The sequence below is a fragment of the Pundamilia nyererei genome, unplaced genomic scaffold, assembly GCF_000239375.1.
Source record: "Pundamilia nyererei isolate P.nyererei 1_Seehausen unplaced genomic scaffold, PunNye1.0 scaffold00018, whole genome shotgun sequence".
In the NCBI taxonomy this organism is placed as follows: domain Eukaryota; kingdom Metazoa; phylum Chordata; class Actinopteri; order Cichliformes; family Cichlidae; genus Pundamilia; species Pundamilia nyererei.
In genome coordinates, this window is record NW_005187419.1 from 2,765,223 (window position 1) to 2,818,813 (window position 53,591).

Here is a 53,591-nt window from a genome sequence, read left to right on the forward strand (position 1 = left end):
GTCAGTGGAAGAATCCGCGAGTTCCTCTGTGAATTTAACATTACGTGGTAGCGCACTCGGTGCTTGGTCGGAAGTTAAGGGTTTTTTTCGCTGTTAAATTAGTTTTCTTCCCACGTAGTGACGCTAATGTCTTTGTCACTTTTGACGGAATAAAACTCAAAGTAAGGTCAGTACTTCCACGCTTTAAACACTGCACACTCATACTCTCTCCTGCACTCGATATATTATCCATTGTTGATCTGCACACAGCTGTTGCCACGAACGTTGCACTCGCTTGTCATGAGACACTCTCGCAAAACGCAACGTCCTTACGGGAAAGTAACAGTAATCTAATTACCTTTTTTGCAATAGTAATCCCTTACTTTACTCGTTACTTGAAAAAGGTAATCGGATTACAGCGTTACTGCCCATCTCTGTACAGGAAAAAGGTGCTGTGTAAAAAAAAAAAAAAAAAAAAGAATTTATGTTTATTTCAACCCTAGTTGCTAGCCCATACAGACCTTTGCACATCTATAAAGCCTTCCCACATTGAGAATACAAAGCAGACGTTGCTACGAGATGTTTTTCAACTCAAACCTGGTAGCTGGTTCGGATCGGGGTCTGCTCCGCAGTTTGTTTGCACCGTACTGAAACCACCTCCTCCAAAGGGTCTTGGTGCAGTTTTCTTGGCTCGCACCCGAGTGCTATTTCTGTGTTTACACCTGTACAAACGAACTGCACAGGTGCAAAACAAACCCAAGGTTGATTTAAATGACCTAAAAAACAGCCTTAAACAAGGAAACACAAACTCATAAATGAATTCCCATAAATACCTGCCACGGTCCAAAACTTTTGGTTTTAGGTTTTGGGAATGTTTGGAGGGGGTGGGGCTTGTTTTTATTATCTTTGTATTATAGTTCTATATTCTGTATGACTGACATTCTGGCTTTTTGTTATGGTTATGTTCCAGTTATATGTGTATTAAGTTAACAGGAAGTTGTTTATCCCTATTCTGTTTATTCAGTCTTGTCTCCATGTTTTCTTATCTTCTGTCTTTGTGTCGAGCTTGTGTCATGTCTTAGTCCAGGTCTCAGTGTAAGTCACTTCATTGTTTTACTTTGATAGCCTCTCATCCCTTGTGCACTGTGTTCTGTTTTGCCATTAGTTCATTAGTTCCTTATTTCTGTGCCATCAGGATTATTTTATATTTTTTGCTTTCTTTCATTTAGCAATAAATCTGTTTTGAGTTTTACTTTGTACTTTGGTGTCCTGGTTTGGAACCTGACCTGCCTACTACATGGCCATCGTGATATAACTAACAACCTTTTGTAAAGTATGTTGTCACAGATGTTGATACATTGTCAGGAATTGCATGAATAACCTATCAAGTATAATTACATGGCAACTGGAACACAACAAAGTAAATCATATGTCCATGACTGTTTTTCTTCTTCAGTGGTACTTGAATTGCACAATATATACTAATATATAACGCAGAGCAAGTCGGTAGTAAATTCATTGAATTACATGAAATTACATTAATTACTGCATTTGCATCACCTCTTATTTCAATAACACAACATATGTCAATAAGCCCAATTAGTTTACTGTCACAAAGACCATTTGTGCTTCATCAGCTTGGATATTTTACTTTAAGCTCACTTTACCCGCTAGTGACAAGTCTGTTAGCATGACCTTGCACTTAATACTAGCAGTTACAATCTCATAACATTTTATTTTATATTTAAACTTAAGTTTAACTGCTTCACAACAGTCTTATAATTTCTAATATTTTACGTACACGTCATTTTGAGGACTATTAACCTATTAACAGAAAGAGGCACATTTCATGACCTTGGATTTAACTGATTTTATTTTGTTAACGCTTGCCTCAATAAAGGTTTACGTTCCTCCTGAGCGCTATGCGCCACCTAGTGGCATCTTGAAGTAATGCCCTACGATATTACACATACAGTGCAGTGACATAACCATTGAATCAGTAATTAAAGGCACTATAAAATCAAGCAAAAATGTATATCGTAACTTTTTAACTACTATTTTAATCCATATTTATCTCCTAAACACAAATTTTCAGTCTAAAAACTAAATAAATAGGTAAATATATTGGACAATTGCAGAACTTGATTTACTTTGAGTGCCTTGTTCGGTGAGAATACCAGAGAATACAAATGTCAGTACTCTGACATTTGTACAGGATATTGGAATATGCATCATGTCTCAGACCTGTAATTAACACTTGGCTTTTTATTAACCTCAGCCACTATCTGCTCTTAACCAAGTGTTTCAGTCATCTTACCCCCACTGTACCTGATGAACATTTTATATGACATAGCTATCATTTCTAATCCTAAAAAGTAACTTGATACTAAAATCAAAATCATTGTTTTTTTTCTCCTCTCTCAATGAATTTGCAGGCACTCGGCTACAGAACAAAACAACCACATTAAGGCTCCTTGGAAGAGGAAGCCTATGGTTTCCAACAAACTCTAGAGCAATTCAGTTAGTTTGTTTAGTAAGAATGTGATCTTGATCTAACCCCACCTATTAGGTTTATGCTGCTAAACAGAGTTAAGTCTGAGCTCAACACTTTCCCATAGCCAGGCGTGCTTTGCATTCTGGTATACAGTAGAGTACAAGATAAATGCAGATTACATAAACTATAAATATGAATCTTATGAGTAAATTCTCCATGTTATCTGCTTGTGCCAAACACCGCACCTTCTTCTTGTACTTATGTGGTTTGTAGTGATGCATTTTGGCTCCCTTGTTTTGTTGAGTTCATTTGGAGTTTTGTCTGTGTGAAAAGAAAACAAACCACGAGAAAAAGCTGCAAGTTTACCAAGTCATTAACTGTTTCAGACCACAGGAAATAACCTACAGGTGTAATAACACCATTAAACAACTGTGCAGTAAGAATACTGAATAGTTCAAGGTTGGCAAAAACAGGATTTTAAAGATGTATTAAGTGATTCATTATACATACAGTTGTTTTCATATACAGCCATTGTCAAAGGGTAAATTTAAAACATGACTTCAAGGTTGTCTCCTTGCCCTCTATTTCCCAACTCTCCAACCCTGGAAGCCCAACTCTGACCACTTGCAGGTGCACATTTGCAATTTCACCTTGGAATGTAAGTTGTGTAGGGAGCACATATGAACGTGTTGAACAGAACACAACGTTCATGTCGATGATCGTAGGTGGTGGAGAGATTTGGCCTCTAGCTACGACTCAGAAACAAAGGAGGTGTAAAATCCAGAGTAAGGGAGGACATTTGACACAATGCCTCACCCTAACAAGCTTTCCCCATCTGCCCTACTCACCAGAAGCCCACCCGCATCTTTTTTTAGTTTCCAAAAGTTGTGAGTTCATTGTTTTGACATAATAGATGGGGTTTAATTCAGTTTATTTTTATTTTTATTGCACCACTTCACAACAACAGACACCACACAATTCTTCATATTGCAAGGTAAACGCACTACAATAATACAAAGTGAAGCCAAAAGCCACTGGTATTGGTGAGATAAAAAAGAACTCCATTTTAACTGGAAATAACTTCTGGCAGGACCAGACTTAGGGAGGGGCAGCTATCTGTCGCCACTGGCTGGGGATGATGGGGGGAAGACCGGGTAAAAGAATCACTGTGAATGAGAGCCAGAGATGAAAAATAATGATTAAAAATGTAATGTAATTACTTTTCTTGATGTGGCGTTATGGCTCAAGTCAAGACTTTTTAAAGCGCTTTTAGAGTAGCCTCATAACAACAAATTACAATAGTACAGCCTAGAACTATAAACTAGTTTTTCACACAGCCACATTACCCACAAAGTGGATAAGAATTTTTATGTGTCTGGACTGACGTATGCAACTTTTTGGTCTCATCTCCTTAAATCTTCATCAATTGTGAAATGTAACATTCCCATCTGGTGACATGGGTTAAGTCAAAGCAGTAACACACGAGAGATGACCAAACAACTATTTACTTATTTATTATGAATTTATCTCAAGGGTTCTACAATGAATATGTCCATTCCTGCAATGAGTCTCATTCTCCCAATTTGATTGCCAGGCTGGGCTTTCTTTTTTCCACTTCTACCCAGCTTTAGAAAATATATAGTTCTGCAAATAACAGACATTTATTTTTGAATCACAAAAGCCCTCGTTGCTCGTTTCTAGGAGACAGACCTGAGTCAAGCTATCATTACTACTCCCATCATTACTGGTGCCCACATATGTGCTACTTTATAGTCAAACTACTTAATTTTCATTACCCACACAAACGATTTGTGCACATGTGCTGGAGAACACATCACGGCACTTATAAACATTTACACCCTGCAAGACACGCACACAAACACTTACACAAGTAATTACGTCTGAAAATCTGAAATTAAATCACAAACAGGCTAATTTCCTGGGAATGGCATGGGGAAAACATCTCTCCTCATAACTGGCAATTGAGAATGGGCCTATGTCATTGTCTTAGCAAAAAAGTAATTAGTGTTAGCGAGATAGAGACTGAATTATAGCCGAATAGGTGACAGGAAAAAAGAGAGGTTGAGAGGATGGGAGTTTGACAGAGAAAAATAGAGAGAACCTTTGTGAAGGCAAGTGCTGGATGTATATATCTATAATCTGCTTAATTTTACATGGTGTTTAAACAGGCAATCCATTTTTAAATACTTCCATTTTCCTTGGCAAGCACTTTCTGTTCTGAGGTAAGGGAGCTCTTTTTTTACTGCCATTTGTTGTCTGGCGTACATACTGTGACACTAAGGAGCGCTACAACCACAATAGCCAATGTAGTGCTATTTTAATCACAGCCACAACTGTACTTGGAAACAGTACCCTGAAAAGCATCTGAAAGACTAGCTGTTTTTTGTTATTCTGCTTGTTTAACCACATTCACGATCATTACCTGTCTAAAATTAATCTTCCCCATACCCTGTCGGACTACAGGTCTTAGCATATGCTGTGCGTCAGAAAGCGAAAGATAAGCACCATTTATCAACATGAAGTGTATTAACTAAAATGCATTTTCTTGTTGTTCTTTTCAGCCTGGTGGCAAATATTGGATTTCTAAAACATTATGTTACAGGTGCTCGTTAAAATCAAAAATGTACATATCAATTTCTTCCCTAGTGGGTATAATGTAATAATAATTAAGATGCCTGCAGTACATTTTTGTGGATTTAAGTGGTATTTAAATGAAAGTAGCAGTCTGTACAAGAAAGCCATGCACGATGAAATGTCTCCATGTGGAAAATGGGAAATGGCAGTGCAGCCAGGGAAATAAAAGACAAACTTGGTGGGGAGGGGGGGATCATAAGTATTTCTTTCAGGCAAGCAGCTGAAAACAGCACCTCTGACGAAATCACACATCGTCATAGTCAAGTCAACAAACCTAATACTTGTGCACTTGTTTTTGCCGTGGGAAATTTCCCCAGTGTGAGATGCATTTACGCTTGCATGGCTACAGTGGCCAGCTCTGGGCATTCAATGTGCTCTTCTGACTCTGTTGAGATAACTTTCCACCAGTGTGCCAGAGTCTGACCCTGGCTCCAGGCCTGCCTGAGGGGCGTGCGACTCATTTCTAAGCCAGAATGACTTTCTGGTCCTGGATGCTTCCTCATAACTGTCTTGGCTGGTTTCTGACTGGTCTGAAATTTTTATTGGACAAGCCACACGCAGCAGCTTGTGTCTTATAGGAATGTGAATGGACAAAGATCCTATCGCTTTGATTTTTTTCTCCTCTGTCGTTGTCAGAAGTTTTCAGATGAAATATGAACTAAGAACAGAAATACATCTCTGTATATAAATATATATATTTTAAAGGGTAGTAAAGAGGACGGTGGTTTTCTTCTTAGTTTTGCTTATTGAAAAACAACACTATATATAGATTTTGTGAATATTCGGGGGGTAGCAAAGTGTAATAGTTCGGGTGAAGAAATACTTTGTTGGGTATTTCTTTACTGTGGCCAGAGTTGTTTTCGGTGATGGGTTTGTGTGGTGTAAAGTCAGTCAGCAGGGGAGACAGTGATTTATGTGTCATGCAGGAGGGAGGCTACACATCTTGCTGACACAATCCAGCCATCCAAAGGAGTTATGTCCACCCAAGTACACAAAGCAAACTGAAGGTGGACCAAAACAGGACATAAAATAAACTTTAGTTATTACCTTACACTTTCTCACTCTCTCACACACACACACACACAAACAAACAGAAATATGCACACACAGGCGTACAAAGCCTCCAGGCCAACCCTCCTTCATTGGCTGTTTGCTCATCTGCTCCTCTTTGCCCAGCAAGAAATGTATGCATTGCCACGAAGCATAAATAAACATAGATCAACACATGCACACAGGCATAGATGCACACATGCGATGCAAAGCAAAGAGACCAAATCACACAGTAAATAAGCATGTTTAAACACATTCACACATGCAAACAGAAATACCCTCCCAGTTTATGAAAATCAGCTGCAAACGTATGGGCATTCAGATGGACGGGAAACATGCTAATTAGAATTGGTTTATTAGTAGATTGTTTCTCAGCAGTATCTTTTTTTTTTAATTAACAAGGTCTATAGTCATTATCTTATCAGAAGGACACAGGCTGATGGATGCAATTGTTGTCCGTGACAATATGGAGCAGAACTCAGAGAATATACTATTGTTCTCTTTATGCATGTAAGTGCATGATAACACACATAAATAACATGCATAGATTTGTGGTCATGGTCTTGAGGTGGCAGCCTCTTCTTCGCTTCACTCTTCTGAATTACCAATTGCAAGTCAGAGCCAGATAGCTTTTATACAGCTGCCATTTAGTAACTGCAGAGGCAACATACAACAAGCTCTGCAGAAGCGCTTCACATAACAAAGTTGCCAGTCTGTTACTCAGTCTGGCCTCCGAGTCTGACAGCAATTGCTGCCAAATTGGTCATATGCCATCCAAAACTGGCCACAACTGCTCATCTGGGTCTGGACTACAGCCAGCATAGCCCCCCCACCCACAACCTTCTTATGAACTACACGTGCTCGCAGAATAATAGACAGCTGTGTTCGCAAAGCCAGTGCAAATTTACAGCCCCTTTACCCCAAAAAGCTAGGGCTTTGTGTTAATTATTTAAAACTCATTTTAAATTAATATTTGTAATAGACAATGTTACAAAACAGTCATATGTTGATTTTATTTCATAACATTTCAGAAGCTCAACAGCTGAGTGCCTGCTTTGTCTTTTTTTGGTTATACCTTAAAATGTTTATCTCACAGACTCTTTTATTACAGAGCAATGCTGGTAGAACATGCATAGAAAATTGTTTGGCATTGTCTTTTCCCTGAAATGGATGGATGGATGGATGGATGGATGGATGGACGGATCGACGGATCGATGGATCGATGGATGGATGACCATGCATATACACTAATTTGACCAATTTTTCAGGTTCACCCATTCAATCCTCTCATTAACACAAATATCTAATCAGCCAATTACATGGCAGCAACCCAAAGCTTTTAGGCATGTAGACATGGTCCAGATGGCCTGCTGAAGTTCAAACTAAACATGGGGGGGTTTACAGGTTTTTAGGTTTTACAGAGAATGAATTCATGCCATTATCCTAATCTTTGTAGGAAACTTGTGTTCTAACCCTAACTCGGGATAAAAAACAAAGACATATATGGTACTCCTGCATATCAGAAGGACCAATGGAGGTGGTATCTTGTTAGTAGAAAAAAGTTTTAAGGTACTCCCCACTGGGAAGAGATGATAGGGTAGAGCAAGAACCTGGTCAAGAAATTTTATATCTTGTCCAGCCTTGGAATTCCTCCAGGATGAACTGGAAGGTATGGCTAGAGAAGAAAGACATCTGGAATACCCTGCTTAACCTGCTGCCATGATGACCCAATTACGGATAAGCAGTAGGTAATGAATCAATGGATAATGGATCTAGTGAGCGACAGTTCTTTGGACAAAAATGAGTTATTGACTTCAGAGCTTAGATCAGAATGGCCCGACAGCTTCGAGCCAAAGAGTAACTCAAATATCAAAGTGTCCAGTGTTAAGCCCAAGCATTGTACTCATGCCACGTGCATTAATGATTACACTTTCCCTCTGCTCTTCAGCTGGATGATACTATATTTATGTTTTTTCAAAAGGAATTTCAAATTTTGATTACCCAGAGGACAGTGTTCTTCTGTGCCTCCATGAGTACAGCAACATTTATGTATTCTGCGTATGTTTTTTTTTTCTTTTGGAGTGCTGAGTTTTAAATTGGATTTATGATTGCGGCAACAAACTGTTGTCACTGACAATGGTTTTCACAAGTGTTCCGGAGCCCATTCAGAGATTTCCACTACAGTGCCATCCCCATTTCAATACAGTATTGGTGTTAAAGCCTTGTCCTTTACATAGAATAAAGATTTCTCTGGGTTCTTTTACTGATATTATGTAACATAGATGATGAAATCCCTACATTCTGCAGTTTGACAATGAAAAGGGCATTCTTTAACAATTTCCCAATGCGGTTTCTTACAGAATGTTGAACCATTCCTCATCTTTAATTCTGAAAAATTAAGCCTCTCTCATGGTTATTGACCTGTTTTCAATAAACTTTAATAGCTGTAGGGATTTTTTTTCTAGCTTTATAGAAATTCTTTCTGCCTTTTGTTCTCTTGTCTGAACTCTTCTGAAACATATTGCTGTCACCACAGATGAGCATATTTTGAAAAAGTAATAATTTTACAGTTTCAAATTTTTAATATGTAATATTTTGTCAAATGAAGAATACGGCTTAAATGATTTGAAACTGCGACATTTTAGATTTCATTACATTTTACAGTCCCTCTTCTTCTTCTGTTTCCTCTCAACAAGTTGAGTCTTCAGTGGAAATTGAGTTGTAGACATGTTCTACATAAGCATGTTTGTGTTTACTGCATACAGATCTATAGAGAGAAAGACACACACACGTATAAATCCACAAATACACAGAGAACACCAAATTACCAAAACTCATCTGAGAAAACTCATCTAAGACGGATGCATCGCAGCTTAAAGTAAGGGTTTTTTCTAAGCGTGAGGAGTTTTGGTCCTGACAATTATGGCAAAAAATGTCCTGAGTAGTGGGCCAGACAGAAGTGACCTTTTATAATGCAGAGGCAGACAAAGCAGGATGAAGAGAGAGGAGGTGGGCAGCCGTCTAAACACACTCTAGCCTTTGCGTCATATTGGAGTGTGTGCTTAGGGCTACATAGGTCTGATTAGGAATGGATCGGTGACTTTTTCCGTACCAATAAACCAAGCATGTCCACATTTTCTCTCTCGCTCACTTGGTTTTTTTCTCCTTCCTCTTCTTCTTCTGTTTCCTCTCAACAAGCTGCACTTTTTGTTTGTGCTCTGAGTGACTCACCTCTGCCAGGTAACTGACAACATATATTGGACACCAGTGAGCCCATTAGCATTCTGAAGCATCACCACCGGAACAGTTACATGACGTCAGCGTCTCTGTGGAAACTCATTCAGGGATAAGGGTCAGATTCACATTGTGCCGCAACCATATTAAAATTCCTTCTGTCAGGTTGTCAGAGAACACACTTTGAATAATCGTTGTGTGTCTCTCAATCTGTTTGCTGTTCCCATAATAGCTATCATTTACAATCAACATTGTTGTTCTGTGCTGCTGCTGCTGATAAATAGTCTGAAACACCTGCAGGGCACATGTATAGGAAGAGAAATCCAACCGCGGTGAGAGGTGACAAAACACCTCACTGACTCGCTAATGTGTGTTTAATTGTCCAAACCAGCCTGAAAGCTTGCAAGCTCATATGAGCAGGAGGACGGATTTCGGCCTGAGATTAGTTCTGTTCTGTGATACATGAGTGGACAAGGGTTTTATTACGCCGTACTCACCCCCTACTGAGTGATTGAGACACTTTTTTCCAGAGACAATAAATAATCACAGCCTCGTTTTCCTAGCACTGGGATAGCTTATTTTCATATGCAGAGACATTGTAGCGTGAAGCCCTATGGACACAAAACTCAACTTTATTTCTTACAGATGAATTCATTATCTCTATGGACTAATGTATTTTTCTTTTGCTTTCTGTTTGTCTATATTAGCATCTGGACAGATGGCATCAACTGGGACATTCATGAGGGATTATAATCCATCCAGTATCCATGGCCAAGAGAGTGGACATTAGCAAAGGTAGGCTAGTGCAGACTGGCCAGCACACCGCTGTCTTGCCGCTAAGTTGGCTAACAATGCTAACAAAGGAGTTATCCCCAGTGACAGACTCTACACTAACACTCAGGACCAAACAGGATGGAAGGCCTCACACCAACCAGGCCGAGGACATTGCATTTCCATTGAAGTAAGCTCCCTCCTCTTCTTCCTGTGAGATGCACAGCGTGGTGGGGCAGATAAGGGCGCCTCCTCTTCATGGATGCTCAGCGACCAATGAGTGGCAGCATTCGCACCAATCCAGGCCTGCAAGGATTGGATTAGTTGATTCAGGGTTGATGTGTGAGGTTTGCATGAGTGTGTGTATGGGGCCCACAAAGGTATAGTATTGAAAAAATAATAACTTCAGAAGTGTTTAAATCCAAATTTTGCAAGTGACTGTTTTTTTTCTGTACCTCAGTAAAAAATTCCCTCAAACGCCATCAGTATTTTTTTTTAAATGCTGTGTGTTATGTTTTCTCCATTGTTAAATTGCAGAAATGTGCTCTGAATGGTTACATCTGCTATGCGTGGCTCATGTTTCTGTTACATATCAATGTTGGTGGAATAACAGCAATAATAATTGTGTGTTCAAATCACAAGATATGCAGTTAAATTGGTTTTAAATCACATCATCTGCACTTTTGTTAACGTCAGCATAATTTCACCACACACATCTTCCACAACAAAAGCCACAACCACTTCATCCCTAGTTTAAACATCATTGAAGATTATATTTGATTGGTTGACAATACTTGTATTTAGCTATGTGACTATGTGCTGCAGGGTTCAGCAGCTGCCTTATCTATCTTAATTATATCTGTTTCTCTCTGGGGGCGGGGGGTGTGTGTGTTGTGGGGGGGGGGGGGGGTGTCTCTTTTTTTGTGGCTGTATAGGAAAGATTGTTTTAACCTTGAAGATAATAAAATTAAAATTTAAACTTAGACAATATCATCATAAGGACTGCTGAATGCAATGCCATTTTTCTTGCATATTAAATATCAAAATTAATTAGCACTTACTACTGAAGAGGGCAACAACAAGGACAAAAGTTTTATTTCCAACTTTCTGCTATGCCTTAATATTGCTGTTCTTTTTCCAACATAATTTATTGACAAGCTTCATGGCAGAAATATAGTGAGCTGATTACACTATTGATCAGACATTTTCATTTTATCTACCTGTGGAAGTGGAAAAACAAAATAGCCCTACCAGTGTCTCTAAACTACTAAGCAGCTTTGTAGTGCATTAGATTGAAGGCCAATAAGACTAAAGGTGGATTATGTAAAATTGTTTGTTAAGCAACAGCTTAAAGTTTAACAGTTTAAAACATTTGAGAAAATAATGACTGGTCTTTTATTTCAATCTGGTTTCATTATTTTCTGGCTATATTCCTTCACTGTGTGTGGATAACAAGTTGAGAGGAAACTGGAGCAAGAGTGTTCTTCTTGACAAGTCAAAGTATTTGTGTTTAGTATTTGTATTTTCGTCACATATGGGCTCAATTAAATCTGGACTTCACTGTCGCTTGATTTTTTTCACATTTTGTCCCAATTTCTTTTAGCACTGATTGTTGTTTACACAGCTGTTGTTTACTTGGATTTTTAAATATATTGGTTGATGATGATAATGCAACAGCATATGCTCGTATCTAATTCAGTCATCACACACTTACATTTGAAAATTTTTTGTGCTGAAGAATACCTCAAACAGTTACAGGCACCATTGGCGAGCAGGAGTAAAAGTAGACCCAGCCAATTAGATCTTATGCTCTTATTCTGCTTTTTACATCGCTTACAACGGACCCTACCCCAGTAGATGACACTGAAGACTAGAGGCTGAAATCCTGTAACTCCTACAACAGAAAATCATGCTGGTTGGTTGTTGGATAATTTCTATGCTGCTGCACAACATCTGAAGAAGGAAGACATCACCATGTCCATGTGCCGCAGAAATTAAAGAAAAACAAGAAACCCCACCCATTTTTTTTCTTTTTACATCTGGCACCTTTAACATTTTCCCTTTCATAACTACTAGACATAAAAATGCTGCAAACTTTAAAATCCACTTATAAGTAAATTCCATTCATTGTGCGACTCGCATGTGGGACATAGTCCACTTTCTATAGTAAACATTCTGCGTACCCTTGTGCAATATGTGAGTCAGAGGGTGTGACAGCTTAAGGCCCTAAAGAAAAACATGTGCAAGCTTTTGTAATGTGTTTTCTTGTTATGTATTCTCTGCTTTTGCTCACCATAAGCATCTCTGCTGATCCTCACTATAGATTTTAATCAGCCTCAAAATTACTTTTATGCTCTGATTATATTTTCTACATGAGCTGGCTGACTAAACTATGAAAATAAAGCAATTATAAGAAGATATTGATCTCTGTCAGGTGAAACTGAAGCAGTGTAGCAGTGATAGGTGAATGATCTTACTCCATTTGACAGAATTAAATAGATATTGCTCTCCCCATCCTTAGAGATTGACAGTGACATGGCCTTTATTAATGCACTAAACCCCTAGCTGCTCCACTCAAGCTGCTCGGTGGCCAAACAGTGAGCAGCTTAAAGGGCATCTCCCTAATGTGTCACTATGTAAATGGGAAACACCCTGCAGCAAATATGACAATTCCAACCTGGAGTGGCTGGTGGGGGGGTGGGGGGGTTGTGTTGGGATTTATTGACCCACTCAAGCTGACACAAACAGATGAGAGACTATTTAAATAAACTGTTCACCTGCATTGTTGCACTACACGCAGGCATAAACTGATAAACTGCAGTAGTATCTGTGCTAGCCAGCTGTCTGTCATCCTGAGTAACATTTACATCCTGAGTCTGGAACATTTGAAGGTGTGTGTGCTAAAAGAGTAATTAGTGCCTGCCAGCATATAATGTGATGAAGGTAATCTTGGCCCACCTAGATGTTTTTATGTTTTGTCTTGGCCTCTCTGCAGTTTCCATATAGACCAAATTTGAGAGTCGATGCTCCAGAGAGCTCAGTCACATTTAGATAGTTACAGCGGGAGAAGTGAGGTGATCACCTTCTTTGAGTTCCCAAGTGCATTTAACATGATTCACCTGCTGCTACTGAGAGAGAAACTACAGGAAATGTCAGTAAAAACATCCAACATCATGCACTACTGACTACCTGACAGAAAGGCCACAGTATGTGAGATGGGCCAATGCTCTGTCTGATTTGGAGATGTGCAGTACAGGAGCTCCACAAGGGACTCTGCTGTCTCCATTCATGTTCACCTTGTACATCTCAGACTCTCAGTACAATTCTCAGTCACGCCACCTACTCTGATTATTCTGCAATGGTTGGATAGATAAGGAGTACAGAGAACAAGGGGATGATATTATGGAGTAGCCTTGGAGGAATCATCTGCTTCTGAAAATAAAACCAGAGAGATAATGATTGAAATGGAAACCAGCATGACCTGTGTTTTTACTGGGAGGGGATGCTGACATAGTGAAGTAAGTAACCATAACTGCATGCCAACTGCATGCCAACATCAACCACAGGTTGAACAGGAAGATTAATACAAATGAGCAGGTGCATGAGGTTATGTGTTTGGCAAAGTGTGTGGTGAAAAATGATGGAGATCAATCAGTTGTGGCGAGTGCAGTGGTCTGTTGAGGGAGCACCATTGGAGTTGGTGATACCAACAAACTAAATAAAGCTGATTAGGAAGGCTGGCTCTGTGACTGGCTGCAGATTGGTCAGGTTTGAAGCTGGTGGTCACTAAACAAACTGTTATTCATCGCGACTGATCCTGACCACCTTCTCTAACAATTACTGGACAGCAAAGTGGAAAAGGTTCTCTGACAGACTAATTCATCACAGCTGCCGTGAGAGATATAGCCTATAGTATTTCTCATTTTCATTCATTCATTTTCATATTTTTTTTACTATACTGACCATGTTGATATGGCAGCTTTGGCTAATGAGAAGAGGTTAGACCATTCTTTAGTATATAGAGCTTTTTTTTATTTTATTTGTGCAAGCAGTTCTGAGCCTGGTTTTCTGTCTTGAACTCTTGGTTAGTATCTATAAATTTGATACCCCACCCTCCACCCTGTGAACCTGGATTGGATAAGCAGAAAAGAATGGATGCTTCCTAATGTGACTTTTTTGCAGTTATCTTTGTATTATTTCCTGTTTTACTTTAATAGTTGTTTCTTGTCCATTGCTTTTAGTTGTATTTCCCTCCTGGTCTCATTGTATAGATTTAATTTAGCTGTGTCTCGATACCCTTCTGTTTCCACCCTCCCTTTGTGTATCAATAGCCCTGCCTTCTATTTCATATTTGTCGCTCAGCTGTTGTACTTTCCAGTGTGTTTACCTTGTGTACTCCTGTGATTGCTTTGGGTTTCACTTGGCTTGTTTTTGGACTTTGTGTTTTCTTCAATAGCCTAATAAAATGTCTTGCTTTTTATTAATTAAGTTTCTCTTCTGTGTCTTCCATCTGTGTCATGATATTGCAATCTCTGAGAGAAATGTTTTGGTCAAAAAAATAAAGCTGCTGGAGCTCTGACCCCATTAGACTTTATGCTCTTTGCTCTGGAATTAGGTGAATTTGTGCCAGAAACCTCTAGTCTGTTTCTGCGGCCTTTGCCAATGAAAAATTTAAAAAAAGAGTAAAGCTAATAATGATGGTACTAGCTTTCAAAAAAGAAATTAACTGAATCATGTAGCAAAGGTCTACAATTTTCCCTAAGGGGCACTAATTGAAGACATTTGGATGCAATTGGAGTAAAACTAAGTAGCTGTTGGGTTATTTCACAGGATAATCGAAAGTTTTGACCTCCTGGCATTCCTCTTCTAGGATTCTGTTGAGACTTTCATGGCAATTTATCAAATAGTTACAGAGATATATGTCTAACTTTTAGTCCACCTATTGAGAAGAACACAGCCCACATCAGCTGGCCATGAATTTCTTGATAAACTCTCCAAATTTGTTTTTCATAGTCATGGATAAAAGCTGGTTTATTCTCCATTGATGCCCTCCTTGATGTCTCTCAGTCTGTGGACTCCAATTTAAAAACTCAAGCAGTGGATACTGAATATCATTGCCAAACCTTCCCATCTTTTTCATCTTATCAGACCTCCTCTTGCACAGCTCAGTCACACAAACAACACACACACAATCTCTAATCCCTCTGGGAAATTTGTGCTCACCCACCTGAGAACCGGTGATGGAAAAACATTACCCACAAAATATCAATAACTCCTATCAGGCAATCTGTCCCTGTTTTACTTTTGATGTTAAAAGGCATTAAAAAAATTTCTCTGTAATATCAGTCTTGTCCCAGATGTAAATTCAGACAAATACAGATAAAGACATATACACACACACAAACACACAGGCAAACTATTTGAAAGCGCACACTCACACATTTTAATTAGCAGCACTTTAGTGCAGAAAGCACTAAACCGTAGGCTAATTAATCTCCACAGTCTGTGTTTTCGCTGCGAAAACCACCTTAGGGAGGGGTCCAGGTTTGCCTCTACGTTAAGGAGTTTATCTGCTGGGAAACAGGAAACAATAAAGCTGAAAATATTATAAGGCAACAAGGGAAAGGCCATCAGATTAATATGCTGTTAAAAGTATTTGCTTATGCAGTACACTGATGGTCAAGTCCCGTGCCATGAATGTGGAATGTCAACTATCTCTGCTGGCTTTCTGTGTGTGTCTGTTTTGTGTGAATATGTGTATGAGCGTGTGTGTGTGTGTGTGTGCAGGTTATGTGTGAGTTCAGCTTGGTCACATACTGCTTCTCATTACAAATCCTCTCATGACTGTATGCAATTTGTGCCTCTGCTCTGTAGCCTTTTATCAGCAGGCAGGCCAAGTACCATCTCTCTCTGTCTCCTTTGGTCTCCATCATCCCTCCTCAGTGCATATTTGTCAATCACTCTGTTTCTTTATCTCTCGCTCGCTCTCTCTCTTTCTCATGCTGACATTTCTGTGGACCTAAAGTGCAAATTGTAGTAATTAGCCAAGAACATCTACAATTGTTTGTTTCCTGGGCGAATGACGTCAGTTCTGGCCATTTGAGGATAAGATGACTGGATTCTCTGTGCTCGTCGGAGCTGCTTGGAATATCGCAAAAGAGAAGAGAAACTCAAGAATGCAAAATCAGAGCATGAACCCACAAAGGTACTTCTAATCCTCCTGGCGTCTCAGCGGTAAAGGGCAAATGGCTGATCAGATTGCTGAAATTGAGGCTAGACATCCTGCAGTAATAAACCTGAGTGTGAGTGGGAGTAGATTGTCAAGATAAACTGCAATGGCAGTCTAATTTCACAAACAAAGCAGCAGTTGATTTGCCTTCATCCAGATGACATGTACAGGCTGTATTAATGTATGGATGGCTGCCTTTTTTTTGATGGATATGCAGGTTGATGGGGAAATGTGGGGCAGTGCAACTGAGATGATTCTGCCCAGTGCCTCCACCATACCCACAACCCCTCCCCCATTAAACACACACACCCACACACAGATAGACACACATCGGCACCATAATACTAATCCTCTTAAGTGTCAGTCTGAACTGTAGGGGCACAACAGGTCTTGTGCCCCCACTGTGTGTGCTGGCCTTATTTCCATTGCTCATTTCCTGCCCTGGGCAACACCTTTCTGCAGCTATTCTGTGACTCTTGTGTCCATCCAACAATGCCCCACTTCTATTTTTTCTGCTCTATTTCTCTAATATTTAAAAATGAGATATTTACTTCATTGGGGGCTTGAAATATGGGCGGTTCTAAGCAAGCACCTTTGTGGGGCATCAAAGTGGCTTTACTAAAATCTTCGCCTTAAACACAAATTTGCCTCAACAGAGATACTAATAACTCAAAAGTATACAAAATAGCAGTAATTCAGTAAGGACCACTTCAGTCAAAAGAAGTGTCATTTTCATCTACAGGTATTGGTAATATTTGGTAGTATTGCTGTTTTCTGGGACCCCCACAGAGTTGAGCAGACATCAACAACAACAAACATGCCATATCAGACACAGATATTGGGTTAAGATAGGTTGAAAAGTGTTTTGCAGATGGAGCAGCAGCTCTGGGTCATCTAAAGCAACTAACAGTGATGAGATCTGCCAATAGGATCTGTAGAGAGGTATGAATTTAGCCAGCAGCAAAGTCTGGGGCAGAGCCCAGCTGTCACTGACTGACGTACGGGAATTACAGAATTTGGTGCGTCTAAACTCAGGTAATGGTACATTCAATTTTACTGTTTTTGAAAAAAAAATCATGATCTGAGGGCAATTTAACCAAAGAGGAATGTTTCACTTCAAAATAGGTATTGTGTGTGTAGCTGAAATGTATTTTTTTTAATAGCCTGACCCCTGGCAAGACGTTACCACTTGGTTAGCCCTGAGCTTACTAACCATATGTATTGAAGCTGCTGGAGTAGCACACAAGCAAATCAAAATGTTTTTATGGAAATTCTATAAATAGTGTAACTTGGCTCCATTTTGAATACTCAAAATATTTTTGCGACCCAATCCTTTAGCACTTCCCCCACACACCTTACACTTTTTTTGTTTTTACGTCTTGGCTTGTTTCTCTTATTATCTAATCCAGCTTCTCTGACATTCACTCCGTCTGTTGGAGCTCATCTTGTCTATTGTTTAATGTCTAACAGGGAAACAGCAGCTGTTATAAAGGCAAAGCTTTTACTTGCTGCTTGAATGATGTGACTTACAGGCTTATCGACTCTCACCTCCACCTAAGAATTGTTATAATACAATGGCTTCTCAAGACTGCAGGTCTTGCTGCCAGAAATGAACTGACCAGCTGACTTTTATAGGAACAAACTATAGAAAAAAACCCCAAAAACTTTAAAGTATCTGGAGTCCCAGCATCAGCTGGATGCTCTCTGTTGATTGAAGAACTCACGCATCATCTCACCTAAAGCTTCTGAAACAGTATTGAGTCAGTCATTTAAACAACAGCACATCAGTGCTCTGGTGCTGCTGCAGTGCAGTTCAATTTTATTTGTGCCAGCTGAGAGGTCTTCATAGTGTGAACAACACCTTGAAGGACTGACTCACTCCCCTGGCTGCAATGTTGTTTATCTTGCAGGGCAACATGAGAGCACAGAGACGGCATTAACACAAGAAATGGGCAGTTAGCTTACAAATGTCATTTCTGAAGGCTGGAAGAGGAAAGCACGTGGAAGTGTTTAACTACGCAAAAATTCAGCACTCTGAATGATTTATTTGTTCCATTGTGATGAGCATACAGTCTAAGATTTGTGATGGCATTTAAATAACAAAGATCAGGAAAGAAACATCAGCCAAAAATGATATTTTCCCCAATACAGGCAGGCTCTTGCTTTATTTTAGAGTTTAGTCAAAGTACAACAAAATAGCCCTAACATTTTACCACTTATCTTCCACAAAGAAACATATTTAAAGTAGCAACAATAGCATTCATTACAGTGAATCCAATTGGCATGAATGTAGCTGACGAGGAAAATGCTGTTAAATGAGCAAAATAAAATCAGATACTTTGCTTCTAAAATGCACTTGTGGTAGTTATGCTCGCACACACCTTCATGGTTCTTCACTCAGTCTTAAAAAAATCTAATTTTAAGCTCTTAATTTGCCATCATTCACTAGAATTCCTTTTCAGCATTACCGTGCATACAGGTTTTTCTCATCCATGGCAACAGGAAGCAGCGTCAGGCAGAAACGTTAAACAACGACTCCGCATGTCTGCTGGACAACACTGCCTTTGTTTCATCTCCAGACATTCTGCTTCAACATGGTTCCGCGCACTCGCGCACTCTCCGTCAATACGCCGCCGTGCCATCCCTGTTATTAGAGCCGTTTCAGGAAATTAATTCCACTTTAATTCCAGGGACTAGACAGCACTTCCACTATCACAGCTTCCTCATGTCCAGAGGCTTAGTCCAATTTGCCATCATTTCAAAACAAAACAAATATGTAAACAGCTTATAAAGTATGCACACACGCAACAAAAAGGAAAGAAATCCAAAGCATTTGTTTCCACAGTGCAGTGTTTCTTTTTTCTCACTCCTCTGCAGTGCAAAAAAGGAAAATACGAGAAAAAAAAGCATCAAATAATAAATAGACTTTCTCTTTCATATATATATTTCTGTGTTTATACATATATATATATTTGTAATGATAGGTCTCTACATGAGCACACAGCTCTTGGCCCGGTCCTTCCTCATGGCCGGGGCCTGGTCTATTTGCTCAGTCCGACCCGGCAGAGGTGGAAGGGGCAGTTGCGAGACTCGTTTCAGGCCTCTGCGGGAGCTGCTGCGTTTAAGCTGCGGCTTGTGCGGCCGTCGCACTGACGCCAAGGTGGTGATGTGGAACACATCCCGAACACTGTTTTCAGAAACCTTGGAGGTGCACTCCACATACGCCACCGCTCCCATCTGACGAGCTATCGTGCTTCCCTGGAACATGGAGACGGGCAAAGAAGAAATGAAAAAGGAAGCAAAGCTAAATTTGAAAGTACAAGAAGAAGAAGACAGGGAAAACACGCATCATTTTAACAATCAGAAATCATATGGTGTAAATCCTCTTAACATTCGTTGTCCTCTCTTCAGTGATTTTGAGTACTTGTGCATTCTTCTTTTTTTTGTATGTGAAATCCTGAATATCTCTCAACAGTGGCTTTTCATTAGTTTCCTCAGGCTTTAAGAGGTCGTGTAAGACATAAGTTTCCTTCATGTCATTTTTCAGTGTTTCAAAAAGAAAATTAAATATCCCCATATGCACTCCATCCTTCATTGTTTCTTGGCATAAGCAGACACTATAGCTCAACAGCAGAAAACTAAATGTTCCCCAAAAAAGAGGCAGCAATTCTGAGATATAGATGTTGATCTAAACTGATGACTGAAAGCCAGCGATCTGAACATGTCTGTAGATAAATGAATTTCCTCCAACTGAAGCATGAATAATGTAGATGCTGACTCCTCAGTCTGCAGTAAAACAAAAGGATGGGAATCCGCTGGGCCAGTTTTGATATGGTCTATGAGGCTATTTACAGGGAAGACATTCACACTAGGTACCAGAGCTTACCCCTGAGTAAACTTACAATAACTGAGTTATTTTAAATTGTAAATTGTTTGCTCGTGATCAAATCAGACACAAATTTAATTTGAAAACCCCTGAGCCCCTGCCTTCACTACAGTACTACATAGCCTCATCTGTTGTTTAATGATCAGAGTTTAAAGCTGTTTTCACACAGGATCAGCACATGCCAAGGATCTAACAGATGAGACAGAACTGCATTTCCCATGACCCCTACAACTGCATGTTCTCCAGCACAGAGAAAGCTTTTCATCTCAAGTGGAAGTGGTTTGATTTTCATCACAGCTGCACTGAGGCGTGTATAAGAAGCGATGAAGGCCTCATTAGGTGAAACAGCAGATTTAGATTCCAGGGTGGCGGTGGGAGGGGAAAGAGGTAGATTGTAGTGACAAGTGGAAATGCTCGATCGAATCTCGGGCAGATTAGTGTGGAAATGTCTGGAGTTCACCCAGTGGTCATTCGCAAGGCGACTTCTCAGCTCTGTTGGAATTCAATTTAAAGATCAGCAACAGGATAGCAACACAGGCTATTAGATTAGAGCACCGAAATGTTTATTGTGCACAGCTTTGGCATCTGCCATGTGACACACATTTTCTGGGCATATTAGAGAGGCAAACAGTAGGTGTCTCAAACCAAAAGAGAGACTGAGAAGGACCATGACAAATGTTTTCTATGGTTCTAGCCAGTAAATGGTCCCAGCTATTTTACAATACCTCCGTGGTTTGTCACTCTTCTTTTGTTTATGTGTCTTATTTATATGACCTGTCTGTTTTTTTCAGTTGCTGAGTTTTTTTAGAAACAGCATGCTTTTAGCCTCCAGTAAGCTCTTAGACAGTAGCGGGAAAAAGGCTCCTTTGTTTTGAGGGCTTTTGTATGGTGGTGAAAAAAGCCCCTCCACTTTTTGTATGTCGAACACAGGAGAGCACACAAATTGAACACACTGAAAGCTGATTAAAATTCACAGATTTACAGAGCAGTTTATCATCCCCTCCCTCTTTTCCCCCATCCCCTTGGCTTAGAGGTCATGGCAGCATGTGATAAAAGGACTCACTCATTTATCAATGTCCATTTTCTATTCATCCTGCATTTTGAAAATCTGTAAATCTGCATGAATATTTCATTTCAGGGGGAAAAAATTTTTTCCCTAGACATAAACTAGACTAACCACTTGTGCTTCTTCCGCAGCCCTTGCCATAAGCAACATTACATTCCCTGTCAGCAAATTTTGGCCAAAACGCCAACCCCAGCAACATGTCCCCGAGGGGTTTAATGCTGTTCTAATAGCAGTCATGTGGTATTTTATTGTGTTGCATGAGCCTTTTCTCACACTCCTTTCCTGTGGGACCGCAAAAGAGAGGTAATGCCTCTGCTGATACAACACAGAAAAATCTCATTTTATCGCTTTATTGCTTTCTAATTTCTTTTCCACATCTGTTTTCAAATCTGTCTGTCTTCCCAGGGCACCTTGCAAGTCTCAATCTTATTATTTATCTCACTCCATTCTCCTCTAATATCCATCATCTGCTAGCTCTCACCTGCTCGTGGGTGACAGGGATGAGGCGCTGTTTGGAGAGTTCCCTCAGGGTGTTGACATCTGTCCTCATGTCCAGCTTACAGCCCACCAGCACCACCTTGGCATTTGGACAAAACTCTTGCGTCTCTCCTTGCCACTGCAGGAACGTGAGCCGACAGAGAAAAACTGAAAGACACTCTTGATTATGCCAAACATGAGCACTGAGCGCTGAGCTGCCTTTGCTGAAGTACAGAGATGACCTTTTGGCTACTCAGACACTGGATACCTGAGTTTGAGGGAGATTAATGCTCTCTTGCTAAAAGACATTTGTTCAGCTTAGCAAACACAGCAAAAACAAATGCATAACTTTGGTGTGTTTTTTTGTGGGAATTTAAGTCCAGCCTTCAAAAGGTTGGGGATTTTGGTTCCCAGTGACCTTTCTTGTGTCATTTTGTTCTCAGCAAATTACTCAATATAATTCAGTAAAGACTTTTTAACTTGACTAATCCATTCATCAATTGATGTCAACAAAGCCATTCATCAGTCAGCAAAACTAAATATTTTGTTCCAGTCATTTGTCAACCACAAATGCCAGAGGTTGTGTTAAGCTTCTGCTGGATACTGCTGTATGATGAATATGATTTTTTGTTTTACTTTTGTTTGAGATAAACAAACATTTTTGAAGACAATCCCCTTGGTAATTGTACCAGGTGGAATGAAAAAGTTCAACTATTCTGCCAGTAAACATCAAGCATCCTACTTTCTTTGAATTTGTCGTCACCACTTCCAGCATGGCTGCTATTTTCAGATATTGCTCCTTTTAAGTCCCTTTTTGTGCGCTGAATCCCCTCACTGTGTCAAAATGTCAACTCTTCAGCTTTCATTTCTTTTTGCAGTAGAGGACAAAGTTGCGGGAAGCCAAATCTGGCAAGCAGTGTGGATGAGCGATTATTGTGTTGGTGTCGCCAAAAAAACTTATCACTGTTCTGTGTGCTGGTGCACAATGACACAGTGACGAACCCCACAGTTCATATGCTCTTCTTCAGACACCTGAGAACATTGAGAGTCTGACCCAGGGAAATTAATTTACAGCGCACAATTCCGAAAATCTCAAAATTAAAAAAGGAAAAATAAAACAATGTACATTCTTTTAGTTTGTACATCTGGCCTTTATGAACTGCCTTTTGGCTTGGACACTGCAGATATGCAGATCTCATCAACAGGGAATATCCTCCACATGAAAGTCAGTTGAGTTTGATGTTTGATTTCCTCTCAAGTTTGGGCTCCATGGTAAAATCTCATATGAATAAAAGGGCAAAACAGCAGCAGTGCTGGAAGTGTTTCAGAGGTCTACAAACAGAAGACCTTAACGGTGCAATGTGCCAAATTTAAATTGGGTATGTTTGGGGTTTTTTGCATTTTTTGTTTTATTTTTTAAATGGGCAGATTTGTGAAATTTTACAAAAGCAGCTCATTATTGGCATTTTCAGCGCAAAACAGACAACTAATTAATCTTAAGTGTGATGGAAAGGGGTGATAACTGTAGATATTTATTTAAAGTTACATTCATTGTGGGTACATTTTACATTTTCAATTGTTTAATTAATGAATTGTCAGACTGTTAAAAAATTCATAAAACAAAACAAAAAGGACGGGAATGGAAAAATCGTGGCATAAAATCTGTAAATTATCATGAGTAAGAAGCTAAAACTAGAAATATTTGGCAGTTTTGCTTGAAAAATGGCTCAAAGATGAAGTGATCAGCAAAAAAGCCACAGATTAACTGGTGCTGTCAACAATCCAGGATTAATCAGGTAAATATTTTACCTCTAATCAGATTAAAGAGACTTCCTATTTTTTATGATACAAGGCAATGTTCACTATTTTACTGCAACAGCTATAGGGCCACGTACTGTGACTTTTTCACTCGTGCCAGCTTAGTTTGGACGTCTGTGTGGTGTGTTATACTTTTCTTACTCAGTCTCCATCAACAAAATCTATTTCAGGTTCTGTTCCGAAAAGGTTGAGCAGTCTTCCTTCTAAAATCACCCTGAGATTAAATGTCACTACTGAAACTCAGCTGAACCAACACAGTGTCTCCTCCTGGCAACACAAATATATGACAGCACTGAAATATTCCGCATGCCATGTGCAGAATGTCAGGGTGTCCATTCATCCCTTGTACCGAAAACAACCTCTGACCTTTCAGGCACATCCCCATTCTGTCAATGACATCCAATCAAAACCTTTGATTGTTTAACCCTCTTTCCTCCCCCAGCTGTCGTCTAGAAATATTGGTGACCCCCCCCCCCTAGCTCCTGGAGGTCAAGAGTCTAATTTAGGATGGTGATTGTGCAACAGGTTTTCCATGTGCGCCTGAGTTTCAGGGATTATTGGGATGACAACTAGGGGGCAGGGGTCATGGCAGCCCCCTGCCAAGTGATGCATGGGAAAAGCTAAAGCTGAGGAGCAGTGCTGCTTCCCCTGTTGACAGATTCCACGGAGGCTGGAGAGATATTGGCGGGTTAAAGAAATGGTGTCCCGGGTTAGATCTACAAAAGTCTGCAGGGGCATTTTAGCAGCTCCCTTCAGACCACTAAACACGTCAACAGACCAGCCATGGGAACTGTCTTCAGCCCACAAGGGGTGCAGTTCAAAGGCAAACTCACACACACATGGCTTCAAGATGAGACACCACTAAAAGGCACAGGTCTGCTTTTCGTGATACACATGCATGCAAACAGACCCATTAAGTTGGGTATAATTACACCATGGGTGTTTCACTATACTATGTGGGCACACAATCTGCCACTGGCTGTAAAAACACGTCCAAAACCACATTTGATGACGCCACCCGGCTATTACAACCATCCCAACTGCACTGTTCCCAGCCATTAGCCACCTTGCAAATGTTAACAGACACCAACAAGTGAAGTATTCAGCATAAAACTCAGATTTTATATTTTAAATGTTCACAGAAAGTCTGTTTCTAACACTCCTCAACATTCTCTGAAATGTCTTCTCTGATATGTCTGGTGTGTCTAATATGCGTATCTGATATTCCTCTTGAACCCACCCGGCTGCAAGCCCTCTTATTTCATTCTTCGCATTGACCTTGTATTGCTTGCAGGGACACGGGTCAAGTATCCATGGACGTTTTGATGAGATAAAGGAAAGCGAGACTTTAACCTCAGTGCTGATTTGCTCCATTGTTAAGCCGTGAAAAGCTGCTGGCACAGAAATCTAAGTCGATACAAGATGCTGATCAGGAAAAAGTGAATTGAATTGGTTTTTCGTTGGTTCTCCACTTTCACTGCGATATTAAATGCTGATCCAAAGTATTGAGGGGGGAGTAAAAAATACTGACCTTCTTTATGACACTGTCCAAAGTCTCTGGACGGCTGATGTCGAAACAGATAAGCACTGCATCTGAATCAGGATACGCCAACGGCCTCACATTATCGTAATAAGAAGAACCTGTGAACACACAATAACATATGGTGTAAGGTCATGGTGTCTTTGGGGAAATTCCTAACTGTTTTTAACCTGATTTAACCCTGCAAGACTCTGCATCCCAACCATATGGCCTACTCTGTCAATTAGAAACATACTGCACACCCCCCGGAAAGTGATCCAAAGGTCATTAATACATGAATAGCCCATTAAAGCAGGCGGTGTGGCACACACATCGACATGCTGCAGCTCGAACACACTCTCCAGATGTAAATGAACCTTGATCTTAGCAGTTATGTGCACATATTTGTGCATCTTTTTCTCTTGGGCTTCCACACAGCTGTGCCTCTTCTGTCACAGTACTTCAGGAGGAATGTTAAAGAGTTAGTCATAGCAGCACACACACACATACACACGCATACACACAAAGGTGAATTATAGTGGCTTGAGAATTGGAGGACTGGTACATACGATCCATAATCATCTTGAAACGACAGCGAATGCCAGCACAAAGGCCAAACTAAAGGTTGAACCCCTTAATTCTCTCATCTCATCCCTCTTTCTGTCTCACTTGCAAATGGTCCTTGATTTAAAATCTTCCATTTTCTTTTAGACTCTATGAGATTCACATGCGCTCACACGCTTCTCACCACTCTTGCTTTTCAATTTTGTACCTTGATCAAATTTGAGGGCAGAGTGGCGCCTCTGTACTTCCACAAGTTGCTCACTTCCACAGTTCCTGCTCTCTTGCAGCTCTCATTAGGAGGCTTGTAAAAATATCTGGGCTCTCGTGGATGTGTGGCTGCGGCCACGGGCACCCTCCCTCCTACCGTCAGAAGCTGCTGTAGACCTTATGTTCTGCATAAATTTCAAGCCTCCATAACTCAAAGGTTTGTCACATTGTGCATCAAATTTGCCAAAATTAGCAAATCACATTACACCGTAAATAAATATTAAACGCTTTGGAAGATTAAACATATGATTTAGGTTCATACAAGCTGATGATTTTTAATATTTATACAAAACCAAAGTTTATGTTTGTTTGGTGTGTCTGTGCTTCATACCAAACCTGACCTGCCACACAATAAACAGACTGTTAGAGCTGCATGCTTTAGTCTGGTGTTCTGCACAAAAGCACTACACCCCGCATCACTATGTTCTCTTTGTTAATGACGGAATGAGTATGTGACAATAGCTGCACGCGGCCCGCAACCCCATCATTCAGCTTGCTTTCCTGTAGTGACCTGCTCATTGCTCTTTGAGAACAATGCAACAGGCTGCCTGTCACATCCTCACAAGCTGGAATGGTTTTGTTTACTGACATTTGTTTGTCACTAAAAATCCATATTAACATCAAACGCTTAAAAAAATGACCTGAAATATCAATTAAATCAGAGAAAAAACAAGTATGCTTTGTTTACAGTGGCTTCAGATTTCTCTTGGTTTAACACTACTGACTTTGATATCATTGTTTATACAAATTGCTACCCCCTACAGCTGGCAATAATACATATTACCACATTCTCACAGTGTGGTGACTAGATAGTGCGTTTCAAAATAGCATTCAATTAATTTTTTATAAAATCTTGCTCACCACATGCACACAACCATTTATCTGCTGGCTGACTCTTTAACACATGAATGATGCTTGTCAAAAGAAGATTATTGTTTCCATTTACAGTAATTTGTAGTTCTTATATGGCCCTGTTTAGGACCTCCCTGCCCTTCTGAATAGTTGGAGGTGGGAGGAGGAACAGTAGGAACCCAGCACAGACAAATAGAGGTGGGTTGCAAGTGAGCTTTCAAGTGGATTGTAACCACAAGTAGACTACAGCAGCTTAAAAAACCAGTAATACATGTGTTTTGTTTTGTTTTTTAAATTTGATGCATAGAAACCAAGTTTAGCTGCAGCACTGCACTTCTGAGCTAATGGCATGTTTGATCAGCTTTGCACATCCTCATGCACCTGGACATAGAACAGAAGACACAAATAATACATTAAATCTAAATTAGGAATGCTCTCAAGCAGCAACACCACAACAATTGAACTCTGCAAAATCCTTAAGGATGCTGGGCAAAATACATTTAACAACATTCCTTTGCTAACTTTAAAATATTTATGTTGCAATTTCAGTGCAATATACAGGAAAGAAAAAGTAATTTTAGCCTACACCTTGCAGGGCATTATCAGGAATTCATAGTCTCCTCTTCATCTTATTAACACAATATTGCTACAGTTCTGTATTGCTGAGAGAGCAGGACTAACACAAGCACACACAACCACATCCCCAGAAAAGGATGCCAAGTCCGACACTCAGCAAAGCTCACTTTGTAAGACAGCAAGCTGTGATGGGTAGCGGTCACACATGAGGTGCTGTAGCTGCTGAAGTCAGTCTTTAGTATGTATCGCAGTGCAGCAGACCTGTACTAAGGTTAGAGATGAAGAAGAAATGAGACACCCCTGTGGGGGTGGAGTAGGGACAAAAAAGATTTAATGAGTTTGATGCCGGAGCTAGGGCGTGTAGCGGTTTTTTGCAACAGAGAGAGAGAGTAGCAACCACGGGATTAAAGCAAAATCAAGATGAAGAGAAAAAGACGTCAGATGAAGCAAAGTTGAGACAACAGTACTAGTTTAACTCAACATGTAATTAGAAGCTGAAATGAGGCCATTGGGATCAATTTGTCAGTCCCAAAGATCAAAATGATTGACAGGTCATGGTCACGGCAGGGCTTGTCACAGCACAGCAATTCAGAGCTCCTCTGCCCTGAACGACAGGAAAGCTACCTCAGCACTTTTGCAAAGTCGGGGAAAAAAAGTCCTCTGGGCGAGCGGAGAAAAGTGCTGTGTTTAAAAGAAGCCGAGCAGGCACAAATAAAAACCAATCAACATAACAATCAAGAGCACGAGGGGAAAAAAAGGGAGAAAGCATTTTCTCCTGCCATTTCTCCAACAAAAAGACATGACCAGAGATAAAAGAAGATGTCACTGAGGGTAGGGTTGGAGTGGGTGTTTGGGTAGGTAATGAAAGCACTGGACTCGGCAGGACAGATCAAATAAAGAGGTATGAGAGCTCTGGCTGGGTTGGCTATTGGTGAAGTTGGCCTGTGCCCATTCACTGTGAGGTGGAACAAAAGGTCAATTGAATTTCAGACATAGGCAGCATGAGATGGATGGGCCAGAAGAGTGTGGGAGGGGAGCGTAGCCTGGCAGGAACCACTAAAAATCATCACGCCTGGCAAGAAGCGGGGCCCTGCCACGCCGTGCCAAGGACAGGCATAAAACACCCCTCACAAAACCTCCTTAAACATTAGCATTAGCCTAGCATTAGCCTAATTTAGTACAGGAGATCTCTCACAGTGGAAAGTGGATTTCTGCATTTATATCCACAGGACTAATTAGTGCAAAGCCACACTGCAGAACCACACAAGAGGTTGCACCTAAACATAATGACAGAGTTAGGAGGAAAGCAGTCCTTGTCTGCCATCACTTGAGCTTCATCAAAGGCCAGAAATGTCCCAGAGGATGCTGAGGCGGACAGGAACTTAGTGGAGCGCTAATGTACAGTAATAAGACTTGAGGGTTTGCGGTATGACTTCATTTATGCCTCCTGTCCCTTGACACATCGACTCTCCTGTAGGGACAATCTATCTGAGACATGACAGCTCTCTATCTGCTCATTCAAAAGCTCTTCTGTGAAAAACTCATTTTCTGATAGAGCTGAGAAGGAAAAAAAACACAATAACACACAAACAGAACATGCAACAGGGCAGATTCTTTGGGAATCCAACACTTCAAAAAACCTTATATTTTTCAATACATTAATCTGTAATATCACAGCGGGAATGATCTCCTTTCTGTTTTTGTTGCATGCTTATTTCAGGCGCAGCTAAAAAGCCAACCATTATGAGTGTGTGTGTGTGTGTGTGTGTGTGGGGGGGTCTTTGCCTCTAAGCTCTCTGATGTGTTCATGCACATATGGCAGGGAGTCAACAGCAACTTAGAGCCTCATTAGGCCATATAGAAATCCTGAAAAACACCCATGCAGACAAAGGCAGGGTAACGAACACCCTCCCAAATGTCACCAAATCGCCAAATTAGTGAAAACGGGATCTTTTTTCTTCTCCTTCAGCTGTTTTCCTCTTCAAATCCACCTTCAGTGTGAAGGGAAAACATTTTAAGTCGCGGTGGCAGAGTATCTTAGCAACCTGGGGGATGCAAATGGCTTCATTGCGAGGCCTTAGAAAGGAAGAAAGAAAGAAGAGAGCAGGAGACTGAAGGCACTTCAGTGCATTGCTGATTAGAGGTGACTAAAAGGAGAGTTGGTGCTCCAACCTTTAAGAGGTTGAGAAGACTTTCAAACACTGAAGCTCCAAGCTGTGTTGTGATTTCTTCTCAATTAAGGCTCAGCTCAAATAGAAATAAACATACAGCTGCCAAGACACCCTTTGAGAGGAAGTAGTTACTCTGACCTAATGTAGCCTACTACTGTACAAGACAGCGTGTGCTTTATGTGAATGTAAGCCTGCGTTCTTTTTGAAGTCCACATCTTGAAGCCATACAGGTGCGCATCGAGCCACTGACCTTATCTAAACTGTCATGCAAAAAAATCTAACCAGTAGATAAAAGTACGACATATATTGCAAATTCGAGATTTTTTTTTACCTTTAAATATCATCTGGTTTTTCATAAATACATATTCAGAAGTACTGTCCAGCACGTTTGGATAATTTATGTTACATTTTTGATAGAGCCCGACCAGTATAGGATTTTTAGACCGATATCAATGCCGATATTTGGTGATACAAAAATCCAATATTCTGATATATCAGCCAGTATTTTTATTCCCTATTATTCAGATACACAAAGCAAACTGGTTCCTGAACAATTTTTATGTGTATTTATTTAGTCTTTTTTTTCCCAGGTGGATATTGTGTTTGTAGCATTCCAAACACATCACCAAAGAGGGAAGCTGCAGAGTGCCCTCTTGTGAATAAACTATGCAATGTCAACACTCCTAACACGATTGGCTGTTTCTCTGGTCTTTAATTTTCTGCAATTATCAGCAATTATAAAGGATACTACTAATTTATCAGTAAATAACTGATATTGGCCAATAATATTGACCTGCCAATAAATACTTCTAATTTTTACTCCTACATGATATGTTTCCCATGTCATACTGGGGAAAGCTAACATGTCCCTGCTTCAGCTATTTAATTCATCACTGACAAGGTTACGCTGGTTTGTGCAGTGCTAAATTGTCATTTCATAATAATGCTGTTTAAAGAGAAAGCTAACATTTTGGGAAAAAAAGCAAAGAGATTATATTTGCAATCTTATCCGTCCATCAAAGAGGCATCAGATTATTACCAATCTAAATCTGCAACAACACACAACACATTACAGCCAAAGCAATCAAGACCCATCTTTGAATGATAAGAACAGAAACTGCTGCAACAAGAGTGCTGCAGCTGTAACAGGCAGAATTTGCTAAGGAAACATGTGATCGCACCAGTTATCGGCTTGATTTTGCATTTATCTGTTTACTTTCTTAGTTTTAATTACAAGTTTAACACACATTTATAACATTATTTTAAAAAACTTCGCATCTCACTGTTCTTGCTTAAAAATCTTTGTAATTTTAATTTGATGAATCCATGCAAAAATGCGTAAAAATATCACATTGTGATTTAACACAGTGTTACTGTGCCAGCCTAATTTAAAAAACAGACTACCTCGTGTGAAACTAATTAATTAATTAATTAATCTGCATGTTCAGAGTTTCATGTCATTCATACATGAAAAATCATTCATGTCTAATCCCCTACAACTAATTCATAAGTACCTATATGTAATTCATTAATAGTCAAAGAGAAATGAGCTATGTTTAATTTTAGCTTTTAAATAAAGTTATATATTGTAGAGACTTGACCTTGTGCGTATCCCATCAAAATGTTGAAAGTGTCTAAAAAATATTGGACCTGAAAGCTAATACTGCAATTGCAACATTCATATTACGCCACGACATGAAATCTTTGCCAGATTTTGTGCAATATCTTAATTCGACTATTTACAGCTCAGACATACTTGACATACACTTTATATGAGAAGCTTGAGGCAATGAATTCCTAAATGAAAACGAAATGTAATGAAGTGAAAAAGATGGAACACATGTAAGCCAATGAACTGCAGCTATTCTTACATAAATGTTAACACTTTTCTGGTCTTACTGACCACTCTCCACCACATTCACATTTTTTTATTCATTGCATACACCTCTTTCTTATCACACACACACACACAAACACACACACACATCCTAGGGAGTTTTGGCATTCAGTATATTGACAGTTTGTCGTACAACCCGGAAAAGCTAAGGATCGAATCACTGACCTCCTGCTTGGCTGATGACCTGCTCCATCTTTGGAGCCACAGCCACCAAAAACAAGAAAAATAATAATCCTGTAATTACCAAACCCCGGCTGGCCTGAACTCTGACCTATGCTTACATCTTTTGCTGCTCTTTCAGGTTGACATATATTACACACACACACACACACTTCTCACACACAGGTAAAGCTACCGATTTGTAATAGAGATGGCTGTGTCAAGTTTTCAAAAGCATTAGTGCACAGCCAGGACAGTGGAGGTGACACTGGGTTAAATGGTCATTAACCTTGCATGTCTGCAGCCTATACGCAGAAGATATTGATCAAAGCCCCCACACTTCCCTGTGGAGGAAGTGCAGCCTTTGAAGAGCATAAAGCACCTTCCACAGATCTGCTCTGAGCTCTGCTGCCAAGGAGTTAATACCTGTGTCTGTCATCCAATCGAAGGTTGAAAAGAAGGGCCAGCCAAAGTACTGACAGTGCAGGCTGGAGACAGAGCAGCATTACTGTCTGTCTCCTGGTTGCCCCAGGGGTATAGAGATAGAATACTGTGTCCCCTTTCAGCTTCTCCTCACCCCTACTCCTTGCTTCACACACAGACACACTTTCATTCCATCACAGTAACAGCTATGCATTTCATCTCCTGTGTCTGTGGTTCAACTTGTGTTTTTCTTTTAAAGATCACTATGCTTCTTTGTCTCTCACTTCATCTTTTGATATATTAAAAAAAACAACACACCAGATGTGTCAGTACTTTGGTTTTCCCCTGCGAACTGTTTGAGAAATAGGTGACTGGTGTGGGAGTCTACATTGGGCTACTCTTAAACCTTTGGGGATCTTTGTGTGTTTAGATGTTATTATATAAAAACTCCCAAACATTTGTTTGTGTGAGGAACTCAAGTAGCTGTGAATGACTTCTGGTTATGTACAGGAGGCACGCACACACCCAGTTTTCATCTTTTTTATAGTCTCCAGGCTTACCCCAAACATCGAGGTTCATCTGCTTCAATAGAAGCAGCAGACTGGTGGGTCCAAATCCACCAAATCCAAATTTAAAAAAAAAAAAAAAAACAGACCAGAATTAAAGGACAACAAATACCATCTTCATAACAGTTTTTTGTTTTTTGCTTCTTTTTTTTTTCCATGCACAATCATTTTGCAGCTCAAACAAAAATCTGGTTTAAATATCTCCAACATAGATCCATCTTTTTGTTTTGCTTTTGTCGGCTCAACTTCAGATAGAGAAGAATCTTAGAGGAGGAGTAATTTTTCACAAGGATCATTAGCTTGTAGGATTGCAATTTTAAACCCTGATTTTTAAAAAAGGACTTAAAAATGAGATAAAACAAAATAAAACATTAGTTATAAAATTAAATCAGTGATTTTCTGACCAAAATATAGAAAACTATTTGAGAAGAAGAAAATAAAATCGATGTAATGTTGCCATACTGTGTACATTTTAACTACATGGTTAAAAATCTTCTGCAAATTTGGGAATTTAAAAGATAATTTCACAGTCGCTCAGCACGATAATTTTTTTGTTGTTGTCCCATTTGGTTCTTTAGCCGTCAGAATTGTTGTCTGAAGGCCAACAAGGATACCCAATGGATTTACTTTACCAAGTGGATAATCACGGCCTTGCCGTATTGGTCCATTTGATCGACCTTTTTTGTTATTATTTATTTTATTTTATTTTCAGTTGTTACAGACAAGACAGACATGACTAGGGGATAGGAAAAGGAGAAGGAAAGATGAAGGAAAAGAAAAACAGAGGGAAAGAGGGACAGTGAGAAAGGGCGCTTAAAAAGAGAAAGAGAGAGAAAAAAACCTCCTGGATCACCTGTTGAGAGAAAAAGAAGAGAAAACAAGCAAAAAAAAGAGAGCAACATAATAAACATAACACCATCGCATTAATCTAGCTAAGTGTAAACAGCAGTAAATATTGAATGTTGTGGAGCAGCACGCAGGATAGACAGCGCACAATGTGCTTTGAGGTAGCAGCCAAGAAAGGTGTAGTTTATGTCTATGGACAGTGAACACCCGTGAGCACACCTATGTGGATCAGCGCACTTGTATTCAAAAGGTTTCACCATGTAACGGTCTTCTAGAGGGTGTAGGAAGCCATAGCCCCGTCCAACCAGGGCATGAAGCAGGCATGGAGGAGATCCAGACCCCAGACATCCAGAGGCCCCAGAATGTGAGAGCCCAAGCACCCTGGGGCTCAGCACGATACTTAATAGATAACCTGCTTATTTAATACCTGCTAATTTAATCAAGTTTGTCAACACACACAGCTCGACCACAAATCCACCCATTCATCCAGGAAATGAAACTCAACACCAAGCCCTATGCTGCACATAAATAAAAGAGGCATTTATCCTTGCAGATTATACACACTAGTTTAAACTTAGTGGCAAACACCAGGGCTGATCTGCCCAGCAGGTGGATTCTGACATGGGCTGTTGGGGCAGCAGCTGTCTACCAGGCTTCACCTCTCCTTAATTCCAGTCACAGAACTCAACCCGCCTACTGGGACTGTGGTGTTAAAGCCTTTTGGAGCATATTTAATGCAATTTTTATGGCTTGCTGCGTGGAGGATTGTGTTCCCAGTACAGTTGTAGTGAGTGATTGTAAATTACTGAGCACTAATTAGCAGGTATTTATGTTTGTTAGCCAAGTCTACCCTATCATCCACACACGTTCACTTCTGACCATGCAAACATGATGGTGCCAAAATGCTAATGCTGAGGCTTCTAAAACCAGTGTGTGACATTATGGTGGGTATGTCCATCTTTCTTTTTTTACACAGTCATCACTTGACTCAAGGTTAAAAATGGTTTGAAAAAAGTTGGCTTAAACCCCAGTGGCTGCAGTTTTCCGAGTCTGTACCACCTTAACACCACCATCTGGTGAGGACGGAGAATGTGTTTTGTTTTGTTTTAAAGCGCCAATTCTGACAGTCTGTGAAAACTCTCCAAGTCGTTTCAAGTTATCTGCCAACGCTGCCAGCATCACCCACTGACACCCAATTCTTTGAGCACTGGGGACTGCCATGCCACAATGAAATCTGCTTTGAAAGCTCTCAGCCCTGCTCAAATATCACCTCTCTCTCTCTTACACACACACACATACACAGTATTCAAACTCATGTCTTTATATTCCTTTTCACCTGTAAAAAAGGAGTGATCACATCCTTTATTCCCACTCCCCTACACCTTTGAGTTTCATACTCTCCGTTCGGAATTTGTACCCAGTCTGGAAGCTTTTCATTAAAACTTGTAATAACACTGACTGCGGCTTCTCTGTCCACAGCTGTCAGTCTGATAAGAAAGCAGAGGTGAGAATATTCAGTCAGCAGCTACAACCACATATATATGAAAGGAAAACTTGAGTGAAAAAGGGGGATCCTCTCCTCCACTTCCTCTGCTGCACAGCCATGCAAGCGCATCTCTATCATTCAGCTATCTATGCACCCCCGCCACCCCAGCTCCCCGCTCTGCAACCCCAACGGGAGGCCAACAGATAGACAAGACACTACTTCAAGTGCAATTTCACATCCACAAAAGTTGCAGCAGTGAGAAAAAGAGCGGGCTGGATCTTGTTTATAAATAAAGTCATTCATAAATGATGGCATCTGTCAAGTGTGCGTGAGTGAGGTGCAGGTGGGAGGTGAAGGATGGAGGTGAAATATGGCCTCTCTCTGTGTATCCCCTTACGCTCGGATGGGTTCCAGACAGATGCTGAGAGGGTTTTGCTCCTCTGGAGGTGGAGGGCCATCAGGACTGAGAGTTAGCTTTATGAGAAGCAGAACGAGTCAGTGTGGCTGTTTGAAGTGAATTGATCAAAGCTGGGGCGGAATCGGGTACAGTTGCAGTCAGCAGAGGGGAGTGGACTGGGTGAAAACACACAGAGCCATGGTTCTCTGGGTGGATTTCCCATCTGACTGAATGACAGAGGAATTCACTGCTGCTCCTGCCGCTGCTGCAGCTTGAAAAGGAGCAAGCGTCTGGTTCAGTGTCAGGGTGGATTAGTTTGTGTCCCACATGAACAGTGCTGGAGGGGTATTAGATATTACTGTAATGCTATTACTTCTCCAGGTTACACAGTGATTTTTTTTTTAGTCATTACATTTTTTAAATAAAACATGCACTCCTACTTTGTTTTATATTACATTCTTGTGAGACATTTAATTAAAACCTGCATAAATATGTATTAAGCGTAATTACTTTTTACTGTTACCGGGTAAGATTAAACAAGCAAAATTAGCAGCCCAAAAAAGTTTTAATAGAATTATCATCTGTTGTATATTTGTTAAATTAATGATTAAGAAGAACATAATTTCCTCTATGAGAATATATAATGGGCAAAATGATGCTTTTAACCAAGCTTAATGGCCAAAGCATATTTGGGCAATAATAATGTAGCTACAATATATAAGCTTACATTTTAAACTAAGAAAGCTGCAGCTCACCTGGTCATCTTAATATGCCCTTCAAATAACTTATATATGATCAATAATTTCTTGGTGTGTCACTGGATTCCTTTGTGTGGGCAGACACTTAGAACGAGTGATGGAGGACATTAAAAAGACATTTTTACTTCCCTTTTTGTAGTCACTCACCATCTCTTTAAGGATAATGCCGACACAGCCAATCACCCTCTGGAAAAGACTGAGGTGCACAGACTGAGGGGGTGCAGCGAAGTATAAGACAAGACATCAATGTGTATGTGCTGCTGATGAGGGGAGTAGGTAGAGTGCATTATGATGACATAAAGGTGCTTTATGATTGTATAAATATTTAAGCACCAACCGCTAGTACTGAATCTACTTTACTAAGTGGATTGGGTAATATTATTAGGTAATACTAGTAATATTCGTATTATTGGTGCTGTTTTTTAAGCTGACTGGCCACTTATACATGACTTATAACACAGCGTTGGATCCTCTTTATGGCATAAATTCAGCAAGCTGTCAGAAACATTCCTCAGAGAATTTGGTCCATGTTGACCCGATCGTCTTAGTTAAAGCAAATTTATCATCCTTGACGTCACTCTCCCATTCCACCACATCCAATAGCTACTCTATCGAAGTGAGATCTGGTGACTGTGGAAGCTGTTTAGTACAGTTAGTTCGCTGTCATGTATAAGAAACCAGTTTGAGATCATTTGTGACATGGCATGTTATCCTGCTGGAAGCATACATGAGAACATGGGTACACTGTGTCATAAAAGGTAGAGATGGTCAGCAACAACAAAGATAATGTTTTTCCAGTCTTCTCTTGTCCGATTTTGCTGACCCTGTGTAACTTGTACCTTCAGTTTCCTGTTCTTAGGTGACAGAAATGACATCAAGTGTCATCTTCTGCTGTTGTAGCCCATCTGATTCAAGGTTTGATGCGTTGTGTGTTCAAAGATCCTCTTTTGCATACTTTGGTTATTATGAGTGTTTATTTGAGTTATTGTTGATTTCCTGTTATCTGGAAGTATTCTGGCCATTCTCCTCTGACCTCTGGCATAAACAGGGCATTCTCACTCAGAACACTCACTGGACATTTTCTCTTTTTCAAACAGTTCTCTGTAAATCCTCAAGACTGTGTGAGAAAATCCCAGTAGATTTCAGAAATCCTTAGACCAGCCTGTCAACCATGCCACAATCAAAGTCACTTAAACCATCTTTCTTCCTCATTCTGATGTTCAGTTTGAACTTCAACAGGTCATTGTGAAATTGTCTACACACCTAGAACCATTGGTTGTTGCGGTGTCACTGGCTGATTAGATATTTGTGTTAAAAAGCAGATGAACAGGTACACCTAATAATGTGAGTGTAATTTTACCTTGTTTAAGTAATACAATAAAGCCTTTGTAAGAATCATTTTGAAAGTGTGATTGGAGAGTTGATTTTTAGAGATACAATTGTTGGAATGGGGTTAAAGGAAGAGGTACAGTATATCTGTATCATTTACATCCTTTTAATTCAGGTCAGTGAAGGTTACAGAATTGCAGAGTTAACAGAATCAACTGATACAAGCACTGCAATAAATTCATAATGACTCTTTCATACTGTCATATGTATGTATAGACAACTGTTTGGAGAGGTTACAGCAGTTTGAAAAAAAAGTGGCATTTGTGTGTCAAGGACCAAGGCATGGGACAGATCCCCAAAGAAAAGCCTTAAAACACAAAGCCCACAAATGTGGGAAAAGCACAGATGTATACCTCTCCTTTTTTGCTCCTTCTGTTTCCTTTCTCTAGATGTCAATCTAGTGAACACTTCCTGCTCTCACAACCTGCTCTCATGGTAAACACACCCACTATTCTTTCTAGTCACTTCAAGCCCTCATTCCCCCAACCTCTTTGACTACTGATTGAGGCAGCAGATGCACTTTTCAGCCTCATTGTGCCCCAGCTGCTGCCTGTGCGTCCTTCGACAGCACCCATTATGTCTCTGGTCAGCTGAGAAACATTAAGATTAAAGTGTCAACGCTGTAGCTATTCCCATCGTCACTCGATCACACGATATCCATGACTCGTTTCTTTTTTTCTATGTATTGTGTGCTTTCTTTTTAAAAACACAAATATCAGAAAGAGTATCAGAAAACTAATCTTAATTTAGTTAAATCTGCTATTGCTGCTATCAAATTACAGTATAAAAATAATGAAACAATATGATAGGCACCACACACAGCAATGAACTTTATGAGATTTTCAGTCTGTCTGCAAAGCTCCAGACACAGTCACATAGCCTAAATAACAGACATTTCCCTTAGAAGCTGGTACAGATCAAAAATAGAGACAGAAGCAGTGCGCCTTAAAGCAGATAACTCATAAATTGGAAGGGAAATGGCATCTCACTAATTAAGAAAATTTTCATTTAGCCTGGAAGAAGAATTTGTTGCTCTATATAAAAAAAACCCTACCATAAACCTAGGACATCTCACTATTCATCACTGATTGAAAACAACAACAACCCTAGGTTTCTTTAAGCACTGTAGCCAGGCTGACAAAAAGTCTGAGTTCAGTTTAGCCAAGCATTCCTTTAACCTTAACTAGTAATGACTTAAGGAATTTCTTCACAAATAAAACTTTAACCATTAGAGAAAGAATGCTCATAACCACCCCAGACATATCATTATGTAGAGGTATTTTCAATACAACTGATATTCTTTTAGATTCTCTCTCCAATTCATTTTTTTGAGTTAAGGTTTGCAATTACTTCCTCCAAACCATCAACATATCAATCAGATTCCATTCCTGCAAGACGGCTCAAAGAAGTCCTACCATTAATTAAGTAATGCTTCAATCTTAAATATGATCAATCTATCTCTATAACTGGGCTACGTACCACAGGCCGTAATTAAACCATTACTTAAAGAGCCATCACTTGACCCAGCTGTCTCAGCTAATTATAGGTCAATCTCCAACCTTCCTTTAATCTCACAAATTCTTGAAAGAGTAGTGATAAAACAGTCAACTGATCATTTGCAAAGGAATGGCATATTTGAAGAGGTTCCATCAGATTTCAGAGCTCATCACAGAACAGAAACAGCTTTAGTGACAGTTGACTCATCTCTGTGCAGGATTCAGTACCATTCACCATAATATTTTTACAGAGTTTCGAGCATGCGATGTTAAGTAGTGTTTAAGTTACTTCGCTGCAGTGGTTTCTATCATATCTATTTTAGAGACTCCAGTTCATTCTTGTAAATGGAGAGGCAGTAGTCTCACACACTAAGGTTAACTGTGGATTTCCATGGTTCTGTGCTAAGACCAATTCTGTTTACATTATACATGTTTCCCCTAGGCAGTAACATTATATGGCATAGCCTTTTCATTGCTATGCAGATGATACCCAGCTTTATCCATGAAGCCAGAAGTTACACAACAATTAGTTAAACTGCAGAAATGTCTTAAAGGCATAAAGTCCTGGATGGCCTCTAATTTCCTAAATTCAGATAAAACAGAGGTTACTGTATCTTTTTACTGTGTTTAACCAGATACTTACTTCTGGAAGGCATTACCTTGGCCTCTGTGAGGAATCTTGGAGTCATTTCTAACCAGGATATTTCCTCCAGTGTGTATATTAAACAATTATGTGGGACTGTTTTCTTGCATTTACACAGTACCTCAAAAATTTGAAAAATCGTGTCTCAGACTGATGCTGTTCATGCATTTTTTTACTTCTAGGCTGGATTATTATAATCAGGTTGTCCTAAAAACTCCCTAAAAAACCTTCAGTTGATCAAAAATGCTGCAGCAAGAGTATTGACAGGGAGTAGAAAGAGAGAGTATATTTCTCCTATATTGGTTTCTCTTCATTGGCTCTCTGTTAACCCCAGAATTTAATTTAAAATCCTTCTCCTAACACACAAAGCCTTGAATAATCAGGCCCCATCGTATCTTAAAGACATCGTATTACCATATCTTCCCATTAAAGGACTTTGCTCTCAGACTGCAGGCCTATAATATTTAAAAGTAGAATGGAAAGAAGAGCATACCTCTCTTTTTGAATGAGTTTACCGTTAAGGCTGGATCAGGTGACCCTGAACCCTCCCACACTATATTACAACAGGCTTGGGGCTAGGCAGGAGGCTTCACATAATGGACCTTGTTTCACCTCTTTTCACTCACCATGTGTTTATACAGCACTCTGCATTTAATCATGAGTTATTATTAATCTCTGACTCTCTTCCTCAGTCTGTGTTTTGTCCTGTCTTCCACCCCTCATCCCCAACCAGGCATGGTCTCTCCCTCAGCCTGGTTCTCCCAGAGATTTCTTCCTGTTAAAAGGGAGTTTTTCCTTCCCACTGTTGCCAAGTGCTTCCTCATACGGGGTCGTCTGATTGATGTGGATTTCCCTTTTTCTTTGCTCGGTCTTTACCACTGAATTGTATTTCATTGAGAGCTAATGGATAACTCTGAACAAAGACTACTGCTGTTGCAGTTTGCAATCATGATGCATTAGGCGGCACGATTTGTTTGTGCTGCCCAAGTGTGGTTCAGTTAATCGGATATTGAGGTTTCAAGTTAAATAAAGTCACAGGATGCACATCTAGGCTGACCTGGGAAACAAAATTAAATTGTTTCTTACAAAAACATTTCATTTGCCGCATCTAACAAAGGTGTCAAATGCATTTTCTTTTCAAATAAAATAGCTGTACCTGCTCATTGTCTTCTTTACTGCCCTCACTGCCTTCAACTTTCAATCGACAGAATAGCAATAACCAGTAATAGGAAATGTGTTTTGCCTGTGTCCTCTTATGCATACACAAGTATTAGGAAAGAAGGACAACTAACACATTTAAGCATTTCTTCATATTATCAATCACCTGTTTGTATATTACCTTTTACCCAGGTTGTTACAGTTTAAAGTGCTTCACAGAAGACTGATAAGACAATAATTAGACATAAGAAATAAAACATCTTACAACTAGTTGTGAAAAACTACAAAGAACAGGCCTATTTATAAGTCATGATATGTGGACTACCTGTACATATACATTTTAAATAACCTGTAATATTAGTTATATGCCTTGTCATATGGTTTAGGCAATATTAATAAATATGCTATGTGATATTTTTTGTACTCGATATAATCTTTTTAAAAAATGCTTATTTATAGGTCTTATCACTTATAAGTATTGTCTAACATTACCAGTTCTATCAACCACTGAAAATAATATGCATCAACACTATTAATATTAATATATTCTCATGTTGCACTCCTCGTCCCTTTGATTCTGTGTCATTTTTAGTAAAAACAGCTGCAATCAAAGTTTGATTACTTTTTGTGCATCTGTCATTATAATAGCTTAAGCCTTTTCTGTCAGTAGCACAGCGTGGCAAGACTTAAGAGTCCGTATGAACTCATCAAAAGCTTTAAGACTCTAAAAGACTTCTTTTAATTCTATCCAGTGAATGTTCAGTGCCTAATAACTTATCACTGTACTTAGTTAATATGTCATTGTATAAATGTGCTAAGTAAAAGCCATATGCAGCCTATCAGCAGTGTGCAGTACTGTTCAGCAGTGGACATACTATTTAAGCAGATTATACACTTTTGCCTGGTGCTCCACATTAAGCTGACAGTTCACGGAGGCTGAGATGCGGTGAAGGAACGTGTGCTGATGAGTCTTAGCTTATAGCTGTATCCATGGGCACATTTACAGGTTCCTCTCACTGAAGAAGGTCATAAGGACTCGGATGCTACAGCCTCTGGGACCTGCCAGAAGTGCTGGGCAGATGGGCATTTGGACAACTCGAGGTGCTTTTGTATGCATGTAAAAATGGGTAGGAATATGTAAGCACATGTAGTACAGAACATCAGCCTGCACTCTGTGGTGTGTGTGTGTGTGTGTGTGTGTGTGTGTGTGTGTGTGTGTGTGTGTGTGTGTGTGTGTCAAAGTTTCACTGAGAGAGCAGACATTTTGTGTGGTAATTACAGCCTGTTTGTTCCATCAGTGTGCCTGGCTGCCTTCATGCAGCATTTCTGCACACCTCTTGCTTAACACATTCCTAACTGCTAGTGACCCCAACAAAGTGATGTCTTGACTAATGGGCAATCAGAGATGGAGAACATCGACAGCTGAACAAAAAGAGGGGGATAAACCGATAGTACACAGATAAAGATGCATGAATTCAACTCTTCACTTGTTCTCTTTTAGCTTCCTTAATCTTCTCCCACACCTCCTTTAATGTAAAGAGAGCCATTGATTATTGATTCCTTGATACAATCCAACTATAATTCACAAAGTACTGCTTGCCTGCTCCAGAATAAAGGCATCCAGCCCAGAAGCCAGGAGTGCCAGCTGTCTTGAAGCGATTGTTTACAAACCCACTCACAAAGTCATGGTGCAATGGAGTGAAGCACTATGCACAAGGCCATCATTTTTCAAAAAGTTTAGGGGTAGAGTTTGTTCTAAAAGACGAAGAAGAAAAAGGAAGCAAAGATTAGTCTAAATTTCTCTCAGTTATTTACAACACGAGGTAGACCTACCTCTCTATTTCTAAGATATAGTATTATAATTAACAGGGTTTTTGTTTGTTTTGCAGGTTTATCTGCTAACTTTATTACCAAAAAGACTGCAGGCTCATCCCAAAATTAAAATCATGTGGTTGACATAAAGGGACCAGAAGATACATTCTGTTATCATGCTCAGGAAGCCCTAAAGGACTGAGTGATAGACCCTCCTCCAAAAATATCCTCACAGGCATTTCAGTATCTGTGTATGGAGATTGTCAAAGGGCTTTACCTTACACCAGAAAGTGTCTTGAGGCAGCTGTTGTTATGAAATGGCATTCTATAAATAAAACTCAATTAAATAGAATTGACTTGGAGGTACAAAGACCAAAATCTATTTACAAGCTTTGCAAAATTCCAACAGTCACAAATCTAGTATTTTTCCCCAAACCGTGCCAATCGTGCTTCCATGAAAATAAAAATAGCCAGTAAGCTTGAAATGTGGATTCTTTTCTACAAACAAAATATCCAGAGTTACACCTGAGATGGATTGTTATGCTTTATCTAGAGTCTGCAGCCAACATCATCATCCTGAAAAAACAGAAACATAGACAGATGTTGACATTGTTTATAGACCATTTTAACATACATAAATAAACAGAATTTTTAAGCCATTTACATTTATGTACATCTGAGTTCTGTCTCATCTGTTACACGGTCGGACTGTTACAACTATTGCCTCTCTGTCCCTGATGTCAGTATGATAAACCCATTGATGCCAGTGCTTCAGTGCGTTCAAGGACTACCTCGAACCGTCATTGAGGTAAGGTGCACAACATCAGTTAAACTTTAATTTTGGAACAATTTAAACATAGAAAATGACAAAAAAAACATCAGCAGATGGTTGTTCAGAGTTTAAATGTTTGCCGAGTAGCTCTTTGATGTCTTACTTAGGCACTGAGGTGCTCTGCTAAACACTATAATGCTTACAAAGTCAAAATGAATGTCTTTGTAGTAAGCTTAAACACTGTCTATCTTGATCATCCTGCTAACTGAGACAAAAAAGTATTAGTCTTAAACAAATCTCTCTAACTAAGGCCATGAGTTTGAGATATTAAACTAAGTACTTTCATCTGATCCCTTATTTCCCAAGTGTTTAACACAGCACATGGAGCTAATGCAGGACTCAAATTGGATGCCCTTCCTGACACAACCACTTGCTTGCGGTCCTCTGATGCTGGATTTGTGCCAAAGTGGGCATCTGTTGCATGCAAGTTGATTGTGTTAACCCCTACACCCTGCAACCATCAGTTTGAGATATAAAACTGAAAGTCATGTTAACGTCATTCAGTATAAATCAAGGGATCATCAGTGGATCCTAGGGATTCATCCACCAAGGATCCACCAAGCCTTTGTTGAAGTAATCCAAAATTAGTCACCTGGATGAAAGTAGAATACTTACCAAAATGCCAGCTGATGACTTATCACTCCCTAAAAAGTAACAATTTGTTACTTTTCTTGTCTCACATGTTAGTAAACTGAATATCTGAGAAAAACCAAATAGTAAAAAATATCTGATCATAGGAATGAACTATTTTGTAACCATTTCTATAACTTCTTTAAAAATTGAAATTATATAAAAGATAATTGTCGCATTGTATGCTGTTTGTGAGCAAAAACTTGTGTGTGAAACCAGACTTTTTAAACTTCTTCAACAATTGTTTGTTTAATTAGAGACACAAACGGTTATTTCAGGTTACAGTATTTCACCAGCCTTGCACTTCTTCTGTTTACTCATTACCTGAAACTGTCAAGCTGGAACAGGTTCCCAGTGCAGGTGAGTGCCTTCCAGCTTTCTGTGCATCATCAAAACCTGTTTTCGTTTAGGCAGCTATTGCCCTGGGCTGGTTCAGCAAAGAGTATGAACAACTTGTGAACAGCGTTTGAAATGATGTCGTCATCCTCCCATCAGGGTGTTGACAAAAATAAACAAAAGGTGCATTTACAGTCTGCAGCTACTTTCCAACAAGTCCAATGACCTATAGAGCAACTAAAATTGGAACTTGTTCAGAGGAAAGTGAAGAAATCTAAGAATTTATGTATTTAAATATTTAATGTTGAGTCCTGCAGTGGTAATTCAGAGAGGGCGAGCTGAAAGACTATACAAGCCAAGAGCAGACAAAGTTATCTCTAGTGATCAGCATAGTCCCTACTCAGATAATATCAGGTCTGATAGAACATTCTGAGCATCCTCCACCTCCAGTGAGCCATAGGTTTGGGTGCAGAGGAGACTCCGTTGATTTTATATCTGCTCTGCGTTGTGATTGTAGTTCATTCATTGTCCATTAAATATTAATCAAGCGGAAAGTGTTGAGGAATGCAAAACCCACTGAACACGGAATGTTTTCACAGGCCACTGGATGTCCTACCAGTCCACTGCACTAAGTATGTGGAGTTTAAAGAGCATAAAGACACCAGGAATGTTGGAAGGTTGGTATGAGAGGAGGGAGAGAGGCAGACTGTGACTAAGGTAGCGCTGGCACTGAGAGTGGTGTTACACACTTGTTAGTGTCTCTCAAGTCAAAAACAATCACACCTCTGACTGTGAAAACACACGGAAGCTTTTTAATGAGAACGCGCACAACTTCAACTGTGGAAGACTCATTAGAGGTTAGTGGCTCGGAAGCTCATAAGAGTGGTAATTTAATTTAAGAGTCTGTTATCCAGGTGTAGATTAACAATCTGTGACATTTTCATACAGATAAGTTCCTGCTTCCTGTCTTCTCTGCAGAGCACTGCTTCAAACTGAAACAAGTTCAACAAAGCTTTTATACATTTTGTTGTGAACAGCCAGAGTCAGACAGGTCTGTTGCAGGAAAAAACATCCTCCACAGCACTGCAAGTGATGTGCTTCAGTGTTCCCAGCAGCGACAGAACTTTGTTGGAAATAAACAGAGAAAGAACAATGTGCTTGGAATCGGAAACTATAGACAACATTGCTAATCCGACACAGAAAAATCAACAGAAGCTCAGAAATTTCATTTACTGAACTCCTCAGGTTAAAAGTGATGAAGATAGGATCTGAATGACAAGCGAGCTCGAGGAAGTAAGTTGCAAAATAACACCACAGCATGAGCGATTAGTACTAAAGATGTCAGCAAAAGAAGAAAGGAAAACAAGATGCCTGTGGAATGCCGCTTAAAAGTGTTGGGCTTCACGTGAGAATCAGGTCAGTACATAATTATAATAAAGGTCAATCAAATGGACCAATATAGCAAGGCCATGATGATCCACTTGGTAAAGTAAATCCACTTGGCATCTTTCTTGGCCTTCAGACAACAATTCTGATGGCTAAAGATCCAAACAGGACAGGCAGGAAAAAAAAAGAATCAGGTCAGGCATTAGAGAGACAGCTGTGAAGAGAAACACAAACAGACAAGAAGGTACTGCTGTGGGAACTTTGGGAAAACCCGACTTGTCATGAATTGGACTTTTTGAGAAACAGCATGCACACCTCTCACTGAAGTATTACTCTCAGGCCAAAGCTACAAGAAATCTTTCTCAGGCACCTTTACCATAATGGGAAGAGAGGATGAGTGCCTCATTGCCTCAGGCTCAGTAAAAGCTCCTGACTCACTGACTACCAAAGAGGCCCACGAGCATCAACAGTTATCACTAATGATCTCTGATAAGTTATCACCGACCCACGCTGACATTTTAACCACTTGACAGCTTATGTTGCTTTTAAAATAAATTAAAAAACAGATACAGCACTGCTGAAACCGACTACACCATCTATCACCATGTCATGTAACATGGACACACATTTATCCAAATATAGTGTGTTTATTTTCTCTTTTTATTTTCTCTTCTGAATTCCATTCAATCACCGTCTAATTGATTTAATTCTCCAGATGGTCTAGAGCCGAATGCAGGGAAGAATACAAAGTACAGCTGAAGGTTGCCCTCTGATTCCCATAAGCTGTCTGACCTCCTTGTTTCTGCTTAATACGTCTTAAAATACCCATATGTTTAGGGAGTTCTATAAAAATTGCACATGAACAAACGTACAGATTTACAGGGAGTGACGACCTCAATTAGATAAACAGCTTACCTTTGTTCTCACCCATCCTGCAAAGATGGGACCTAGTAGAAGAACTGAAATTATGGTGACCAAGTGAATCAGTGGTTGACTTCCATGCAAGAGTGAACGCTGGGAGCATTTCTAAATGGTTATATCCATTTAACCTTACTGGAGAAATGTGAAACAGGCGAGAAGCAAGTTGTTTAAATAGCCTCGCCTCAAACGGCAATCAATAATGTTTTGTGAACTGAGCCCGGCCACAGCGTGCAGACTACAGCAGCAATTAAAAGGGAGACAAAAGTTTATGAGAAGAGGCTGAAAGTGAGACAATAATGCGTGTATAAATGGAGTGGAAAAAATTGGAGAGCAACGCGAAAATTGATTGATGCAAACAGGTCAAAATGAAAATGTTCAGTGGATTGTAGTTGCACCTGTACAGATAACAGCATGTGTTTACCAGCTATAGGTCTTTCATTGTCTGTTCCCTTTAAGGTCAGCTTTGTCAAGAACACTTGCAAGAGCCTCACAGAGTAAATTCACAGGTCAAAGTTCACCAAAGATGACTGTACGCCAGGCATGTCAAGACATTTTATAGCACTGATCACTGTGATTTTACTTAAATTAACTGATAAAGTCTGAAATACTTGATCAATGATAAATGATAAATGACTGTGTGACCCAAGAGAGTCCCAAGAGTCTCTGCACTGAACTGCTGGCGACGGTGCTTATGGTACATGAAAGAAAATTAAAGCAGAGCATGAGAATGGGAGCCGTAGGCGGAGAGAGGGTGAAGCAATAAAATACTCAGACTCAAATAAAGGAACGATGGGAGACATGCTATTCTTTTCAGATGAAAGCCTTTTCCATCTAAGTGTGAGCCAATTATTTTTCTTGTTGAGAGAAAATATGAACATCTGTGTTTGCCGTGAATCAGTGAATAATGGCAGACCACACAAGGACCTCTGAATGTGCACACACACAGAAGCACATAGGCAAACAACCACACATGCACACACACATTTGCCCTGTGGGCTGGGTGACGTCATGTTTGTTGTAGGGTGGGCGGCTCCTGATTGAAGATTAACGTCTAAAACTGCCAAAGGTGCTTTAGGCTTTTAAAGATGGACAGAAGCACAACATTCCCACATTAGACTCTTACAGCTGAGAGATAAGGAACTCTTCTAAGTTGTAGCCCTGGGCCTGAGAGGGCCTGGAACCCCTGACTGACAGGCTCAAGCAGATTTACTCTCTGGAGCTGACATGAGGTTCAAGAAAAAACAACATTCTTTGGCTGACTGGTCTTGTAACATAAAAATGCTCTCATAGTCTCTCCCAAGACAGTTTTAGGTTTGGGAATGTTTATGGTAACATAAAAGAATTCCCTCTGGAAGGATCCCATACAGACTGCTATAACTACTGAGCCATGTCACCGGTCAGATAACTGGCAGGAGCCTCTGGCATGAGAAGACTGTGACATGCAGCATCTCAGATCCACATAGCTGTAAATCTAACCACACTGACAAGACAGGGATAGATCCTGGCTTCCCATGCAGGAGTCCTACAGCCTGGTCATACACCACTAAAATAAAGATGATTTGTTTTCAGAGAAAGTTCCACTGTGATTCAACAACACTCCCGACATGTGGATTCCTTTCTATGGAACAATAACACTTATACACTGATATCACTGATGCTGTTATTCAGAAAATATCAGCATGTTCAAATTAGACATTTTTAATGACTGAAAAAATTAAAGTTAGAAATAGAGCAGGGTGATATGATCAAAAATATTTATCACGATATACATTTAAAAATTTGCGATAATGATATAACTGACTATATAATTGACACTAGACAAAACTCCACAACTTTATTAATGCAAAAAAAAAAACATCAATGTATTTTCACTTAAACAAGAAGCTGTTTTTTGCATTAAAGTTATATAAAAATTTAACAGTGCAAATTCCTTGCTGACAGTTTAACCAAAAGGCATTTCCAGTGGAAATTGGCCGACATATCCTCAGCATAACCATGTATAATATCCAGAAATCTTAAAAAGAGGTTATACACACACAATACGGTAATATTATGTTGAAGCACAGTACGTATCACTCCGCGAGGCGCCTGCCTACTATAGTTGTAATGCTCCGACAATCCATCAAGCGGTGCAGCTTCGTAGCTTAGCAAAATCGTACTAAAACATTTGACAGATTTTCGAGCGCTGTGTACATAAAATCATTTCGAGGTGAGTAAACACAACCAGAATTCATACATAAGGCACACGGGATTATAAGGGGCTCTGTCGATTTTCAGAAAAATCAAAGGATTGATTTTAAGTGTGCCGTATTTTCCAAAAAACACGGTAATAACAACAGCCGCTAGCATGCTCTACCAAAAATAGTGCTTTGTTGTGTATCTGACAGACGAAAGCTAAACCAGTTCCACACCACTGAAGTTGCAGCATTTTTACAAACCAATTCTGGTTCATCCGATTCGTTCAACGTTCCGCTTTCGCCCTTCTCATTCTCTGTCACCGCCGTGCTTTTTCCGCCATGTGCATATGAAAACAAAGGCACTGCGCATGCGTGTTTTACCCATATTCTATCACGATATTTCATTTTCTTATCGTTGCCCAACATTATACCGGTATTACTGTGAACGGTATGATATGGCCCTTAGAAAGCCCCTGAAAGTAATGAATGTGTATGCAGTTGAAAATAAACGTAATTAATTAATTTCGCACAGGGTTGAGGAATGAAGTCCATTCATGAATTATTTGTCAGCAAATTACTTAATAAAATATCCAAAGTAAACAAAACTTTATATAAATCTTGATCGGATGTCTGAAAATGTGTAAAATGGGGAAACTTAATCAAACGAGCAGACAAAGATTAGCCCAGTACTAGCCAGTATGTCAGCCAACTGCTGCATCCATCTAAATCTGAGGAAAGCTCTTAAATGGTTATAGCTGTTACTGGTCCCTTCAGGCCCATCCTGTCTGAATTATCCACGCCATAACCCCTTTCTCCTCCCCACAGTTGCCTGACCCTGAGCCAGATCATGAGAAGAGGCAGCCACACACAGTGGACAACTCATGAAAGAATGCACACACAAGACACAGAGAGACATGGCTGGCACCAAAGTTTCCAGCACTAGCAGATGTCCTGAGTTAAAAAACAAACAAACAAACAAACAAAAAAACCGTCTAAAAACAAAAGACATCTCGAGTTGGCTAGGTCAAAGCAATTTGTCAAAGAGATGACTGCTGAAAAAGTTGGAGAGGGAGTTGGAGGCAGTGCCACCCTGTCGCACCCAGGGACAGACACCACGGCAGGGCTAGGAGACGATTGATTTAATGTCAGCCTCTAAGACACAGCACAGACAGAGACGTGAAATAGTCTTACCTGACGTGTCCCACATATTCAGTTCAATCCGGTGCTTCTCTATTTCAAAACTGGCTGTGTAGTTTTCAAACACTGTGGGCACATAGTTCTGAAAATAAAAGATTTATTTTAGTTACCCGATGAAAAGGGGCATAATAAGCCTCTGTTTATAGTGACTGTGATTAGACTGCTGAGAGTATGACATTTGAAACGATGCAGCTGACAAATACAATAAAGGCAGACACATTTCACAGCTGGGCTGCCTCAAATGCTTTCGGGGATATTATGTTCAGAAACACAGCAAAGACAAAGCCTTAAAGTTTTGTGGTCTGTATTGGAGACACTACAGTTCATTTAGTCGTTTTACAGTCCTTTATTTCATGTCTGCGCTAAGGTTCTTTCTCCTTCTCTTCTTTGGGCATTAGTGTGTTTAGACAGGTGGATGTAACCTGCCGGATTAGTGCTGAAACTGAGCTGCCGAGTAGAGCGTTACATTTAAATGACGGTGCTGTAGTTATTCATAAACTCCGCGGTTCCCTCCTCTACAGAAAGACCGAAGTTTAGACTTTTTTTAATAGCTGGACCTACCTCTGGATAGCAGTCCTTGGCAAAAACGTGCAGGAGCGCAGTTTTCCCACATTGCGTATCCCCGACCACCACAATCTTGCAACGGCTCCCTAGACTGTCCATGGTTTGTCCGTCAGACGTGTATTCTTGACACGGAAAGGTGTTGCATCCAGCATCCGATAAGAGGCGCAGCGGAATTCAACACTTTGAAGAAAAATTAGCAAATACATGCGCAGAGCCGGTGCGCTTTATCCAGCTTGTGCTGTCCGACGCGCAGTGCCCCGGTCCCACTGACACACTCCGTCTGACTCGTCCGCTCCCGTAACTGCGAGCAGGACGCACACAGCCCACCCTGGAAACTCCGCTACTTTGGTTACTGGCCACGCCTTCCTCATTTTCACATATGAGCCACATCGTTCACATGTTGTATGCAGCTCTTATTATTATTAGAAATTAAGGTCCAACTATACAAATGGTTCACAGGGTTTGTTTTTCTCTTGTATGATTTCACTGAAAAAGCGACCCAGTGTTCATGGAAACCAATCAGTGCTATTTTATGCCTGTAGTGATTGTATTCTGTTGCATCAGAAACCTAATTAAATCCACAAAAATGATATCACTAGGGTTAGACTACAGCTAATTATCTCAAAGTTAATAAGGACTCAGTATCATGTCTTTATTAACTTAACTGTGTCATATTTCATGATGAAACGCGTTTAACATAAAATTGGAGCATCTGCTTAAATCTGCCTTTTCCCTTTTTAAAAAAAGGCCTATTTAATATAAAATGAATAAATACGTAATAACAAAAATTCAAAGCCTGCTCAGTAACGTTTTGTGATGGGTTTTGATTTACTTACTGACCAGCTACAGGGGAGGAATTATACTTTTTGCTAATAAATTATAGTAAATAGGCTTAAACTTATGGATATGTTTATCATCATTTTAAATATAGAGCTATAACTATAATGTGAAAAAGTTAAAGGGGTAAATTCCAATTTCCCATTAAGATTTACATGGTCTTATTAGCCCTAATGTGTCTTTGAGAATATACATTATTAAATGTTTGTTATGTAATATTTTTTAAAATGCTTTTTAGGTATTTTTAGGAGGGATAGCTGTTTGTCTTATGATAATTACCAAATGTAAAACCTTATTTCACTGTTGGCAAAGCTGCATAAATGCTCAGGACATTGTGCCCCTCGATTTAATGCCAACGTGACCTTTTAATGGTGATACAATAAATGCAGCATACCATGATAAAATAGTCCATCAAATTAAGTAGTTAGAGGTGAATGGGCTGTTTTATGGCTCTTGCAGCCCTTCAATTAGTTGATATTCCTTAGAAGTGCGTGCCCCGCAGGGGAGTTAATGTTTTTGTGAATGAGATAATGAAATGACGCGGTACCACGTGCCAAGACACAGCGCTTGACTCAACTCTGGTTGTTTGAAGACCGACACCGCCTCCTTGTGGACGAAAAAAAAGTGTCAGCTCATATAAATGTGGGCTATACAACAGCAGTGACCCCAAGTCATAAGCGTATAAGCCAATACAAGTTACCTGAAACTTAATAAATCAATCACACTTTATTTGTTTAGCATCTTTAATGCAGGTTAGTGCAGTTCAAAATACTTCACAGATTAAGGACAAACCAACAAGAGATTAGACATATCAAGAATTAAGAAAACAAAAATATGCAGCAATAAGCGACTTTAAACTACTCAAAGAGTTTTTTGTATTAATGAGAGAAATAAATCCGAATAGGACTATGATCAGACAGATGCCTCTGTTCAGTAAGTTTTTCTAATCCTGGATGTAGATTAAAAAAAAAAAGTTCAACTTTAGAATATCACATTTTTCACCTAAATTACCTGAATCTTTAAGAGCTGACATCTCGTCTGTGGTTACATCGCTGTACAAAGTTTTATTATTTTCCAAAAGGAGTTGGGATCATTACGGTGTTCAGTGGTTTTTGAGGTAGAATTCTGATTAGGCCTTTTTTAATTAAAGAGGTTTAAGAGTTTCCGAGCTGTCTAAAAATCAGCCAGTGTGCCTCAGATTTAGCTTTTCTGGCCCAGGTGACATCTCTCTCTGTGAGGAGATGGAACAGAAAAAAAAATAAGGATTGTCTCAGCTTTTTTCTCTAAATTTGTGAGAGGGCACATGTTTATCTATAATTTTGATAAAAGCATCATAAAAGTATTTTTACACTGGTAAAACTGTGATCAGTAAACCTAGTGTGGTAGCTAGGTAGATTCTATTCTAGTCACAGCATGTAAAACGTGGGAGAAAAAAATCAAGGAAATACTTACAATCGTGTTTAAAATATTAACTATTTAACTATTTGTGGTCTTGATTATGAGGGCTTTGAATGTCTGACTGCAACTACCACTCAGTGTTCAACGATATCATTTGCAAAAATACCAATACCGGATAAATTGAAACATCAGTACCAATTACTCAATCAAATCTTATTTTCTATAGCACATTTGATGAATCTTAGTGCAGTTCAGTGCTTCACAGATGACTAATAGGCCAATAATTAAAACTGCAGAAAAAAATTAATAAAATTACAATGATTTGCAGTAATAAGCAATTATATAAATTAATTAAAGAGATTAAAAATGAGACATAAGTCTTAATAATAAATACATCTGGGGAAGATTAGAATAAAGAATACGGTAATATAGAGATAATACTGATATATTATAAAGGTGGAAGTAAGTGCTGAAAAAACAAGGCTCTAAACCATATGAAAAGCTCAAAAAATGTAATCTGGGTAAATTCAGAGTATCTTTGCTTTTGTCAGATGACCTGTTTGGTTACCTTGTATCCATCTTTTGTCGATATTGCTTTTTGTGCAATATTTTCATTTCCTGTCTTGCTTTACCATCGTTTTTGTTCATTTTGCCTTCCTCTGCATTCTACATTGG

General features: G+C 39.7%; 1 protein-coding gene across 1 annotated transcript; it reads right to left on the minus strand.

Annotated features, from left to right (window-relative positions):
- Window positions 1-19,341: 19,341 nt before the first annotated feature.
- On the minus strand, window positions 19,342-51,015 carry rnd2 (Rho family GTPase 2). Its single transcript, XM_005726132.2, has 5 exons — window positions 50,679-51,015; window positions 50,112-50,199; window positions 25,191-25,300; window positions 21,846-21,980; window positions 19,342-19,670 (listed from the first exon to the last, which is right to left on the minus strand). Exons 1-5 carry the CDS (start codon window positions 50,778-50,780, stop codon window positions 19,401-19,403), a joined length of 705 nt encoding a protein of 234 aa, XP_005726189.1. The 5' UTR covers window positions 50,781-51,015; the 3' UTR covers window positions 19,342-19,400.
- Between the last annotated feature and the right edge of the window lie 2,576 nt (window positions 51,016-53,591).

Excerpts from the sequence above, each read along its gene's own strand:
- rnd2 (XM_005726132.2), bottom strand. The coding sequence starts at position 50,780 with ATGGACAGTCTAGGGAGCCGTTGCAAGATTGTGGTGGTCGGGGATACG. Across the intron at positions 50,200-50,678 it reads CCAAGGACTGCTATCCAGAG|AACTATGTGCCCACAGTGTT; the intron begins GTAGGTCCAGCT and ends TTTTATTTTCAG. Across the intron at positions 19,671-21,845 it reads TCCCTGTCACCCACGAGCAG|GGAAGCACGATAGCTCGTCA; the intron begins GTGAGAGCTAGC and ends TCCATGTTCCAG.